The following is a 72,089-nucleotide window of genomic DNA, read 5'->3' as shown; positions in this document are numbered from 1 at the left end:
TGTTCGATTATTCCCTTTTGGGTTTTAATTCGTTAAGAAATACGTTTCTTTTATCCAAGAGATGGAATTAAATAAAACACGCCGTAGTGAACTGAACAGTTCCACGGCTTTATAGATTATACACAAGACCCTCTTTTAGTAAAAGTGTTTTGTGAAATCTATGAAGTAGAACGAAAATATCTTTTCTAGTCGCCATAATATAATTTACGAAACTAACTGTATAAAAAATACAAAGTTCAATCTAGTCAACATTGAGAGATGTGTTATAGGATCTGTCTCCTAATTTCTCGACAGTAATTCACATTTAAACTTTTACTACTCTTGCAGTGCACAGTGGTCCAGGAATGCAATCTAGCGGAACAAAATTAATAACTCCGGATCGTGGTTGGTTTTTTGAGATAGTGATTTCGGCAATGATCATGAGAGTCATCAAAATATATTTTTGTATGTAAATATTTGTACTAAACGTGTACTAAAAAAAAATTTTCCTTCTTAATTTTTTCAATTTAGAACAAAGGTTTCTTTTACAAAATTGTTTATTAGCCAATAATATAAGAGTCTTCCAAAGTCACAACTATTCAAGAATCCATAGTGTATAAGATATTGATTCTTTGAACAAAATGGACAAAAAACTTTTATTATTTTTTTTTTCATTTTTTAAGTATACTATGTAATTATATGAGTTTCTAATTATAAATCTTATGAACTTTGAACTTTTCCGCAGAATTAGGATGGCTATGGCCTGTAGTTTTTGAGATATTTAAAATAAACGAAAATTTCGATGATTTTTTTTAAATGTCATATCGCCATTAGCGCACAACAGCGCAACCTGAAACTCTCCGAAATAAAAGAATATTCAGCTAGGTGTATGTAGACAAAATTTCACACCGGAACTCCTTGGAACTTTTAGTCTGTGAGTAATTTTGTAAAATTTTACAAAATTAGGAATGAACGTGCTATAGGATACTATGGATTCTTGAATAGTTGTGACTCTGGAAGACTTTCATATTATTGGCTAACGAACAACTTTGTTGAAGAAACCATCCTTCTTAATTGCAAAAATTAAGAAGAAAAAGATTTAGTACTAGTTTAGTACATATTTAGTACAAATATTTTCATACAAAAATATTCCCTGATTATTCTAATAAACATTGCCGATATCACTATCTCAAAAAACCAACACGATCCGGAGTTGTTAATTTTGTTCCGCTAGATTGCATTCCTGGACCACTGTGCAGTGGTGGGAAGTTACTCGATGAAACCGAAACTTTGTGTACACTTGGGACAACAGATATAAATATGAATATTCAAATTTATTTCATTCGGGATATTTGTGAGATACATATATGCAATATTATTACGCCATAATACAGTCAATACACAAACTTAAAATTAACTGCTTAATCTTGGTAAGTGATTGCCGAGAACGGCACTACTGAGTGCTTGAAGTTTGCAAAAAAAAAATGACAGCTGTCATATTTTTCATCAATCTCAGTTTAACCTAACTGAAATAAAAATATTACCGAGCTATCTGCCCAGCTTTCAGATATTTTTTGCTGAAAATTTAGTAAGATGAACCGAATTTTCCGAAAAAATGTGACAGCTGTCATATTTTTAAACCCAGCTGTATTCGTTGTGCCGGTCTCAACAATAAATTACCGAAACTCGGCAGTAAATCTTAGGTGTGCGAATGTTTTCGATCATGGCTTGTTTCGAGGAAGACCGGTCCGTCTAGCGGCTATTCTGTTTTCGGTAATTTTCCACAAAGCATAGGGTCTCAGGGTACAAAAGTAGCACAGCTCTACCAAGCTCATTATGCTGACACCCATGAAGAGTCCCAGGAGCCCCCCACAACTGGCAATCATGTCACTCAAACCGTTGATCTCGTTGCGCTTAAGTGGAATAAAGTTCGCTTGCTTAAAATAGATTATGACTTTGGATTGATGAACACTATCAACAAAAAATAAAAATAGGATTATTTACAGTGACGCAAAAAAGCACAAACTCACTTTTCTAGCACGGGTGCTAATGTCACCAGGCGATCCTTCTGCCAATCCCAAGCGGCCTGCGAAACCTGCCAATGATAGTCGATGTTGTTACACGTGGGCAAACAGTTACAGTAGTGCTTTGGGAGATAGCTATCCTCGGTATCTTCGACCTTCGCTTGTAGTTTTAGCTTCCGAATTTGAGCTTTTCTACAACAAGGGGCATCCCGAAGACTGCAAATCGGAGCACCTGGAGGTCGAGGCATGGAGAACCGAACACAGCCGCACAGTTCAAAAGTGTAATTGGTTAGACACTCAATCTCACAATTTTTCTTTGTATATATCTTGAAGAATCGTAGACTACGCTCGTTACTGTTGTAACACTGGCGTTGCTCTGGTTGATATTGCTGTGCTCGTTCTCCAATAGACATCACTTGTGGAACCACCGTTATGATCAACTCCTGGTTCAATGGAATTCGGAAAAATTGATGCATTAACTGCGGGTACTCGTTTGGCATATGGAGTAGTCCTTTGAAACCTTGGAAAGAATTCTAAAATAACAGGATTTTCAGGAAACAACTTACAATTTATAAACTAAAACAGTACCCCACAGAAGTAATCCACATCGCTTTTATTAACTTTGAGTGTGACAGCCAAACTGCCATGGTATCCTCCCGTAATGACTCGGTGCGGAAAAGCATTGCTTCCTATACCCGATTGGTACCCAAAATCCAAACTCCATTGAGAGGTTCGTCTTTCCGAATTAAAAGCATAGTTCGAGTCCAATTCTTCCTTTCGCAGCAGATCATTATTCGCCAGCACGTTAAAACTGTAGCAAAAGCCCTTCTCGGTGAGTGTAGTCTTGAACAAGTCCATACAATCCATCGGATGTCCTTTCCAGTCACACGATTGGAACACTTCAAACGACGGAATGGCCATCTTTCTTAGCAGCCTCAGCATATCGTTATCTTGGGTGACTGTTTCACTGCGATCGTACAGATCATGTTCGCACAGTTGAAGCAGTGCTAGTAGCTTTCGAACCCTGCAGAAAATGGCCGTATTTCAATGGATTATCGTGGTCATGGCATGGTACTAACCTCTCTGCATCCATAGATTCGTTCAGTTCACCACTACGAACCAACTGAAATGTGTGACTCACATTCAGTTCCGAAGCTTTAACTTTAGTTTCAGGACAAATGGTAACCGCAGGGAATGGAATAGAATAAATCGAGGAAGGTTGATGATCGAAACTCACAATGATTGGATCTTTGAGCCATTTTTCTATGACGGCGTACATGTAGGTTAGGCAAAAGTACAGTGACAGGAAGAACAATAATATCCACCATATCCTGAAACGAAATTTATTAATACTATCGGAACTGTACGTTTCAAACAGATTTACTTCTCCACCAGCAGTTTGTCCCTACCGGCCAAATGTCTAATTCCGTGAATTGGCGATGCATCACAGAACTCCGCTGCAACTTTTTTCGTATTTTGATAGAAAAATTTTCTACGTTCAATAACCGTTTCTGTTTGTTCACTGGTATTCATTTTTGTCTCTGGTAGAGCAAAAGTTCTGGAACCAGGTATTGATATTAATACACTTAAAAACATCATATTTGGTACAACCCTGCTTGTAATGTGATACTTACTCGTCACTGACGTTTGCGATCGAATGCGCTGCTTTCTTCCTTTGATCAAGCAATCAATGGATCCTACTTAAATCAATTGTAAATGTGCTACTTAACTGCAGTTACTTCATAACCCCACAGAAGGCATCAAAAGATGATGAATAAAATTTTTATAGTTGAAACCGCTTTGTATCTGTTTCTACGGCGAACTAGTGGTTAGGCGTAGATATGAAACAAGAGTGGAATACAGATTACCGTGTTCGGTAGTACGTTATTTGTAAAATGTTGACCACCGTGGAATCGATTGTTGATAAACTTTTAAAGCGGACGATAAGCATTCACGGAGAAAAAAATCACAAGAAGGTTGTATGCAAAGCCACGACCGCAAGGTTGAAGTAGAATACTTTTACAAGAAAGATAACCTGGCTGTTTGCGTGTCAGTCATTTTTTCTAGTAAATAAACGTTGACCGTTCATTGGCAGTATTGTAATTTCTTTTTGTCTGATATTTTGAATGAAGTTCATTGGATATTTTTAAATTTTGTGCAAATGAGAAGTTGAAGTGCTGCCGAATTGTAATACAGGTCGGACTCGATTATATACAGACTCGATTATATATTGACTCGATTATATATGATTCGATTATATACAAAATTGTATATAATCGAATCATAAAAAAAAATTTTTTTTTCAATTTAAAGTATAACTTACCTAAAGCAGCAATGTCGTATAGGGATCGTCCAAAAATACGTAACGCTTGGGTGAGGTAGAGATCTGACGAAACGTCGCAATCAATACTTAGAATTTTGAAGATCTATGCAAAGAGCGTTACCTAGAGGAAAGAGGTGGTCGAAAATAGTTTTTATTTACGGTACGTAATTAATGGACGTTCCCTTCAGTCCAATATGACGTAACGCAAAATTTTTTGACCCAAAACGTTGGTTTTTGAGCCATAATGTTTCAAGTAAAGTAAATCTGATCTAAAACAGAAATATCGCGAGGGAACGTTTACAAATTATGTAACGCTCAGGAAACGGGAAAGAGTGTTGGGTTGGCAAAGTGTTGCAACCCATACGGAAAATTTAAACAAAAAGCATGGCAAAGGGGGAAAGGAGATCAACAATAATTATTCTTGCGTTACGTTATAAATAAGCGCTTCCTTATTGATTCATAAAAGTCCGTTCTTCGTCTTTTTTCAAATGATACACAGTCTTTTTTTAAATGATACACAGTTGCTTCAGCGATGTTGTATTTTTGTTGTACGTCACGAACCGACAGACCTTGTTCGAGATCGTAAAGAACTTTTGCTTTTTGAGCAAAAGTTAAAACGTTTCTTCGTTTCCTGGCTTTTACGTAAGCACTTGCCATTTTTTGTTCTGAATTGCTTGAAAACGCAGCACAACAATATCAAAACTAAAAGAGTAAACAAACACAATACACACTGATCAAAATTTTTCTTGAGGTTTGCTGCAATCAGCCATGTTTAAAACACGCACTATGGAGAAAATATTTGAAACACTACACGGCGTGTATTGCAACTTGCACTGCGTAATGTGTAAGAACGACCGTACACGCCGTGTAGTGTTTCTATGCAAAAGTGGCACCCGTGCAGCACCGTGTAGTGTTCTTGCCATGGCTGACTGCAATAACATAAAGAGTAACTACGAAATCTATACATACATCAATTTTCGTAAGAAAGGTTTTTTGCGACTTTAAGGGGGTAAATCAAAAAAACTCTACTTATTTATTTAAAAACAACAAAAGATGTATGCAAAATAAACAAAAAAAATTTTCTGATTCGATTATACATATATACATATATTTATGTAAGAAAGGTTTTTTGCGACTTTAAGGGGGTTAGTCAAAAAAATTTTACTTATTTATTCAAAAACAACAAAATATGTATGCAAAATAAACAAAAAAAATTTTTTTTCTGATTCGATTATATATACATATATTTTTGTAAGAAAGGTTTCTTGCGACTTTAAGAGGGTTAGTCACAAAAAACCTACTTATTTGTTCAAAAACAACAAAATATTTATAAAAAATAAACAAAAAAAAAATTTTTTCTTCTGATTCGATTATATACAGGATTCGATTATATACAGTGAAAATTTTTCGGAGACTGTATATAATCGAGTCCGACCTGTATGCACATTTAATACGACATCATTAAACGGGAACGGAACAAAGGCTACGGTTATGCAGAACGCGAATGCTGGCGCGATGCGATTTGCCTTACCGTGGTGAAATGTACAGCTCTTTTTAAGGCGGAGTAGAGCTATACATTTCAACAGATTTCGTCTTGCCGAATCGCATCGCGCCGTTATTTGCGTTCTGCATGACCGTAGCCAAACACTAAGCGACGCAAACACGTAATAATAGTCAGAGTATGCATGTAGATGAAGATTATTAACTTTGGATTATAGCGCAAAACGAGAAAATATTAACTCTTCAAATAATCATTTGTGTTCTTCAAATTTCAGTTGTTCAATTTAATATCCGATGAAATGTTTGTTTATTATCTGATGAAGCTCTTATATAGGCCAAATGATGCATTCCCAATTTACTAGGTACATAACTCTGCCGACCGTGCTTGGGAAAGCGCGGTATACCGACCAATCAGAGGTCGAATTTTGTGTTTTGACAAGGCTTAAGAGTTTTCAATAGTACAATAGTTCGAATGATAAAATTGCAATTTCATGCATTTGGTAGGAATCTTAGAAGATTTTCTAATCGATTGCTGCAAAAACGAAGGAAATCCATCGAAAACTAACCGATTTATTAGCATTTGAAATTTTTCTCACTTTTTTCAGTGTTAGATTTTCATTTTACATCCCTATGTAGCCGAACTTCCTGAGAGAAGTATTCCAATTCAAAATTAAATCTTCATTAATTCATTTGTTGTCCTTATAAGGACAATTGTTCAATTTATCTTAGGATGTAGTGTTTATCTTACATCTCTGTGTTACCTTGATAGTGAGGACTAAGGCGCACGGTCAACACAATGAGAAAGGTGTTTTCACATTGAAAACTAGACACGGCTTTACTGGAGGAAGTGTTGGCAAATGCATCTACCGCTAATACCACCGCTATCATACGAAAGCGCGTCGTTTCATGTGGGGAATATCAACAACGAAAAATGACGCGCGTCTAAGCATAACCCGAACTGTTTCGCCGTGCTGCTCCCATTTACCTTTACATCGGCCTCAGGGAAGTTCCGGCTGCATCTGCATCTACCGCTGAGGCTGTCACTATACTGCTATTGGTACCAAAAGCTATTAACTCTTTAAATAAGTGTGTTATTTGTTCTCAAAAGAACAATTGTTCAATTCAAAATCGGATTTACGCAATCGCATCTCTGTAATATTACCGACAATAATATTCTTCTGAACAAACTGATACAACTTTCCCATTAGGCCTCTGCCATAATAGACGCGAAAAGCGACGCGAACCGATTCGCTCAGCTGTAGGTTAATGTACAGCCATCAGTAGAGCTGTACATCAACCTACGGCCGAGCGAATCGGTTCGCGCCGCTTTTCGCGTCTACTATGGCAGAGGCCCTAGAGAAAGTTGCTGGCTGATGTATTCACTTCATGCAAGCCTGCTGCTGATGCTTCCCGCTACCACACTGAAACAGCATTTTAGTGGAGGGAGTGTCGTTGCATCAGCTGACCCTGCTACTATCGATGCTGATATACCCGCTGCAACAGCTACGCTATGCATAGCCATGCCACAGTTGTGGCCGCTATATGCTGGCCCAATTGCTGAGCAACTGCAACGCTATCCGTAGCCATGCCACAGTTGTGGCCGCCATCTGCTGGCCCTGCTGCTATCGATGGTGAGATCCGCTGAAACTGCTACGCTTATTCGCAGCCATGCCACAGTTGTGGCCGCTATCTGCTATCGATGGTACCCACTGCTCGCTCCCGCTGCTGCTAAGGGAGGACTGCTGTCGTCGCTGTTCAGAACTACTATGAGCGGCTTCGACTAAAACAGGCTCTTATATAGGGATGAAAATAGGAATGAATTATTTTACGTACGTGGTGGAATGATATAACTTGAAAAATATGTGTGACTTCATTCTGGTTCAGAGCGATCATTTGATAAGCTCCACCTCTTTTTTCAGTTTCTAAAGTTTTTCCTCAGTTTCGTAGCACGGATGCACAAAAATGATTTCTTGTCGAGCCGGACCGATAGCACTCTCATTGAAGCAACAAAATAACATGTTTTGTGTCGTGTTGTGCAGCTTGGTTGAAGAAAATGTTCCCGTCCCCATGTCGCATGTAAGCAGATTATTGCGTTCAGTAGACAGTAGATAGTGTATCCAGCGAATAAACACCGATGGTGCTCTCACACACGCAACGGTTTTAACCCGTATCTTATTGCGGTTTGTAACATCAAGCGATTTCGTTTGCTCGCTGTTGCGTGTTGCATCATGTTGCAACTTGGCAGCTGGGAGACGACGAAATTCTGTTTACGCTGATTGATTGAATCGACTTCATATTAGCTCTGCATAGTCGAACTAACTGCTTTTGTGAATGCGTACTAACAGGGCAGTTTATTATTCAATGTCGGTTATGCTGATCGCAGCCTTTGCGCTGCCCCTACAGTGGGGGATTTACTAAATAAAGTGAAAATTAGACAACTACAACAGAATTTGATTGCATCCCGCACAGAATGTCTGCTTGTGTTGATGCCAGAAAATTATTAACCTTCAATTATTTTTTTATTTGCCTTGAAAAAAGCATTTTGCTGTTCAAAATCGGTTGCTAATTACAACCTTTGAGCTGCCCTAACATTGGGGGAATTAAGATACACGGACAACATGCACTGTGGAAGCTATTTCACATTCAGTAAATTAGACGGGTGCGACAAATTTAAATTGCTAGGATGCAACACAGAATACTTGCTTGCGTTGACGAAAATTATTAACTTTCAATGACTTGTTTATTTGCCTTCAAAAAGGCATTTTGATTTCCAAAATTGGATTTCCTGATGGCAATCTTCATGCTGCCCCAACACGGGGGGAATAATGGCTGTCTGGCGACACACGCTGAGAAAAACCGCGCTGCTCCTGAGACGTGGTGACCAACCACAGGGCTAGTGCTGCTGCTAAGGAAGGACCACTGCTGTTGTCGCTGTCTAGAACTATTATGAGCGGCTCCGGCTGAAACAGGCTCTAATATAGGCCAAATAGCATGTTTTCAATTGCAAGGTATATGATCTATTCAAATCAAAAATTAGAATTATCCTACAAGTTCAATTTGCTACCGCTGCGCAATTTTTATTTGTTATTCAATAATTATAACGTATTAATAATAATTAATAATTATAACGATGTAGTAGATTTGATATTATTATATTGAAATCATCGGAATATATATAGTTTGCTTGGGAAAATGACAATTTGAGTGACTTTCGTTTGTCGTGCGCGTGACTGAAAGACAAGCAAACTATATATATTCCGATGATTTCAATATAAAAATACCAAATCTACTACAAACGTATTTTCGATTACTCGGATAAAATGGAACTCCTTACTCGGATAAAATGGATAGTTCTTTCTTCTTACAATAGACCGCTAATCCGTTGGCTGCACACGCATAGATGTCATGTTCTGCTGCAATGATAGACGACGAGTGATCGACCAGTTGGCTTGCAGCGGTACTGAAACCTGTTTCAGGATGTTTTTCTTCAAGGTATCAGTTTTAATTACATTAAGTAGTTCCACAAAAATGTCCCAGTTTTAATATTTTTTTTATTGTAATTTTTTATTTGGCTGAAACTTTGCATAGACGTTTCTATAGGCAAAAGATGCCATTTTGTGCTATTGGTTTCATTTTTTGGAACACGACTCATTTTTGAGACGCTACTGAAAAATGCTATTTTGGTAAGGTATTCATGATTACAAATATTTTTAGAGTCGAAATGATTTGTTTGATCGGTGTTACGTCTTTGGCAGATGGTAAGATAATATTTTTTTTCTTTTTAGAAAAATATACACTTGAAAAAATTTATTTATTTTTTGAAAAAAAAATTTAAAGAAAACTTGCACGAGATATTTCAAAATGCAATTCATTTCAACTATTCTTCGACCTAGAAGGCATTCCAAGAGGGGTTCATGTCAGTTTGTTTGATCTACCTCGCTGTAACTTTGATATCTTTTTATGCTCAGAATTCAAGTACGGTTTCTTCAGAATGCTTAGGTGACCCGTTAGATCACCTTCGAGCATCGCTGTACTGGAAATAAATCGCACGCTAATCCCTAATGCTCTCTACATATGAATGTAAATACACGAGCCTAATCATTCTATTATGTCGGCTCATATCGATTTTTATTGAAATCCACGGTATTTTAACGTGTTTTGGCATTTGACGCGTGTGAGCATTGGAATCTGAGTGTATAATTATTGATTTTGGTATGCATGACATGGCAAGCCGAAGTGTAAGTCACTTGATTTTGTGATGTGAACTGAAACGCACGTGTATTCCACGTAGATATGAAATGTTTCATCCATTAGCACAGAAGTAAGTGGAATCCACTTGGCAGTAACGTGTCGATTTTTTACAGTGTGTATTTCTTCGCAGCCTAAGCGTGCCCATCTCTGCTTTCTACTAAAGATAGTCGGGTACGGGTAATTTTACCCGAAACCCTTACCCGACCCGTACCCGACGAGTTCAAAGTAAAAGTTCGCATTACGGAACATGAAACCGCTGTCGACTATAACAGGAGCAACGAATCGGCTGTAGCAGCCTACACAGTAAATTTCACACATCAAATCGATTGGACTAAAGCTAAGCTGATTAGATCAGTGTGGATGTCATCGCACCTCAACGCATGGGAGTCGATGTATATCACCAACTCCCAGGTGCCACTAATGAACGACGACGACCCACCCATCATTTTAATCACTAAACAAAATCACTCACTTCACTAAAAATACATTGATCTTCGCAATGTTCACCTCAAATTTCCAAAAACAAGCTTGAATTAGCAGAAATATATGAGATGAATTTTTACAATTCCCAAATTTCAACTTTATGTATTTTCAACTGTTTTCACTGCTTTGAAGAAAATCAAAAGTTGCCAAATCAGTTTATGTCAATACGAAATAATTATACTGAAAATGTTGAATTATTCCGACATAATTGACATAAATCAAAAGTTGCCAAATCAGTTTCTGTCAATACGAAATAATTATACTGTAAATGTTGAATTATTCCGACATAATTGACATAAATGGACAGCACTGCAGTGGTTACCAAGGTTACCATATTTGCACGTAAACAACTACGGCGGATATCAAGGTAACCTACTACGATGGGCTGCGGCTACGTTCATTCATGATAATGTGATTCATTCATGATTAACAGTGTGATGGATATGGGGGCGTCGTGAGATGAATAATTGAGCAGTGATTGAGGTTTTGAGATGGATATGGAAGCGTTGTGAAAAATAGTTTATTTCACAAAATTCAGGACAAATCTGGCTAAGTTTACTAAATATACAATGCTGAACGATTCTATAAAAGCACGTAAGCGTATTCTGTTTATTCGTTCAATGATTTTATGAAAATTTGGTGTTTAATCCGTGCATTCTTTGTGAATATCGGCTTAATGAAATGAATAATGGAGCAGTTTCCCTATTTACCTAAATTATTTGTTGAAAAATATTTGCCATCGTATTTGCTGAACAGAAAATTAGGCAAATATTTGATTCGTCTAATGTCGTTCTTTGCTAGTGAGGTCACAACCGAGCGAATATTTGCTTGTATTTTTTCTGTATTATAGTTTGATATGAGCAAACTGCAGCAAATGGATTTGAATGCGTCACTTCACCTCAAATATTTTGAATCTACTTGATGAGAGTATTTCATGTAGTTAACATGTATTGAAACTGATATAATTTCACTTAAGTAAAGATTTCTCGAATCGTTGAAAAATATTATAACCAAATTTACAAGTACAATTGCAGGGTCAAGCAGTACGATAAATTTTACCTATCGATGTTAATAAATTGAAAATTAATTTGATTTTTAGAAAATGCGACTTGAAATAAATATTTTATTTATTCCTAAAGTCAAAGGTTTTTTACTTTTCCTGCAACAATACGGAATATGGCACGCGCAATTATATAGTTCTTCGATGAAAATCGTCGAATGATGGAGAAACCTTCAGGTTTAATAACAAAAATTCCAAAACAAAATGCTGCTTTTTAATCAATGGAGATACAAACTCCAAAACGGTGTGAAAATTAACTGTTCATGTGCAAGAAGTTTTGATTTAATAGTGGTACTTCATCAGCCAACCGTAGTATTTTCGTTTCAACCTGAAATTTTGACACAATCTCGCACCAGCACGCATTTAAACAGCCTTCTGATTCTCGTCATTTCCCACACGCTCGTTCAATTTTACTCTAAATTGGTTAGAAAGTTTTGTATTCACTTTTGTATTTTGTTCAAAATGTCAAAAAATTAGTACCATTAATTAACTTTCACTCAGTTTTCGTATTTTTTTGTTTTATTCACTTTTGGGTAACCGTTCATTTTACATCAGATTGCTGTAAACAAAAGCTAGGCAATTAACAGTTCCCTGTTTGTTTCGCTCATTCTCCCATGGTTTTAGTCAGCGACTGCGAGGCCGAAAAAAAATCCCACGGATACAATTTCTCAGTCGATAATAACTTTTGGTTTTGTTACATTGGTTTTGTAACATATTGATCAAGCTATTTGAGTGGTCAGATCCGTGTTCTTAAATCATGGATTAGACGGTAATACTTATTCTTCTTGTAATACTAGTTGGTTCTTATATAGCTGGAAGTATACTGTTAATCGTGATGCTGTCGGAGGAAAAACTAAAAAAGGTTGTTGGTGGGAACGGCCCTTACCGTCATAATACCAGAAGGACTTCGTTCATTGTACGATGGAAGTAATCTTGAAGTTAAATACGTGGGCACCTCCCTAACACCGGTCAATAAACGCAGCACTGATTTATCCACAATTGGGCTATCCCTAGTGCTGGGCTTTGTCTCCATGATGCTTGTACAGAACTGTAGCTTTTCTACGCGAAGCAATGCGGAAGATACGGAAATAATATAAAGTATTTATAATTACGTAACTTGATGGGAAATATATCTACAACATTCTAACGATTTTTCTTCTGTTGTTTTCTGATTTTATTTTCCGAAATTTTTATTGTTTTCTTTTGCGTAGGAACGTCAAATTGACGAAACTGAGTAACAGTTACTCTGCTTGGCTAATTCATGTAGTATTTGAAATGAGTAAGTTTAGATTTTGACATTTATTTTTTTATAATAACTACATGGTTACTCTTTTTAGGGTAGATCCACTTTTAACGAAATTGAGTAAAAATTTACCCAATTTAGAGTAAAAACGGCCGAGCGTGCATGGTAAATTGGCAAGTAAGACCAGACGGGTAAACTAAAAACACAAAATATCGCAACGGTAACATTTATGAACCAAAACAAAGAAATTATATTTCCTAGTGGCAGATGAAATATTGTTGGGCAATGAAAACTAGATTTGTTATATTTTCTATGAAGTTTATTTTCTGAAAATAATTTGCATCATGTAATAGCACAGTAAATATATTTGCAAAAGATGAGCAAAGCGACTTTGATATCATTCGGGCAAACAAAGTTTTGAACAAATATTTGTTATAGTGTGATAGCGTAACAAATATATTTAACCGAAGAAAAATTTTGCGCAAATAAATAACATACCACATAATGCAAATATTTGCCTCGTTTAATGTCTGCAGGAACTTGTGAGGGCCGTAGCTAAAGTGGCTATTACACGAAGCAAATATTTGTAATTTTTGATACCGGATTTATTTGTGCAAATTTTTTCTACGAGCAAATATATTTGTTAAGCTATTACACTACAGCAAATATTTTCTTAAAAAACTGTTTGATTGAATGCTAGCAAAGTCTCTTTGCTCATTTTATGGTAAATATGTTTGCTATGCTATTACACGATGCGAAAAATATGAAGCAAATCTAGTTTTCATTCGCAGCACAATAATTCAACTGTCAATCGAAAACATTGTTTCTGTGGTTTAGTGGTTTTGGTTCAATAACGGTAGTGTCCGACATTATATATTTTGTTTTAAGTGATGATAGCTGATTTTGAAGAAGAAGATTCCCTGTTGGTTTGCGTTTTTGGTCATGCTTACCAATTCAATTATATTCAGAACTTTCTGCGCATGAACATAGACGGTTTTCACACCCTTTTGGAATTGGTATCTCCATTAATCAAAAAGCAGGATTCCAATATGCGAGAAGCTCTTTCTGTCGGTGAAAGGCTAGCTCTCACATTGCGCATTCTTGCAACAGGTGATAGTTTCATGTCGTTACAATATCTCCTTCGTATCTCACAATCAACAATATCAACTATCATCCCCGAAGTTTGTGACGCAATATACAAAGCTTTGAAGCCTGAATATTGAGAATAGGTTATGTTTCCATTTAATTCTTTTTTTTTTTTGTAGTATAATTAAATGGAAACATAACCTATTCTCAATATTCAATTCCATTCTACTAAGAAGCTCAAAAAAAATTTATTTACTTTGAAGCCTGATTTTTTTAAGGTAAAACTCTCTCAAACATCTTCTAGCTTAACAATTAACGATGTTATTTAATATCATAGTTCCCATCAACTGAAGAAAACGGGCTGGAATCAGCTGATAATTTCAACAATAGTTGGAATTTTCCAGGGGGGATCTATTTGTCAAACATCGTGTAACCAACATATTCGGCAACATGGTGTTTGTTTTGGTTTTTGTTCTTTTTGGTTATGAAATTGATCGATGTGAAATATTATAGAATTGAAACGTTTTTTTTTATCAAAACTCGAGAAACCGCGGAAAACTTTTATGAATATGTTGTGTAGTGATTTTTTCCTCATTATCGTTCATAGTTACAAACGTCATTGACCAACAAACGTCATGGACCAGAGCTGATCTGCGATAACGCACACATATATGAAATTTGACAGCAGTGAATCCCCTCTGGAATTTTCCTTATTGTATCGGCGCTATAGATGGAAAGCACATCGTGATGAAAGCACATTCAGGAAGTGTTTATTTTAATTATAAAGGTTAGAAATCATTCCAATACTTTATGAAAAAAGTCTTAAATGAAACGTTTTTTTAAGGAACACATAGCGTCGTGCTGATGGCAATCGCTGATGCAAAATATCGGTTTACTTATATTTTTGTTCAGTTATTGTTTACTTATATTGATATTGGTGTGAACGGACGAATTCCTGACGGCGGGGTATTCAACCGTACATTGTTCTTCACAGCTCTTACTGCGTATATTAATTGTATTAATTGTTTTGTTTATTAGATAAATTTGTTAGAAGGAAAAACATGACTTGTATTATTTTTATTTAATATTTGTATTATTGATAATTAGTATTTAAAATACAAAAACGACAATAAAACTATCACTAATCCTCAAGTTGTTTTCGGATTCAATGCAGTCCATTAGATAGCAGCAGCGAATTCGAAATCACAAAAGAAACACACGAAGGTTGATATCACGAACACGAACCATGGACAATTCCGTAAATTACACTGTTTAACTGTTTAAAGCGGCTATTACACGAAGCAAATATTTGTTATTTTTGATACCGGATTTATTTGCGCAAATTTTTTCTACGAACAAATATATTTGTTATGCTATTACACTACAGCAAATATTTACCTCAAAACCTGTTTGCTTGAATGCTAGCAAAGTCTCTTTGGTCATTTTATGGTAAATTTGTTTGCTATACTATTATACGAAGCGAAAAATATGAAGCAAATCTAGTTTTCATTCGCAGCACAATAATTCAACTGTCAATCGAAAACATTGTTTCTGTGTTTTGATGGTTTTGGTTCAATAACGGTAGTGTTCGACATTATATATTTTGTTTTAAGTGAGAATGGCTGATTTCAAAGAAGAGGATTCGCTGTTGGTTTGCGTTTTGGTCATGCTTGCCAATTCACCATTGAAAATGGTGAGAATCGGAAACGTCGTTGGATGCGCAGTCTGTGGGTGCGTGATTGGGTGAAACGACGAAAAGACCGAGGGTTCTACAATCAACTTCTTCAAATGCTCAAAGATGAGGGGCCGCTGTTATATCAGAACTTTCTGCGCATGAACATAGACGATTTTCACACCCTTTTGGAATTGGTATATCCATTAATCAAAAAGCTGGATTCCAATATGTGAGAAGGTATTTCTGCCGGTGAAAGGCTAGCTCTCACATTCCGCTTTGTTGCAACAGGTGATAGTCTCGTGTCGTTACAATATCTCTTTCGTATCCCACAATCAACAATAATTCACAAAGTTTGTGACGCAATATACAAAGCTTTGAAGCCTGACTTTTTAAGGTAAAATTCTCTCAAACATCTTTTAGCTCATTAATTAACGATGTTATTTATGTCATAGTTTCCATAAACTGAAGAATATTGGCTGGAATTAGCTAAAAATAACAACAATAAATGGAATTTTTCTCATTGCATCGGCCTATAGATGGAAAGCACATCGTGATGAAAGCCCCAGCACATTCAGGAGGTGTTTATTATAATTATAAAGGTTAGAAATCATTCCAATAGTTTATGAGAATCACAATGTTGCTTGCTGCGCTCTCCACAACTAGGTACCTTATGATGCGAAGCAGAATTTATTTTATTCCTACGATGGTCGATCGCTACGACGATCAAGGAAGTATCATTGATGATGATTGGCGTAGAGTTAACAATATGAAGAACAGCTTTTACCCACTCGAATGTCGCACTTTTGTAGGTAACAAAGGCAAACAAACACGTGATCCCAATATTTTGTACATGAAGGGGAAGTTAATTTTCAATATGGTCGTATATAAATAAATTATTAAAATTTCGTGTCATAATTGTTTTGTTTATTAGATAAAATTATTAGAAGGAAAAACATGACTTATATTATTTTTTTAATATTTGTATTATTAATAATTAGTATTTATTTTACAAAAACGACAATAAATCTACCACTAATCTTCAAATTTAACTAATGTCAAACAAAATTATGTCATTGGTGGAATGGTTTTCGGATTCAATGCAGTCCAAACAATAGCAGCAGTGAATTCAAAATTACAAAATAAACACACGAAGTTTTTCACGTTGCTATCACGGACACAAACCATAGACAATCCCGAAAATTACAGTCTCAAAAATTATTAATTAGTTTTTATTGCACATCAACAGTGAACAAAATTTATCGTATTAAGTGAATAATTTTTCAATCATATCATAAAATATCGCACTGGCCAGTCTGCTACGTGAAAAACTGATTTGAAACATTGATACTCATTTGCTGTAGTTTGCTCATACTCTATTTCATTATGACCAAAGAAAAAATTCAACCAAATATTCGCTAAGTCGTGATTTTACTAGCAAAGAAAGACATTAGACGAAGCAAACCTTTGCTAATATTTTAGTTAGCAAAAACAACAGGTTATATTTTTTTTACAAATAATATTTTGATATTACACGGACAAACCAATAATAACTGTCATTTTATGCAAATATTTGCTTCGTGTAATAGCCGCTTGAGTTTAACAATCCTTCCTGATTGCCAACTTACTATTTGAAACCATAGGCAGAGCAGCTGTCATTATTTCTTCCGCAATTTCGTGAATATTTGCTGACTTATGTTTCATGCAAAACTTCTGTTTGAAATGCAATTTTGATGCGGGATTGGTTAGAAAACTCACCAATTAGTCAATCTTTATTTTAAAACCAAAAAAACTTCTTTTCTATCGGCTTCTACTATTGTAGTGAAAAAAACTTAAACATATTCTATTATATGTGCAAACAGAGTGTCTTTGATTAATAGGAAACTTTTTTGGTATAACTATTAATAATCGGTAGAGTAAACTAACATACAAATTTTCATTCAAGATTTCACTAGAATAGAATATGAAAATACCTGCAATATTTCAAGACAACTCTAGTAGCAAATAAATTATCAATGTGAAAACCTTTAACGTTTCTTTATCCACAACGTGCTTTTAGTAATTCAATAATTCACAATACATTGATCATTTATCATTTCAAAGTAATGAGATGACGTAATAAAAACAAGTAATGATATGACAAATAAAAGCAACATGGTTTGCACTTCGCTCCGTGTTGTTTGTCAATCTTATTTCTATCGCCTATGGCCTCCAGGGTAGAACCTGATGGACGTCACGAGAGCCAGCGGAGACCTCGTTCCGGCAGGGACGGATTAAACAGTAATATACTAATTCCAAAAAGCTTATAAGACTGGCACCCATCATGAGACCGAAAAGTCCTCCGAATTTTGCCAGAAGGTCAGTGAATCCGATTCGCTCTTGGCGCATCAACGAAAGCATCCATTTGCTCTTGTAGCTAACGTAAAGTATAGCAACATCTACACTAAAAAGCCCAATCCATGCGATATTAATAGATAAAAACAGAAAATTGGCAGTAAAAATACTAACCGATTATAATCATAATGAGAGTTTCCAGTAGCTGTAATATATTGATCGAATTCAATAGGTTCTCTCGTGATCTCCGCTTCGTACTTCAAAGCTGTACAAGCTGGTAAACATCCACATGGTTCGTGCCAAGCTTGGGTATTCGTTGGAGCTCCCACAACATCAGGATTAAAAATATCATCTATAGCGCTGTCGTAGCACGACTGCTTACTGGCATCGCATACCGTTACATTTGGACCTCTAGGAGCTGAAAATGCAATACAATCACACAGCATCAGGGTTCGATTGGCAATACACTCCAAGATACAATTATTTTGATTGTAGATCTGAAAGTACCGCAACATTCGCTCCCCATTGAAGTAACATTGGCGCCTGTGAAGAGAAGGGTAATGAAACTAACTTTTCAGATTTGAAGATGTTACCTTTGATAGTGGTGCTTCTTTAATGCCTTGGAAATAAGCGTTAACTCCGGCTTTATCGACAAACTGAGCACACTCCCATGAGGCAGTCGGTAGTAGGGAGTTGTTAATGTAGGAACTTCATCTGGTGGATGAATGTATATCATGAATCCTCCTAGTGGGCCCTAGGACAGATGACATTCGAATCATTGAAATTATTAGAACTTAAATACGAGTATGTAGCTACATTGCAAAAAAAATCTTGATCATCTCTGTGGGTTTGCAAAGCAATACCCATGCGTGACTCTGCTCCAATACCTATCGGTCTAAAAGGATAACTATGAACGTCTAGCTTATTTGTGTAGCCATTCTCCAATGTCCAATTTCCCGCGATATGTGCATTGGAATAATTATACTCCTGCTGTAGGTTATCTTTCCTGAACAATTCATCACTTGCAATCGCGTTGAAGGTGTAGCAAATACCCATGAAAGTAATGGTTTGAGTAAAAAGTACTGAGCAATTAGTAAGAACGTTTCTCCATAAGCAGACTTGAAATGTGTATTCCATCGGTATAGCTATATTCTGCAAAACATGGACTGGATTCTCAATCCAGGTTTCATTAGTTACTAGCATTTGGGCCGCAAGCGGACAAACTTGTTTCAGTACGCGAATTATCTCGTAACTGAAACGAACAAATTGCAATCAAATCTGAGACAAATTATTATCTCACAACTTGTACTCAGATATGTTCAACATTTCACCACGTTTCAGTTGTAGGAACGCTTCTGTCAGATTGAAATACGCCGATTTTACCTTATCCATTGGACAAATTGTTACCGCCGGGAAAGGAGCAGCCCATGTCGGTTGTAGTTTGGAATCATAGCCAATGATTACCGGACTGTAAATCCACTGTTGATAGGTGACTACTATCGATATCACACATGTAGCAACTGAGACGCTGATCCAAAAAACCCACCACAGACGTTCACCACAAGTTATATGCTTCTTAGCGAGATACCGTGTGGCAAACACACTACCACCGGAACAGTATTCGGTCCACATTCTACGCAGGAGTCCCTGAGTGGACATTTCGTTCAATTGGAGTACAGGGATGTTTTTCCCGTTCCGCGAAATTGTTATAACTAATAATAATTTCCTAACCGCAGTGTGAGTTTAAAACATTACTGTAGCAAGATTCATATCACTGAAATCATCGGATTGCGTGAAAACGATGCATGGAATTTTTAAGTGGTTCGTGAGCGGAACTAGTGCCAGCAATAAGCGTGTGTGTTAACAATTTATAAATGTTGTGGAACGATGAATGTAATCTTCATTTACTGATTAGAATTGAGATTGGGATAAGGATCTGGATTGTAGACGGGATTGGGATTGGGATTGGGATTGGGACTGGGTTTGGGATTGGGATTGGGATTGGGATTGGGATTGGGATTGGGATTGGGATTGGGATTGGGATTGGGATTGGGATTGGGATTGGGATGGGGATTGGGATTGGGATTGGGATTGGGATTGGGATTAAAGCAAGGATGAATAACTTTAAATCTAACTCCCGCAAAATCGAAGTTGAATAACAAATCAATACTCCCCAAATATTGAATCATTTATTTTTAACTCGAAATATTAAGATATATTTTAAAAGAAAAACTGCATATCCTTTTACAATCAATTTTTTTAGTACCTCAAGTATATTCAAGAGAGATAATATCTTCGACAACCCATAAAATCTAAGCTCAAAATCGGTCTTTGTTCAGGAAATTTCATCCAGTTATAATATCTCGAATTACTAATCCAAACTACCGTCGATCTTCCGAATATTCACCTTCTTAGCATCAAACTCAATCGATCGACTAACTGTCTTGATAGGCTTTAACGGTTTTTGTTCAGGCTTCGCTTTACCCCATAATATGGCTGGTTTTATGACGCAATAGTAGACAATTTCGACGAAGCTAAGAATACTAACGCCCATAAACAGTCCCAGAAGTCCTCCACAGTTCGCGAGGAAATCAGTCAGTCCAAACAATTCATTTCGTTGGATTGGTATAAACTGCGAATCCTTGAGAAACACTTGCAAGTGCGATACCTGAGTTCTGCAAACAATAAAAAAATCACTCAACGTCAAAAACTTTTCACTATAACCCTAAAACCAACCCCTGAATTGATTCCTGGATCTTCGGAACCATCGGTAGCAGCTTTTGCCATTCAAATGAAGCCTGAGAAATCTCCGTATTATACTGAACTGCAGTACACGAGGGTAAACAGCTGCATTCATCAACATGACGCATTCGTCGGTCCTCCCGGATTTTAACTTCCAACTCAAGCAACTCAACTGTTGCTTTCTCGTAACATGTTTCCATCAGAACGCCACAAATTCTCACATGTGCCGCTCGGGGCATAGAAAACTTAACGCATCCACAGCGTCTTAGTGTGAAGTTCGCCAGGCACTCCAACTCGCAGTTGGATTGAGTGTAAATACGGAAAAACTTCAGATAGCGCTCATTGTTAAAGTAACACTGCCGACGAATCGGTTTGTACGATGCAATGTTTCGAGATGTTTCGATCATCCGCGGAGTAACGGCCACGGTCACCTCCTGGTTTAACGGAACCCGGAAGTGTTGGTTCAAAACTTGCGGGTATTCGTTTGGCATGTGCAACAATAACTTGAATCCTTGAAAAGAGTTCTGTGGGAAAAAACCAATTAGATCTCAGAATATATCATGAATTTTGAACTGCTTTACTCCGCATAAATAATCCATATCACTTTCATTAGACTTCAATAAAAGCATCAGGCCAGCCTTCAAACCGGCGCCTAAGGCACGACGCGGATACGTATTTATGTCCGTCCCAACCTGATAGCCTTCATCTAGGGACCAATTGCTAGACGATCGATTTTCCAACAAGTATTCGAATTCAGTGTGAAGCTGGTCCTTCCGAAGAATGTCATCACTACTCAACAGGTTGAACGAATAACAGTAACCCACATCCGTCAGGATTAGCTTAAATTCGTCACTACAGTAGAAATACGTTGTATGCCATCCACATATGACGAACATTTCCATCTGAGGAATGGACATGTTCTTCAGAAGCGTCACGCAATCGTCGTCATACGTTTGGTTGAACATTTGATCATTGAAGGAAAATTCGCATATCTGAAGCATAGCCTGCAACTGACGCAATCTACAAAAATGAAAACTTAAATTCTACACCAAAAACCTCCACGGTTAGACTTCCATACTGGTAGTTGCTTAACGTCCGGCGAGCCTGCGGGTTAAAATTCAGATGAAAAACCTCAGTAAAATTAAACTCCGACACCTTCGCTTTGGTTTCCGGGCAAACCGTAACGGCGGGAAACGGAACCTGAAACACTGGCGTTGATTTCTGAGCAAATGTCACGATTACCGGTTCGTTATCCCACTTTCTGTATACGGTATAAATCAAACGTCCGCATCCGTAAAGCGACAGTAGGAAAACTGCGATCCACCAGACTTTTTCGATAAGAGCTCGCTGAGAACCGACAAAATACTTGACACCGTGGATGGACGTATTCTCGCAGAACTCTTCCGCCAGCTGTCTGGATTCTTGCAGGTAGTTTCGCGCCGGTCGAACGGAGGGTGGTTCCTTGAGCTGGAACTTTTTCGCTCGAGCAGCGTACATGTTGGTGGTGCTGATAAGCGCAGGTTTTTGAGCGAATGCAACAGAGTGATGACACTAACTTAACAGAGCAGTTTTAATTAGATATGACATTTAATAAAGCCATCAGCCGTAACCATCCGCCTTTTATCGCATGTCAGTTACAAATTTCATTAAAAATGCAACGAGTTGTACAAGTAACACTTTATTGCAGGTCAAGTGATTGACCATCAAATCGAAATAATACTCAATTCCAAGAACCCTAGGTTCTATAATTGTGGGGCAACGTTTAATTAGCTTTATTTCGTGATATTTCCACAAGCTTTATATTGAGGCAAGCACTCGCGCACACACGAACCATAGGTACTCAATTTACGAAATATATTCGATGCTTGATGTAGGAAATAGAGATGGTAGGTAAATGATTTTGAGCAGAATCGCACCAAATGATCTGGAAATACGCGAAAATTTAATCTACCATTTTAGCTTTGAATGAAACTTTGCACACGTTTCAGCATTTTTCACAGATAGATGAAGAGATTTTTTGCACCCATGATTTATATTCTAAAAGGGCGTATGCTTTTAAGCATAGGTTTTATTCGAAGCGTTGTAGCCCAGAAACCGTTGCCGTTGGTTGTATAGAAAAACTGTCTGAGAATGAGTTGTTGGAATTAAAATTTGTATATATTAAGGTCCGCAGGTCGTCTTTCACCTGATCGATCAACCTTGCCCGCGGTGCATCTCTCCTTCTCGTCCCTGATGGATTGGTTTCAAGAACCATCTTTACCGGGCTGTCGTCCAACATCCTTATAACATGCCCAGCCCACCGCAACCTGCCTATCTTAGCGGTGTGGACGATAGATGGCTCCCCAAGCAGCTCCTGCAGTTCGTGGTTCATTCGCCTTCTCCACACTCCGTTTTCCATCTGCAGTCCACCGAAGATGGTACGCAACACCTTTCACTCAAAAACCGCAAGGGCGCGTTGGTCCTCCACAAGCATAGTCCATGTCTCATGCCCGTAGAGGACTACCTCTGATCAGCGTCTCGTAGATGGTTAACTTGGTGCGGCGACGAATTCTACTCGATCGGAGCGTCCTCCGGACACCAAAGTATGCACGATTTCCTGCCATAATGCGCCGGTGGATTTCTCTGCTGGTATCGTTGTCGGCAGTTACCAGTGAGCCCAGATACACGAACTGGTCGACCACCTCGATTTCATCAACACCAACTTGAACTCAAGATGGGAGGTTAGCACTGTCTTCTCGTGAACCCCTTTCTTCCATGTACTTCGTCTTCGATGCATTGATGACCAGTCCAATCCGTTTGGCTTCAGCTTTTAGTCCGATGTACGTATTCGCCATCTTCACAAACCAAACAGTTGAACCGACTTTTGGAATATCGTTCCACTCGTGTTAATTCCCGCTCTTCAAATGACACCTTCCAGGGCAATGTAAAACAGTAGGCACGAGAGGCCATCCCCTTGTCTTAGGCCTCTTCGGGTTTCGAAGGGGCTCGAGAGTGCCCCCGATACTCGAACTACACACATCACTCGATCCATCGTCGCCTTGACCAACCGCGTCAGTTTGTTCGGAAATCCATAGTCGTGCATAATTTTCCATAGCTGGTCCCGATCGATTGTGTCGTACGCCGATGTAAAATCAATTAACAAATGATGTGTGGGCACGTTATATTCGCGGCTTTTCTGCATAACCTGCCGAACCGCGAATATTTGATCCGTGGTGGCACGGGCACCCGTGAATTCCGCCTGGCATGCTTGTCATTCTCCTCAGTATGTGAAAGGAGAGGAGAAAAAATTCACCGCGCACTTCCCTTCCAGTATGTGCCAGAGTAAATTCGACCGGCACGAGCAACCCTCTTCTGTGGGCAAGATGCCAACTGTGAAACGCACCGCAGATAGTTTTTTTTTTACTCTCGCTTATTTACCGTCGGTCTAGTTCCGCCACTGTTGTGGCCAATCACCGACGCCCAGGGAGACGACTCCACACCCAGGACCCTAACTCACGACCCGTTTATCAACGGACCGGCGCCAACGGCTTTACTTCCTCATGCGATGGAAGGCGTGATCCCAGAGATTTTTCGCCTCAGAAAATCTCCCGGTGTCGGCTAGGATTGAATCTAGACCAGTTGGGTTGGTTGTGAGTAGATCACGCCACCTCACAACCATCGACACCTATGTCGGCGGTGGGATTCGAACCCAGGCGTCGAGCGTGGTTGGCGGAGACGTTACCAACCACACTAGGCCCCCGCACCGCAGATAGTTCTGCAGTGTCATTATTGTGCGTGATGTCCACACGTGTGAGAAAGTACACCATAGTTCATTGTCTCGCATGAGAGAGATTTCAGATTTCACCACAGTGCGTTTAGGTAGCTCAACAGATGAAAATCGTTTGTCGCTCTCTTATAGCATGAGCGTTGATTTGCTCTTTAGTGTGACGGCAGTTGTTTCCGCAGTGCAAGATGTTCTCCTGCACTCTAGAGGTTTTCTGAGAAGAAAAGACAAGCATGCCGCCTGGTAGTTCTCCACGAACTGCTTCGCAAATGGTGATAGTCGACAGCAGAGTATTTGGGAGAGTACCTTGTTGCGGCGTTTAGCAGAGTGATTGCTCGATACTTGCAGCCCCTCCCAAACCTTGACAATGACCCAGTGCACGGCTCTAGCTAGTACTTCTCCATCGTATTTCAATAGCTCGAAGTTGGTTCACGCTTTATTGTTTTTCAGCCGGCCAATCTCCTCCTCCATCTCCAGGAGATCGGGTGCTGGAATCCTGATGTCTTCTGCTCGTGCACCAAGGTCAGTTGCCATACCGTCCTCGCGCTCTACTGCATCGCCGTTTAGATGCTCGTCGAAGTGCTGCTTCCACCTTTCGATCACCTCACACTCGTCTGTAAGGAGGTTGCCGTCTAAGCTCCTGCACATATCGGCTTGCGGCACGAAGCCTTTACGGGAGCTGTTCAGCTTCTCGTAGAACTTCCGAGTGTCGTTAGCTTGGTACAGCTCTTCCATCGCTACGCGATCTCGGTCCTCTAGCTGGCGCTTCTTCCTTCGGAGGACCGAGTTTTGGCTGTTCCGTGCCTGTCGGTATCGTTCCACGTTCGCTCTCGTACGGTGTTGCAGCTTTCTCGCCCGTGCTGTATTCTTCTCCTCGACTAACCGTTTGCATTCGCCGTCAAACCAGTCATTTCTAGGATTCGGGGCCCTTGTACCTAGTAGCGCTACAGCAATGCTACCTATGGCGGATTGGATGCTCCTCCAGCCATCTTCAAGGGTAGCTGCGCCAAGCTGCTCCTCCGTGGGTAGCTCTGCCTCCAGCAGCTGCGCGTATTCCTGTGCAGCCTCGGCGTCCCGCAGTTGCTTAATATTTGGTCGCGGCGTTCGACTTCGGCGGGTGTTATACACCGTCGATAGTTTTGAGCGCATGCACACAGCTACTAGGTAGTGGTCCGAATCTATATTCGCACTGCGGTAGGTGCGAACGTGGATGATGTCGGAGAACAACCTGCCGTCGATTAGAACGTGGTCGATTTGGTTCTCTGTCTGTTGGTCGGGTGATCTCCAGGAGGATTTGTGGATATATTTAAGGGGGAAGGAGGTACTAACATACCACAGGAGGACACAAAGTTTACGCACCGATGGCCGTTATGCAGGCTATCTGGTCCGATTACCGGTCTGTACATTGCCTCCCGTCCTACCTTAGCATTCATGTCCCCAATGACAATTTTCACGTCCCGTCGCGGGCAGCTATCGTAGACCTGATCCAGCTGCGCGTAGAACGCTTCCTTCTCGTCGTCGGGTCTTCTTTTATGTGGGCAGTGCACGTTGATGATGCTGTAGTTGAAGAACCGGCCCTTTATCCTCAACTTGCACATCCTTGCGTTGATAGGCTGCCACCCCATCACGCGTTGGCGCATCTTGCCCAGTACTATGAAGCCGGTTCCCAGCTCGCTGGTGGTGGCACAACTCTGGTAGAAAGTAGCCACCCGGTGCCCGCTTTTCCATACCTTCTGTCCTGTCTAACAAAGTTCCTACAGCGCTACGACTTCGAAGTTGCGTGGATGTAGCCCATCGTAGATTATCCTGTCGCATCCTGGAAAGCAGAGCGATTTGCAGTTCCATGTCCCAAGTTTTCAATCGTAGTCCTTATCTCGTTGCCTAGGTCCATGCCGATTGTTCCGATCCGTATTGTCTCTTACGTTGTTTGTAACATGTTGTTTTCCGGGGCGGCTCGTTGGGTCTTCCCCAACCCCCTGTCTCGCCGGGGGACCACCGTGTCAGCTCTGTTTAGAGTCCCACGCTGGACGTTGATCTGCTGCTCCTAACACCGAGATCAGACGCTGTTTTGAGCCACACCATCCATCATCATTGCTGTTTTTGTTTACAAAATGGCGGCTGTGCAGCGATTGCCGTGAACCGCTTTTTTAAGTTCTTCCGCGAGCAGTAGTAGCAGCCCAACGCCACCTATAACAAAAACAATGTCGCTAGTGAAGTACACACGATTATATTTTAAGAAGTTTTCTTCGCAAAATGGCAACGGTTTTGAAAAAAAATCTTTTTCGACAAAAAAAAAACGACTTTTTTTTTAAAGGGGGGGATTTGTTAGTAGTTCAAGTATTTATGATAAATATTATAAATAATGAGTATGTGTGTCCAATCACAACTGGTGACTTCTTAACACTGTTAGAAATTTGTAATTTTAATTGTTAGGATTTGTTTGCTTTAGCAATTAGGACTTATCATTCGTAGGGATTTAATCCTACTTGTCAGAAAAGGGGAAGTGAACTTACAACTAACTTAATTGTTAACTTATTGGCTATAAAAGGAGCTTATCGTAGCAATTGAGGATTGCAAAATTGTCGAAAATTGTTAATAATTTTATTTGACATAGCTTCTAATAGTTCAACACCAGTAAGTCTATGTAATTCGAGTGTACCAAACCAAGGAGGACGCTTCAAAATCATTTTCAGAAATTTATTTTGAATCCTTTGGAGCGCTTTCTTCCTTGTTGAACAGCAACTTGACCAGATCGGTTTTTAAAACAAATTTTTGAATTCCTGTTAATAAGAGGATATAAACATCTCGTATATTTGATGCACTTGGCTTGTATACTCTCAATGTGCTCTTTGAAAATAAGTTTTTTATCGTAAATTAATCCCAAGTACTTAACCTTGTCAGACCAACTTCAAATAACCCCATTCATCTTGACAACGTGATTATTGTTTGGCTTGAGGAAAGAAGCCCTAGTCTTAGGGGAAAATTATCATTTGAGTTTAAGAAGCATTGGGAGAAATTTTCCACTTTTGCAAGTAGGAAGAAAAAATATCTAAACTTTTCTGCAATCGACTGCATATGACACGAAGACTTTTTCCTTTTACGGAAATGCTTGTGTCATCGCAGAACAATGACTTTGTGCATCCTGGAGGCAAATCAGGAAGATCTGAAGTGAATATGTTGTACAGGACTGGGCCCAAGACAGAACCTTGAGGCACACCTGCTCTGACAGGAAATCTATCAGATTTTGAATTCTGATAGACAACCGGCAGAGTTCGATCAGTAAGATAATTTTTCAAAATTTTGATTAGGAAAATTGGAAAATTAAAAGTTTGCAATTTTGCAATCAAACCATTATGCCAAACACTGTCGAATGCTTTTTCTATGTCTAAAAGAGCAGCTCCAGTGGAATAACCTTCAGATTTGTTAGCTCGTATCATATTTGTAACTCTGAGCAATTGATGAGTTGTGGAATGCCCATGGCGAAATCCAAACTGTTCATTTGCAAAAATTGAATTTTCGTTGATGTGTGACATCATTCCGTTAAGAAAAAATTTCTCAAACAGTTTACTTATTGAAGAAAGCAAACTGATTGGTCGATAACTTGAAACTTCAGTTGGCTTCTTATCCGGTTTTAAAATTGGAGTATTTTGTGCATTTTTCCATAAATTGGGAAAATATGCAATTTTGAAGCAGCAATTGAAAGTTTTCACTAAAAACTCCATTGTGCTCTCAGGGAGATGTTTGATTAATATATTAAAGATTCCATCGTCACCAGGTGCTTTCATATTTTTGAAATTTTCATTAATTGATTTAATCTCATTCGAGTTAATTTCAATTATTTCTGCAGGTAAAAAATTCAAGGAAGAAATTAAATCAAATTGTGTGACTTCATTTTCAATTGGACTCACAAAATTCAAATTTGAGTTATGAACACTCTCAAACTGCTGAGCAAGTCTTTGAGCATTTTGTTCATTGGATACAAGAAAACGTTCACCATCTTTTAAAACTGGAATTGGCTTTGAAGGTTTCTCAAGAATCTTCGACAGCTTCCAAGTGGGTTTTGAATATGGTTTCAATTTTTCAACTTTAGTCTCAAAATTTTGATTTCTCAGAAGAGTTAATCTATGTTTAATCTCTTTCTGTAAATCTCTTTAAATAGTTTTAAAAATAGGGTCACGAGAACATTGATATTGACGTCTGCGGACATTTTTCAAACGAAAAAAATCGACTTTAATTGTTTATAACTTTTGTTGTTGTTGATCAATCGCTAAAATCGTGTTTACTTCATTAGATAATCTAATGAAGAAGCTACAGTTCAAATTTCAAGTCAATCGGATGTAAACTTTTCTCTGTTCTACTGCTCGCCGATTTTGGAAACAGGGTTTCGAGAAAAACACGTTTGAAGTTTCAAAATACTATAAATCCTAAGAATCGCAATAATAAAGCCTTTAAAATTTGTTTACCTTCATTCAGCTATCCCTGCACCGTAAAGTTGTCCTTCCAGGGTTTTATTTTCCTCTTCTTCCCTTTTGTTATCTGATGTAAGGCTGCTCAGTGACTTTGACGCGGTTGGCGCCCGATCCCTCACAAAACTCAAACTTGTCACTCATATTTGAGTACTTTTGAATATAACTCACAGTTAAAAAGCATAGAAAAACTTAAACAAAGAACGTACACAACGAGAACGATCATAGGTCTGTTAGTTTACAAAGCCTCGAAACAAAATACAAAACGAGCATCGCCAAAATAAACGAAAAATATTATTTTGTACCATACAAGGTGTTCGGTAAAAATTGATTTGAACGAATTTTGAATTTAGATCAGTACTTGGGTGATGTAGATTTAAATTCTAGTTTTAGCATGATTTAAGCCAATAAAAAAAAGCAAAAAACCTGAATTAATCCACCTAGCGGTCAGACCCAGCCTTTGTCATTCAAACTTTTAATTGAAAAAATAGGTTTACATTAACGCTTCAATCCAATAAATGTATATTCACTCTTTAGGTTCTAAAATATTGATGTTGTAATCTATGCATATAAAAATGCAGTCCGGTCTGTCTGTCTGATCAATATAGGCTCGAAAACAACCGAACCGATCGACGTCAAAATTTGTATGTAGGGGTTTTTGGTGCCGATAAAGGTTTCTATGATAGTTTGAGACCCCATCCTCTTCTGGAAGAAAGGGGGGTCTCATTCAAATGAAACATAAATTCCTGCGCAACTTAAGAACTTACCGAGTAAATGGAACAAAATTTAGCATGTGAATGTTTTTAGAGGAAACAAATATGTGCATAATGGTTTGACACCCCTCCCTCTTCTATAAGGGAGGGGTCCCATACAAATGAAACACAAATTTCTGCACATCTCGAGAGCTAACCAACTAAATGGAACTATATTTGGCAGGTGAATGTTTTTAGTGGTAACAAATTTGTTCCATAATCGACCTCAGGCAACATTTTGGATTGTAAGATGGCAACTTCCAGTTTCTGGAAAACAGCCAAAATGGCCGATTTCCACCCAACATAATAATATCCGGATCTAGAATGATACACAGGAGCTAAAATCGATCGAAATTGTCTTCAAATGCCATGATGAACTCCAAAATGGCGACTTTCGGTTTCGAACAACAGCGACAAACGACCAAATACCACCCAATATGGGTATTTCCGGAACCGTAATGATGCACTGGAGCCACAAATCGACTTCGAATAACCTTTTGAATTGTAAGATGGCAACTTCCGGTTTCTGGAAAAAAGCCTGAAATGGACGATTCCCATTAAATATTAGTATTCCTGGAGCCAGAAAGATGCACAGAAGCTAAAAATTGATCACAGACACAATCTTGAATTTTAAGATGGTGACTTTCGGTGTCTGGCAAACAGCTGGAAATGACCAAATACCATTCAATATGAATGTTTTCGGAACCAGAACTACGCCCAGAATGACAGAAATTGATTTCACAGGCAATTTTAAAGTCCAAAATGACGACTTTCGGTTCCTGAAAAACAGCCCAAAGTGACCAAATACCACCCAATATGAGTATCTCTAGAGCCAGAATATTGCAAGAAGCTAGAAATTTACCTCAGACACGATTACGAATTGTAGGTTGGCGACTTCCGGTTCCTGGGAAACAGCCGAAAATGATCGAATAACACCCAATATTGGTGTTTCATCAACCAGAATGACGCATAGAGGCCAGAAATTATCTTTAATACCATTTTGAAATCCAAAATGGCGACCGGTGGAAACCGGTAGGTTTATGAAAAACAGCCTAGAATAAACAAATGTTATCCAAAATCAGTACCTCTGGAACTAGAATGATGCAAGGAGCTAACAATTGACCTCAGGCACCATTTTGAATTGCTAAATGGCAACTTATAAGCAACAGTCGGAAATGACCGAATAATACTCAATATGGATATTTCCGTAATCGAGATGATGCATAGAAACCAAACATTGACCCTGGATACCATTTCAAATTTAAAGACGACCACTTTTAGTTTGTGGAAAACAACCAAAATAACTAACTCCGGTGTCAGATTGATGCCAGAAAGTCTGCTGAAAATGACCGAATACCACCGAATATGAATATATATTCAGAATTAAGGCGATGTACAGAAGCCAAAAGTCGAGGATGTTGTCATTTCGATAAAACCAATCATTTCAAATGATTTGTTATTTGACTTTGATCATATCCTATGGCCGATTCGTCGTGCATTTGCAGACTTTGAACACATTGCAAGGAATTAATGAATTTGGAACGTTCAAATAGTACGACACATTTAAATTATGTTGAGGCCACATATATCGATCAAACCAGGTATTGCTTTCAATAGTCTTTAAAATACTTCTCTTTCCATAACTTTTGAGCCACATATCAAATTGTTATGAAGTTTTTTTATTTGTAAGTTTGAAACATGACTCGTTCGTATGGCACTAGTTATGTTCAAATAAGTCATGTAATCTTCGAGATAATAGACTTTCGTTGTTTTATTAACAATTTAATACATAACGGTTGCTTGAGATCGATTATAATCAAATGAAATGGGAACGTTTAGGACAGCCAAACTTTGAAACCATGTGTTCAAACATAATTCATCAGTTAACCCTTAACTAGCCAGCTCATCTGATAATAATATTGATCAAATCGGTTATGTAGTTTCTGAGATAATGAAGTTTCGTGATTTTCACATTTCGGTACATTACAGACGAAGTTAAAGTCCGATTACAGTAAAATTCAATAGGGTGTTATGATGCAGCTAGTCTTTTAATTTTACACTAATTTTGTGGAAATCGGGTCAGCCATCTTTGAGAAAAGTGAGTGAGCTTTAGTAGTCTTGTGAATATTTTACATTTCATAGCTGGATTTCACATTTTTAAACATAACAGGCAAAGTAATAGTCCGATTACGAAACAAATCAATAGGGTCTTATAGGGCAACCATACCTTCCATTTGACACTGATTTTATGAGAATCGGTCCAGCCATCTCTGAGAAACATTAGTGAGATTAAACAGTCGTCAAAACACGTTTCTTTTCATAACTTTCGAACCACAAGTTCAATCATCATAAAATTCAAAAGTTAGGGGTTTTTCAGGCAGCCCGTTCATTTGTACCAATTTTGTTAAAATCGGTTGTGCAGTTTTTGAGATGATGATGTTTCATGATTTTCACATTTTAATACATATCCTCTAAACTAAAAATCCGATCACAATGAAATTTAATAGGGTCTTATGGGGCACCAAGACCTTTTATTTGCAATTAATTTTATGAAAATCGGTTAAGCCATCTCTGAGAAAAGTGAGTGAGAATAAAAATCTGCACTTACACACACACACACACACACACACACACACACACACACACACACACACACACACACACACACACACATACAGAAAATGCTTAGCTCGTCGAGCTGAGTCGAGTGATATATGCCATTCGGCCCTTTGGAGCACTTTTATACTTTCGATTTTGCAAGTGATTGCTAAACCTTTCTAGGAGAAAGGCAAAAAATAATTGTTTTGGTGGATAATACCCCTTAAGGCTTTTGGAAGTTTTCTGTCGCGCTTCCCAGGCCTTTAGTTTAAAAATCACTCTCGTGTTACTCCAATTGGTGGATATATAATCGAGTGTTAGACTGGACCTAAATATCTCTGTTATAAAAGGAATTACATATCACCTTTTTGCACCGTTGAAGCATTATTGGTAATAATTCATCCAGTCCCAGGGAAGCTCAAAGGAGTTGATGATGATGATGATGATAAATAATGGACTGGTTATTAATACAGACATAGTAACCCTTCAATAGAATACCAATAATTTGAAAATAAATTTAAAAAAAAAAACGATTTTCCAATAACATTGATCCAAGGCTCATCCAGAACGTTTCCAACCCGAAAATTATCTGGACTTGGTTAGGAATTGAACCTAACATTTAGGAGCGTTAACTAATCAGAATTGGTTCTGGATAACGATCCAGAACTACGAGAGAGATCCTATACGACGAGAACGAACTGCCAAGCCGAAGAAACGGGAACAATCGGTTCGGCAGGTCCTACCATGGGTTCCCCCGAACAAACACGTATTTGTTGCTCGGCGATGGATATAGAGGTGCTGGAGTTCAGTATTAGTTATAAAGCATTTTGATCAATTGCTGTGTCCTTTCTGTTGAAGAATTTTTCAGTAGAATTTACGTGTGACAAAAAAAAACAACCCGGCTTTGTTTGAAGATTAGCTATGATTCTAAGATAGTGTTGATGTGCGCAGTTTCAAAACCAAAAAAAAATTAACAAAAAAATAATTAAAGATATTTTTGCCTTTCTCCTGGAAAGGTATAGCAATCACTTGCAAAACCGAAAGTATGAAAGTGCTCCAAAGGGTCGAATGGCATATATCACTCGACTCAGCTCGACGAGCTGAGCGTTTTCTGTATGTATGTGTGTGTATGTGTGTGTGTGTGTGTGTGTGTAAGTGCAGATTTTTATTCTCACTCACTTTTCTCAGAGATGGCTGGACCGATTTTCATGAAATTAATTGCAAATGAAAGGTCCCCATGGTCCTGTTGTTGCCCCATAAGGTCCCATTGTTGCCCCATAAGACCCTATTGAATTTCATTGTAATCGGATTTTTAGTTTAGAGGTTATGTTTAAAAATGTGAAAATCATGAAACATCAATATCTCAGAAATTGAACAACCGATTTGAACAAAATTGGTTTCAAAAGAACGGGCTACGTAGAAAACCCTTAAGTTTTGAATTTCATAGAGATTGGATTTGTGGTTCTAAAGTTATGAAAAGAAACGTGTTCTGAAGACTGTTTAATCTCACTCATGTTTCTCAGAGATGGCTGTACCGATTTTCATAAAATCAGTGTCAAATGGAAGGTCTAATTGCCCCATAAGACCCTATTGATTTGTTTTGCAATCGGACTATTACTTTGCCTGTTATGTTTAAAAATGGGAAATCCAGCTATGCAAAGGAACATATTCCGAAGACTACTTGGACTCACTCACTTTTCTCAGAGATGGCCGACCCGATTTCCACAAAATTAGTGTCAAATGAATGGTCCAGCTGCCTCAGAAGACCCTATTGAATTTTACTGTAATCGAACTGTAACTTCATTTGTAATGTGCCGACTTGTGAAAATCACGAAACTTCATTATCTCAGAAACTACACAACCGATTTGATTAATATTATTATCAGATGAGCGGGCTAGTTAAGGGTTACCTGATGAATTATGATTGAAAACGTGGTTTCAAAGTTTTGCTGCCCTATACGTTCCCATTTCATTGGATTATAATCGAACTTAAGCAACCATTATGTATTAAATTGTTAATAAAACAACGAAAGTCTATTATCTCGAAGATTACATGACTTATTTGAACATAACTAGTGTCATACGAACGAGTCATCTCTCAAACTTACAAATAACAAACTTCATAACAATTTGATATGTGGCTCAAAAGTTATGGAAAGAAAAGAAATTCCAAGACTATTTAAAACTATACCTGCTTTGATCGATATATGTGACCTCAACATAATTTAAATGTGGTGTCGTACTATTTGAACGTTCTAAGTTCATTAGTTCCTTGCGGTTTGTTTGAAGTCTGCAAATGCACGACGAAACGGCCATAAGATATGATCAAAGTCAAATAACAAATCATTTGAAATGATTGGTTTTATCGAAATGACAACATCCTCGACTTTTGGCTTCTGTACATCGCCTTAATTCTGAATATATTCATATTGGGTGGTATTCTGTCATTATCAGCAGACTTTCTGGCATCAATCTGACACCGGAAATACCCATATTGAGAGGTATTTTTGGTTGTTTTCCAGAAACTAAAAGTGGTCGTCTTCAAATTCAAAATAGTGTCCAGGGTCAATGTTTCGTTTCTATGCATCATCACGTTTACGGAAAGATCCATATTGAGTATTATTCGGTCATTTCCGACTGTTGCCTATAAGTTGCCATTTAGCAATTCAAAATGGTGCCTGAGGTCAATTGTTATCTCCATGCATCATTCTGGTTCCAGAGATACTCATATTGGATAGTATTTGTTTATTTTAGGCTGTTTTTCACAAACCGGTAGTCGCCATCTTGGTTTGAAGAATGGTATTTAGGATACTGGTTAAGGAAAAACTCATATTGGGTGATATTTGGTCACTTTGGACTGTTTTTCAGAAGCCGAAAGTCGTCATTTTGGACATTAAAATTGCCTGTGAAATCAATTTCTGTCATCTGGGCGTAATTCTGGTTCTGGAAACATTCATATTGAATGGTATTTGGTCATTTCCGGCTGTTTGCCAGACACCGAAAGTCACCATCTTAAAATTCAAGATTGTGTCTGTGATCAATTTTTAGCTTCTGTGTATCTTTCTGGTTCCAGGAATACTAATATTTAATGGGAATCGTCCATTTCAGGCTTTTTTCCAGAAACCGGAAGTTGCCATCTTACAAGTCAAAATGTTGTCTGAAGTCGATTTGTGGCTCCAGTGCATAATTACGGTTCCGGAAATACCCATATTGGGTGGTATTTGGTCATTTGCCGCTGTTTTTCCGACACCGGAAGTCGCCATTTTGAATTTCATAATGGCATTTGGAGACAATTTCTGGATTTTGAACGGCATACTGGTTAAAGAAAAACTCATATTGGGTAGTATTTGGCCATTTTCTGCTGTTTTCAGAAACCGGAAGTCGCCATCTTAGAATTTAAAATGCTATATGTGGTCGGTTTTAGCTCCTGTCTATTATTCTAGATCCGGATATTATTATATTGAGTGTAAATCGGCCATTTTCGGCTGTTTTCCAGAAACCGGAAGTTGCCATCTTACAATCCAAAATGTTGTCCGAGGTCGATTATGGAACATATTTGTTACCACTAAAAACATTCACCTGCCAATATGGTTCCATTTAGTTGATTAGTTCGCGAGATGTGCAAAAATTTGTGAAGAAACATGTACTTCCAGAAGAGGGAGGGGCGTCAAACCATTATGGACATATTTGTTACCTCTTAAAACATTCACATACCAAATTTGGTTGTATTTTCTTGATTGGTTCTTGAGCTGTGCGAAATTTGTGTTTCATTTTCATGGGATCCCTCCCTTATAGAAGAGGGAGTCGGGTTTCAAACCATTATGTACATATTTGTTACCACTAAAAACATTTACCTGCCGAATTTTGTTCCATTCGGTTGATTAGTTCTCGAGATGTGCACAAATTTGTGTTTCATCCAACTATTATAGACATATTAGTTACCCCTTAAAACATCCACATGCCAAATTCGGTTTCATTCGCTTGGTTTGTTCTTGAGTTGTGCAGAAATTTATGTTTCATTTGTATGGGACCCCTCCCTTCCAGAAGAGGGAGGGGTCTCAAACTATCAAAGGAACCTTTATCGGCACCAAAAACCCCTACATACAAATTTTCACGTCGATCGGTTCGGTAGTTTTCGGGCCTATATGGATCAGACAGACAGACAGACTTGACTGCATTTTTATATGTAAAGATTACAACATCAATATTTTAGAACCTAAAGAGTGAATATACATTTATTGGATTGAAGCGTTCATGTAAATTTAATTTTACAAATAAAAAATTGAATGAGAAAGGCTGGGTCTGACCGCTAGGTGGATTAATTTAGGTTTTGTTTCATAATTATTAAATAATCCGGACCTAGGAGGTAGTTTCCGGGTCTCCAGGTAGAAGCAAAATTTCTCTGAGCCAGCGAAATCATTTTCAACTCGCTCTGGAAACGGCATGAGTCATATGCAACCTAATTGTCAAAAAACTCAAAAATGAAGCTAAGTATCTTAAGAGTTTTCGGAATCTTTTGTGAATTTTATTCAAAGGAGATTTTATGGCTGTTCTGTTTACGGTTAATATTTATCATTTTAATAAATTCAATTTTGTGTAAATAAATTTCAACTTTTGCTAACATCATCCCCCCCCCCCCAGCTCACGACTTCAAAATCTGTGGGTAAGATATCCACGTCAGGTTGCAACCCTACCCGTTATGGGGACGGGTGTTTAGGTTATTAAGGGGCTTATTACGAATCTCACTTTACGGTTACAACAAGTAAGATCTCAAGCCCTGTTGAGAGTTCCAAGCGAAGGGAAAATCTCATACAAAATGTTAATTTTTTCACCCGCGTGAAAAATGCAACCTGCAAAAATTTCACTTCGTTTGAAACTGTAAACAAACTCGAACCAGCGAAATCGAACGATGTGGATCGTATCTTTTTCTTTTGGGCTAACTTTTTTACGCTTGCAGACATTCGTAAAAAAAGTAGCAGCTAGCGAAAACTTGACGTTTCAGTGCGTTTATAATCTGGCAGTTTCGGCCAATTTTCACTTTGCTTGAAGTGTAAATTCGTGAAGTTCGCTTCGCTTGAACTGGAAACTGCAGGTTGGTGAAATACCTACGTGTTCCACAACCGGATTTTCACGACAGATTTCGCTAGCGAAAAAGTACGCCTTTTCACCTGTCAAATTTTTCACTACTCATGGAACTGTAGATGGTCGGGTTCGAAAACCCGAAACCCGAACCCGACCCGTACCCGACGGGTTGGGGTCGGGCTCGGGTTTGAACATTTTTGAAAGTGTCGGGTACGGATTTGGAAATGCCGGACTTAGGTCGGGTTTGTGTATGAAAACCCGAAACCCGACTATGAAATCTATGAAATCTCGGGTTCGGGTCGGTATCGGGTTTCACAATTTTCGGGTTCGGGTCGGGTTCGGGCTTGAACGAAAAAAAAGTTTCGGGTTCGGGTCGGGCTCGGGTTTCGACCGCAAAAAAAAACGGGTCCGGGTCGGGTACGGGTTTTGAAAACACCAAACCCGACCATCTCTACTGTAAACTATGCTTTACACTGAAGAAACACGCGTGCTTATTAAATGAGAATCACTGTGTTTACTACACTGTAAATAAATGGCACGATTACTTCAAGTGTTTTTGCATTGACTCAATTCGTCACGTCGCACTGCGAATTAAAGTGATTCAGTGCTGACTTCACAATGATTACCACTTTCTAACGAAATGATCTTGCGTTGAAAACTGTTCAATGGAAATCACGATCATATTATAATGAATATCTCTTGTATTGGCATCACTGCTTAAATCAATTGAATTACAGCTGCAATTCCAATTGACAAACGTCAAAAACATAACACGAAACAAAAAAGTGACGTTGGCGAAAGGCGCAAGCAGCACATTTTCCGCAGAGGTTAACACTTTGTTTGAAAGTAAGTTTTATTGAATTTCTGTTATTAAAATAACAATAAAACCAAGTGTTTTGCTGTTGATTTCTATGTTCTTTGCATTATTATGTTCCATAGGATTTTTTTTTCACTTTGAAACGTTAGGCAAGTAGTGCGAATTCAACAGAAAATCACTTCACTTTGACGTGAATCTTTTTTACGGTGTATGATTGTCACTTCTTAAGGTGAAACGGGATGGAATCCAAGCATTATTTTATCATTGTTAACAGTACATGGTTACCAAATTTCTACAAAACCAAATACCAAATATTTTTGATGCCATAAAATTCAACAGAATTATAACAATTCCAACATTTCTATGTGCTAGCGCAGCCTTCTGCTGGCAGTGCTACCAACACGGGTGCAAAATTTGACACACGCAGATGACTTGAAACTAAGAAAAAGCAAAAACAACAATATCGCACGCTTAGCATTGGGACTAATAGCGGTCTCGATCAACACAATCATAGTTGAGAGAATTCGTTATCGATATTATTTTTGGCACATGCATGTGTAGGATAAGTACAACGTTGTTGTTTTTGGCACATGCATGTGTAGGATAAGTACAACGATACACCGTGCCCCAGTGCAGAGTTGAGAAAACTTCCAGCTCGAAAAGTTCTTTGACTCGATCGGGAATCGAACCCGATATCACAACCGTGTGGGAGAGCTAGCCGACCGACATCGCTGACCACAAAGCCACGGGGACCACGAAAAAAGCAAGCCTTGTCGAATACCTCCTTTTTCCCAAACTTCCCGGTCGGTCTCTATAATTGCAAAGGGTGTGTCAAAGTTTAGTTGAGTTTCACTCCAATCTTCGTTATCAAGTTTAACTCTGCTCAGCTGGGATCTTTGCGGCGTGTTAGTTTTTTGAAGTAGAATACTTCTCTCAGGAAGTTCGGCTACATAGGGATGTGAAATGAAAATCTAAAACCGAAAAAAGTGAATAATATGTCCAATTTCAAATGCTAATAAATCGGTTAGTATTCGATGGATTTCCTTCGTTCTTGCAGCAATATATTGATTTCTACTAAATGCATGAAATTGCAATTTTATTATTCGAACTATTGTACTATTGAAAATTCTTAAGCCTTGTCAAAACACAAAATTCCACCTCCGATTGGTCGTTATACGATTTTTTTCTTAAGCGTGGTCGGCAGAGTTATGGACCTAGTAAATTGGGAATGCATCATTTGGCCTATATAAGAGCTTCTTCAGATAATAAACGGACATTTCATCGGATATTAAATTGTACAACTAAAATTTGAAGAACACAAATGAATATTTGAAGAGTTAATATTTTCTCGTTTTGCGCTATAATCCAAAGTTAATTATCTTCATCTACATGCATACTCTGACTATTATTACGTGTTTGCGTCGCTTAGTATTTGGCTACGGTTATGCAGAACGCAAATAACGGTGCGATGCGATTTGGCAAGAAATGTGTTGAAATGTATAGCTCTACTTCGCCTTAAAAAGAGCTGTTCATTTCACCACGGTAAGGCGAATCGCATCGCGCCGTCATTCGCGTTCTGCATAACGGTAGCCTTTGTTCCGTTCCCGTTTAATGATGTCGTATTAAATGTGCATATTACAATTCGGCAGCACCTCAACTTCTCATTTGCACAAAATTTAAAAATATTCAATGAACGTCATTCAAAATATCAAACAAAAAGAAATTACAATACTGCCACTGAACGGTCAACGTTTATATACTAGAAAAAATGACTGACACGCAAGAAGCCGGGTTATCTTTCTTGTAAAAGTATTCTACTTCAACCTTGCGGTCGTGGTTTTGCATACAACCTTACTGTGATTTGTTTTTTATTCTCGCTTATTTTTCGTCGAACTTGGTTGGCGGAGACGGTACCAACCACGCAAGGCCCCCGTTTCAATACACTTTTTTCCGACTCTAGTTGTACTACCTGATGGAGTGGTAACAGATGTAGAATCGCACCTAAGGCTTTCGATGAAGCACAATCTCATCCCGGCAAAAAGTACGTTGATTTGACGTTTTTCCATTATTTTTAACTTAAAGGTTAGACTAATTCTGCCGTAATCTCGCAGACTGACGTAAGCGCCAAAGTGGTCGATTTGTGTTTTTTGTGATTAAACTATAGAACACACCAAATCGGACCCAAAAGCCACCAAAATTTTATCAAAAGTGCAAATAACAATGTCATTAATTCACGAAAACGAAATGACGTAACCGCCATTTCTACTCAACGTGACGTAAATCCAACCCAACCATTCAACGACTCGAGAACTAATCAAGCAAATTCAACCAAATTTAGCATGTAGAGGTTTTTTGGAGCAGGAAATATTTCTATGGTGGTACGATTTCTCTCTCTTCCGTACAAGTAAAACACATATTCGAAACAGTTTTTTTTTTTTCGGAAAACACCTTAAAATGATCGAAATGATGCCCAGGAGGCAGGAATTGCCCCAGAGACTATTTTGAATTCTAGGATGGCAACTTCTGTTTCTTAATAACGGACCAAAATGGCCCAATACCACCCAATATGAGAATTTCTGATCAGAATGATACCCAAAGGCCAGAAATTTGGCCGTTTTTGAAATCCAAGTTGACGACGTCTGCTCTCTAGAAAACATTCCAAAATTATCGAATACCACTTAATATGGATATTTCCGTAATCGGGATGATGCACAAAAGCGTTCAATCGACCTTAGAGATGACCGTGTTAATTTCCGTTCACGGATTCAGCTTAGCGGTGATGAAATCGAGGTAATTGACAAGTGCGTGCACCTAGGCTAACTAGTGATTACCAGGAACGACATTAGCAGAGAAATTCATCGTGGTCCTATGGTAGGAAATTGTGCCTTCTTTGGGCTCCGGAGGACGCATTCCTCGAATAAAATTCGCCGCGGCACGAAGTTGACTATCATCTTTCATCATACTGTAGCTCTCTAAGGCCACGAAGCTTGGTCCATATTCGTGGACAACTAAAGCGCACTTGCTTTTTGTACGGAAGAAGTGCAGATGGAAGATGGCAGAGGCCACGAATGCTATTATATTCCAAGCCAAATTCTTTTCCGAAAAGCATTCTCGAATCGCGACTATTTGCCTGATTATGAAAAAAAATTGTTGAGCGACTTGTCGCATACTACGATGGATGTACGTCAATCGGTTGTAGAAACAGTGAAATTTTTTTCGCTGTTTCTACAACAAAATGACGTTGGTAACATAACTTCAGTTAAAAAGCCTTTTTGTACAAATCATACGTTCGGCATTGTTTTGTGATTATACTAATGCATTATGTACAGATCAGATTGTTGAAATTCGTCCTAACAGTTATTATACAAACGTTTTTGGAAAAAGCTTCGTACTGAAAATGTTACTCGCTGTCGCATACGTCAGTCTGCGAGATTACGGCAGAATTGGTCTTAAGGCTTCTGGAAGTTTTTTGTCGCGCTTCTCAGGCCTTTGGATAAAAATCACTCTCGTGTTTACTCCAATTACTTACTTTACTTTACATTTACTTTTAAGGCGACAGACCGGTTATCGATCCAGTGCCGAATCCAGAATACGTCGCCATGTCCCTCGGTCTTGGGCTGCTATCCTCCAATCGCCCCTAACACCTATTTCGTGTGCATCCTCGTCGACAGCACACATCCAACGAGTGCGGGGTCTACCCCAAAGTCGACGACCTCTTTCAGGATTCCTGCTAAATATAGCCTTCGCTTGACGCTCATCCGGCATTCTCGCTACATGCCCAGCCCACTGAAGCCTGCCGTGTTTTATCCACTTGACTATATCCGCCGATTTGTATGCCTGGTACACTTCATGGTTCATGCGTCTGCGCCAAACACCATTTTCTAGTTTGCCGCCAAGGATTGAACGCAAAATCCTACGCTCAAAAACACCAAGAGCTCGCCGATCAGCCTCTTTCAGCGTCCATGATTCATGGCCGTAGAAAGAGGCTACAGGAAGGATTAGTGTTTTATAGAGTGCAAGTTTAGTACGGATTTGCAGACTGCGGGACCGTAATCCGTAAAAGGCCCTGTTTGCGATTGCTATCTGCCTCTTAATCTCACGGCTAACCTCGTTGTCACATGTCACTAATGTTCCCAGGTAAATAAATTCGTCGACTACTTCAAATGTTTCCCCATCTAGCACCACCACAGCACCAACCTCCGACGGACTACCACGCACCACGCCACCATGTATTTCGTTTTGGCAGAGTTTATGACAAGCCCTAAACTCGCAGTTTCCCTCCTGAGAGGTCCGAAGGCTCTTCCACAGCTCTACGATTGATACCAATGATATCGATATCGTCCGAAAAACCGAGAAGCATTAGGGACTTCGTAATGATGGTGCCGCTTCTCTGCACACCACCCCTTCGTATAGCACCTTCCAATGCGATGTTGAACAATAAGTTCGACAGCCCGTCACCCTGCTTTAAACCATCTTTCGTGACGTACGAAAGAATCCGATATCTCACCGGCTATCCTGACGCTTGATGTAGAACCTTCAAGGGTGGTACGTATCAGCTTAATCAGCTTTGTTGGGAAGCCATGTTCAATCATAATCTGCCATAACTCATTTCTCTTGACTGAATCGTACGCTGCCCTGAAGTCTATGAACAGATGATGCGTCTGCAAGTTGTATTCTCGAAATTTATCGAGGATTTGTCGCAAGGTAAACATTTGGTCCGTCGTGGAGCGTCCTCCTCGAAAACCGCATTGGTACTCGCCAACAAAGTTCTCCTGCAACGGCCTCAGTCTGTGGAACAGGATGCGGGAGAGAATTTTGTACACGGTATTGGGAAGAGTTATGCCCCGATAATTGCTACAGTCCAGGCGATGACCTTTTTTGTAATTCGGGCATATGAGACCCTCCAACCAGTCCGAGGGCAATTTTTCATCAGACCACACTCTCAGCATGATCCGATGGATGGCACGATACAGCTGTTCGCTCCCGACTTTGAAGAGTTGAATGCCGTCCTTCCCGGCTGCCTTGCAGTTTCTCAGCACTTTCACTGCTTTCTTCACCTCGTCCATGGATGGTGGGTCCACAGCTTGACCATCATTCTCAATAGTCATCCTGCTCCTTTCGACTCCACTGTTTCCCTCACCGTTCAACAGCACACTGAAGTGTTCCTTCCAACGCCTGGCTACCTCGGTTTTATCGGTTATCAGGTTCCCCTCCCTATCGTTGCACATGACAGGGGCTGACACGTTTCGATTCCTGATTCCGTTGACCTTCTTGTAGAAGCTCCTCGCATCGTGCCTGGAGAAGCAACCTTCCGCCTCCGCAAGAATACGCTCCTAGTGCTGTCGTTTCTTCCGGTGATGGAGTCTCTTTTCAGCGGCTCTAGCATCTCGAAATCTACCCACGCTCTAACGAGTCACAGCCGTGGCCAACATGTGACCCCTGACACGGTTCTTCTCCTCCGTCACTCGCTGACACTCAGCGTCAAACCACTCGTTGGACGTGGCTGTCGCAGATGTACCCAACACTTCTCCCGCTGCGGTGCTGATTGCACTGTTAATATGCCTCCACTGTTCATTCCACCTTCAACTTGATCATCGATCCGCTCATCAACTTTCTGCGAGTACTCTGCAGCCACTCCTTCAGTTGATAGCCGCTGGATGTTCAACTGCATCCTCCTCGTTGCCTTGGATTTCAACACGTTGGACAGACGGGCGCGGATTTTGGCTACTACGAGATAGTGATCCGAGTCAACGTTCGGTCCTCTGAACGACCTCACGTCTGTAACGTCTGACAAATGCCGTCCATCAATCAGAACGTGGTCAATTTGAGAGCAAAGCTCTCCATTCGGGTGCATCCAGGTGTGCTTACGTATGTTTCGGCGTACAAAATAAGTGCTACAGATAGTCATCCCCCTAGCTGCAGCGAAATTAACAAGCCTCAGGCCATTGTCGTTCGTAGTAGAGTGGAAGCTTTCCCTACCAGTTACGGGGCGGAAGAAGTCTTCCTACCCGACCTGTGCATTTGCATCTCCGATGACAATCTTTATGTCGTTTCGTGGGCATTCATTGTATGTCTTTTCCAGGAGCTCATGGAACTTCTCCTTTTCGTCATCGGGTTTCTCGTTGGTCAGCGCGTACACACTTATTAGGCTGTAGTTGAAGAATTTGCCCTTAATTCTCAACACGCATATACGGTCACTGATCGGCCTACATCTAATGACACGCTTCCTCTGTTTTCCAATTAGCACGAAACCGACTCCTCTTTCTGCTTTCACGCCCCCGCTATAGTAGAAGTGTCCGCAATAGGATCTACCTCCCGAAATTCGCGTTCTCCCGATTTCGGCCACCGCACCTCTAGGATAGCTGCAACCTCCACATTCACCTTTCGCAGCTCTCTAGCCAGGATACTTGCGCGTGCCGGCTCGAGTAGAGTCCTTACATTCCAAGTACCGAGTTTCCAATAATCGTTGTCCTTTTTCGTTCGCCTAGGTCCATGCCGATTATTCCGTTCCGTATTTATGTCTGGATTGTTCGTAGTATTTAATATTCGGCATGCTGCCTTACTAGGGCTGCGATACCTAGTCTCGCGACGGGGCTGCCGTCTTTGATATAGCTGGCGAGACACCGCGTTTCATGACTCAGTCGCCCGCTCCAGATCAGACGCTGTTGTACGCCGCCCCTAACATGGGGAAACAGCCGCGAACGTTCCCCCTTCCCAGTCAGCATACGACCAAAGTTCCCACCGGAGGTTGGTTACCCGATCTCCGCTAAGGTTACTCGTATTCCGGTTGGCACAACGCGGAGGTTGGGATAGGAGTTGCTGGACAGAGGTGAATGACCACAACAGGATCTCAAGTGACACGTGTCCAACCATTCGCCAACCTGTTTCTCCAATTAGTGAATATATATAATCGAGTGTTAGACTGGACTTGAATATATCTGTTATAAATGGAATTACATATTACCTTTTTGCACCGTTGAAGCATTATTTATCCAGTCCCGGAGAAGCTCAAAGGAGTTAATTACCCATTCCACATGCGATTCAGTCAAGATATCGCAGGCTATATGATGCGCATTTGTGCCAGCGATAGTCGTACCAGCATGTAACATATACGAATCCCAAACTTCTTCTTCTTAAAAAAATCGTGATCTAGGGGAATTAAGCGTTTCAAAGGAATCCATAGTGAGAGTACCGTTCTCCTTCTTTATCCTGCCTGGAGGTTGGGTTTTGTGTACTCTTGCATTTGTTGGGGTGCTTTTAATTTGTTCACAAATCGATCTCCACCCCCTCCAGCGTGATTATGCTTGAATTTTTTATTGTATTTTGTAAAGGACTCTCTAAACATCCCAATTTGTGGTCAACTTGGCTCTGTTGAACAGCCTTCTACTTAACTTCCCTAATTTTTCTAGATTTTTGCTCCACCGCGTATTATAACCTCCTTGTACTTACTTTTAATAAACGCAATCTATTTTTATTAAAAAAATGTTTTTCTATTTAACTCCATAACAGTCGCCACCTCTCCGGGTCTCACCCAAAGTCTCCGGTTTAGGAGGTGATCTCCGGGTCTCCAAGTGAACGTAAATATTTTCTGGGTCTGGGAGGTACCGTGAAATGGGGTCAAATTGATCAGTGGAGTGAAATTGATCACCTGAAAATCATCGGTGTTTGTAGTAGAGCTGTGGAGGAGCTCACGGCTCTCAGAAGAAAAGCTGTGAGAATTGGACACACCATGAAAACTATCAAAACAAAGTACATGGTGGCTGGCAGAGCGTGGTAGTCCTACGGGTGTTGATGCTGCGGTAGTGATGGATGGAGATACTTTCGAAGTGGTTGATGAGATTGCCTATTTTGGTACACTCATAACGTGTAATATCTAAGTGAGCCGCGAGAGGAAAAAAACGGATTGCGGCAGCGAATTGCCACTGCACCGTAATACATTACAATACAAAATAAAAGCGAAATGGAAGAGCAATTTTCCGTAAAAAATAAACTAAATAAAATTACCCCTGGGCCCTATCAGAAATCCCGTGATTATAAATTTTAAATTATGCTGACATGAGCGTAGATGTTCTACGTTGAACCCATCAATAATTAATCATACCCATTTGACACGAATGGTACTGATATGTAAAACAAGGCACTCATAAAGCGCTGTGCAATCATCGTGAAGTTATACCGAATCATGACCTCACCCAGTAAGTTGCGCGTCTTGGCGCGAGAATTCTGCTCCGAAAATTTTGTGTTTGCCGTTCGTTACTTAGCTGATCGACGGTTGACTCGAATTGAGAAGTAAGTTTTTTACTATATTTAAGCAAGCAATAAACACAAACGTTCGATTGCAGACTATGGTGGACAGTATGGGTATTAGCAACTCTCGTAACAAGTTGCTACTATGCCGCGTCTTCGATTAAAGCAGCAAACGACAACCCAATGGTTACAGTGTACGCCTCCCGATTCCTGCCCGTTTCAACAGTTCCTTTTCCGGCTATCACCATTTGCCCGTTGTCCAAAACTCACACGAAACTTTTTAATTTGACGCGAGTCTTGGAGCAAGTTAAGGATAACAAAACTCTGGATCACGACAGGTAACATAATCAATGTATTATTTGTAAGTTGGTCAACTTAAAATACTTTTTTGTGAAGCGAACTCAAACTTCGAACTTTGGCACACGTCTGTCCCATGTCAGCGCTTTGGAAACAGTTCGAAAAATCCAAGCACGAAAAACCTTTCGAAACTTTAAAACAACTAACAAACTTGTTCCATAATATGGCCTCTTTATGTAGGTGGAAATCAAGATTTGTTCCATGCTACAGATTGCTGGGAGAATCCTTAGTAGCCGACGGACTTTGTTACGTATTCAATTCATTGGCAGCAAACGAAACCTATCGAACTGACCAAATTGCTCCAGATTTCCTGAACCTTCGCAATTCGGCAACTACATCCGCCTGGACGCGGGAAAAGGGCTACAGACGAACAGCAGGACTCAAAGCATATCCTTATCGTCCGCTTAGCTCCGGGATGGACTCCGGAGTTATGATATTGCTTTCGCTTAACAAAATAGACCAAGATTTCGCGTGCAGAGTAGTACAGGTAATCGAAGAGAGTTGATCGAATCATTGGATATGTTTATTTTCAGGGACCTTACACGGGGTACAAAATTTCCATCCACGCTCCAGATGAGTTTCCAATGTCGGAGGACAAATTTTTGCTTATGAATCCAAGGCACGCGCTTACCTTGAATTTAAAACCGAAAGTTTTATGGACATCACGTAGCTTGCGATATCTCCCACCAGAAAAACGCAAATGTTTCTTCAACGAGGAACGTTCGCTGAGATACTTTCGAAATTACAACCGATACAATTGCGCGGCCGAATGCATTTCTAACTACACTTTTGAAAAATGTGGTTGCGTACGATTCACGATGCCTCGTTCGGCCGATATGAAGATTTGCGACGCCAGCCAGATTGAATGCTATCGGAATGCTAGCACGACGTTAAACGATGAGATCAAACGGCACGAGATAAAACACGGCGAACAAAATGGCTGTCGTTGCTATCAAGCGTGCAATGAATTTAAATATGCCGTGGAAATCTCTCAATTTCCATTCTTTTTCGAGAATTATTCACGAGCTGCCGGGTTTTCCACGGAGGACTACTCAACGTAGGTTTTAGTTATGATGAATTGTGTAATGGAAGTAAGAACCTTCTCCTACCTTTTTTTAGAATTGATCCAACCGTTATGTTCGTCTCTTTCAAATTGCGTCACTATCTGCCGTTGTGGAGACGCAAGTTTTTTGGCACAACCGACGCGATCGCCAAATTTGGAGGACTATTCGCACTTCTAATGGGATCCAGTGTGATGAGTTTGGGAGAAATTTTGTACTATTGCTGGGTGCGACCACTGCGACGAGAGCGAACTGCCAAGCAGAAGAAACGGGAACAATCAGTTCGCCTGGTCCTACCATGGATTCCCCCGAACAAACACGTATTTGTTGCTCGACGTTGGGTATAGGGGTGCTGAAGTTCAGTCTTAATTTTAAAGCATTTTGATCAATTGCTGTGTCCTTTCTGTTGAAGAATTTTGCAGTAGAATTTACGTGTGACAAAAAAAAACAAATCGGCTCTGTTTGAAGATGAGCAAGGATTCTAAGATAGTGTTGATGTGCACAGTTTCAAAACCAAAATAAAACAACAAAAAAATAATTTTAATATTTTATAATAACTATATAATTGCAACAAATAAAAATTATTTTAATGTTTTTTTATTTATTTGAAACCTGTTTAGATCATCAAATTCTTCTCATGGTTTCATTCAACGACAGAGACCCATACTGACCAAGCGTCCCTGTCGGTAAAATCATAATCTATTTACTCATTTGCGGTGACAGTAATCCTGTTCTTTTAGCACCTTCACGCATGATTGATTGCATCCCTTTGTTTGTTACCTGTTTTTTATTTCTCTTCATTATCAATACGACTGTTTTCGGTTGCACAGCAAATCACACTGATCAGTTAAATCTGGGCGGCTGTCAACCGAAGTCAACCGCCAGAATCTTCACGCATCGAACGGTAGCAGCTGGAACCGGCCACCATTGAGACATTATCAGCTGACAGTTGTCAATCTGTGTGCCCAGCCGCAACCCCACACGGACGTCCACTGTGACGGGATTAGCGATTGGCGGTCACTGGTCGCCGCTTTTGCCATTAGGTTGGGTTAAAAAGATAAATAAGGATTTTAAATGTAATGTTTATTTTGAACAAACGGTACAGTTCAGCAAAGCAGACGGTGGCATTCAGGGGGCGAGTTGTTTATGAATATCTGTAAATAAACAAGAATCAGATCCAATGGCAAGGTCGCCCTGCATTTCGCCTTGTTGTAGCGAGATGCATTCCTTGGCCGGGAAAAGCGGTTTAGAATAGAAAGGAAGTTAAGTCTCTTTTGGTTAGACATGTCAATCTAGTAACGTGAATGTTGCAAAGGGCAACAATGTGTTGTCTAAATTAATGTTTCGGTTACGCAGTAACTGTATTAGGATATTTAGACAATTCAACATTCTCTCGTTTGCTGTCGACAGTATGATCTATAATTGCCGAAAGCATGCTATTTTGTGTACTAGATACTGAATCAATTTCGCCAGCTCTTGAACGTGATCGGATATCACTTTCAGCGTTTGTCGATCGCCCTGGGAGTATACGTAGGTACGTGGCATGCTGGGGCTGCAGCATTCCACAGTAAATTAGTTGATTTATTTTTAACCTACTGCCCTCAGAAATCCGCATTATTTGCACCTCTTCATTTTCGCACATTTATTCACAACTGGAGCGGAATTCGTTAAATGGTTTGCTCTGATTTGGCATGTGGCGGATACAGGTCAATCGGATTTCTCAGTTCAGGGGTGTTGGGACTGAGGGGGTAATAAAATTTTTCTTGTTATGTTCGTTTTTCACGCAACAAACATAATCTAAAACTTGCAATTGAACATACAAATAAATGTAATTCGAAAGACGCAGACATATTTTTGTGAACTGGATTAATTAGCTAGCAAACATCATCCATTAAATTCAGTTGCAGCAGCCTGACAGAACAGTAAATAAGCACTATCGTAGTGTGAATAGCATCAGTTCGCGTCTTTCTGCTCACTCGTACAGATGTGTGCGGTTTTCATAACGAATTTTTTTTGTAGCGAATAGTTGATTAGGAGGAAAGCGAGGAAACCGATTTTATATCCCGAATGTAGGGTATGTGATAGCTTCGTCATGTGGTATTTTTGAGGGTCGGGTTCAGTTCGCCTACTTCTTAGTTTAAACGCATGAATGGATTACTTCAGCTAGCTATCCGGCAAACTTTGTCCCGCTCATTTATACTTTCTTCATCTAATTAACTCTGGCCATTAACGACAGTTTCACCTGTTTTTTACCAAATTTTTGTGACTTCAGGTGTGTTTTTGCGGTATCATAGCGTTTTCTCTTTTAGGACAGACGAAGCCTATACGAAAGACGTCACTACTCGAACTAAATGTCCGGTTGACCAAACCCCTAAAGACTTCGCGTCGATACATTCCATGAGGTCGTATTATTTACAGATAAATCAACAACGCCAATAGTTTTCGGTATAAACAGGATTACGCGGAGATGTCCGATTAAGTCCAGTATCTTTGCGTATGCTTATTATTACGGTGTTACTTCAGCAAACTGAAAAAGTTCAGAACACGTTATGAATTACGTGGTGGATGTAAAGAACTTGTAGGCGCGACATTTGGTCTAAAGAACCCGACACTCGAAATCAGTGAATCGTTTACCAAAACGAACCCTGCTGTATACCCTGCCCTTTCTCCAACATCCCAGTGATTTCACGTGGAAGTGCAGAGGTGTTCTCGGCTTCCAATAACGCAAGTATCACGTCAACATATGCCCAGACTCCTTCTTTGACCTGCATTTGGGTGCGGCCGGCGCTGGTATTGCCTAACATGAAGATTAAGATCTCCAGTTTACACATTGAGGATGCATGTTGGTCCTTAGCATCATCTGTTGGTTCTCTGTGTAATCACAGCTGATCTGGCAATAACGGAGTAGCAACCGCGGTCGGTCAATTATGCTCATGCTCATGCTCATGCTAAACGCATGAATGGATTACTTCATTTAACATTCTTTGTTTATATATTTTTTTAACAAAAATGCATCTAAACTTATTAGTGACTGAACCATATGCGCAAAACAGTTTCCACCAGTGAACCTCAGCCTTCCCGCTACCAAACCTCTTCCTTCTCGCGGTACCAGTAACTACTAGAAAAATCGGGTAACCAACCCCTGTGGAACTACTGATCGCATGCTGACAGGGGGAGGGGGCCACTCAGTAACCGTCATGGTGATTTGTGCTGGTATTAGTTAAGTACTTTAGAAGGCTGCTATCGTTAAAGCAGTGCAACCAACAACAAACAATAATGATTTTAGTCATGAATGAATTGATGAAAATATTAACTGATTGTTGAATCCGATAATTTGAAAACATCATCGAATCACCACCACCAGCGCAACGTCAGTAAAGCATGTTGCAACAAGGCTCGCTATTGGCTGTTTCGTTCGCTGACAGTGATTAGGAATGCACTAGCCTTTAACGCTCCGGCTAGCGGGAGTAAACAGCAGTTTTTGGAGCGCCCCAAAACAGATCGTTAGCCCGAAGCAGAGGGTTACCGAAACATCACAATTTTGTGTGTATGATACATATTCTGATTCCGATTTCTGTCCATTTATTTATTGTACAACTGATGCGTTTTGCATTTCACACATTTTTTGTGTAAAATCAGAGCAATCATTGTGCGTTTTGAAAGGACACATTGAATGATTAAAGTTTGAACTTTTGCGTGTAGAATCGCTCGCTATTCCTTGTAGATGTCGGAGTACGACTTCCAAATCGAGCACCGAAATGGAACGAAAATGCAGCACGTGGAAACGCTAAGTCGATCACCGGCCGAAGAACCAAACGGGGTAAAAATAATAGCAGAAAACATGATGGTGTTAGAGATTTTTAATTTCGATATTCTTGTGAAAACTGTCATGAGATCTGCTGTGTGATGGGGACAAACAGATTCCCGACAACTATGTATTCGATAACCTTCGGTTGTATTGTAAAGTGAACGGTCAAAAGTGTTGGGTGGTGCCGAATGCGGTTCGATGGGAAATGGTCAGAAGCTACCACGACGAAAATTCGGGGTAGAAAAAGTTTTGGCGACGTTGGGGGAAATGTGTTGGATCCCCAAAATGCAGGAATATGTAAGTGCCTACATTGCTGCGTGCATACTTCAAAGTGAAGCAGGGGAGACCGGAGGGTTTTCTTAATCCAATCCCGAAGGTATCGATACCGTTTCACACTAACCATCCCCGGTCTTCTAACGTGAACGAACATATCCTGGCTATTATCTGCGGATTTTCAAAGTTCTATGACGTTAGACGAGGCGGATAAACGGTGGGACGAGAAGGTGAAATTTGTACAGAATACCATTGATACAGCCCCAAATTCTACGACCCATTACACTGGTGTTTTCATACAAACCAGAAGACGTCGTGCAGAACGATATCATCTCTGGCATTGCGACCGCGAACCAGGTACGGATTTCTCTGTAGATCTACGGATTCTCGGCGAGAACGTATCAGACGATTCATTACAGGAGCTTCGTGATCGGGTGGTGAGAGCTGTAGGGAACAAGGATAATACAAAGAGAAAGAGAGAAAGAGAAAAAATACAAATGAGAGAGCGTAGGAAAAGCAACACAATAAGAGTCAGTCGTATGATTAGCTTTGAAAGAGAAAGACGCTTTAGTGAAGTTGCAGAGAATGTTAATCTAAATGTAAAAGAGGATGGCCACTCGAGAAAACCAGTCGAAGCAGCAAAAATATTACCACGAGCGTCGTCGACCAGCCGCTAGCCACAAAATGGGTTGGTGTTGGTAGTGAAAGACCAATACGTCCCACATTTGAGCTGCGTGAAAAAGAGCCGTTTGTACGGGTCGAGGCTGTGGTACCGGGTTTTAGTGGTCGTCCTTTTGCGACTGTATGCTCGTTGGACTACATGAAGAAATGGTGTGAGGCAGTTGATTTGGAGGAAATAGCGTTTTAAGGCGATGATCGCATGAGCAACAAATACCGAATAGGAGCATTTGTGTTGAAGTGAATTTGAGCAATAGCCACGGAAGGTACTTTCATTGCCCTTCAGTGCTTATACAAAACGAAAACCCACAGTGTTCTAATTAAAACAGCCCTTCAGAAGCGTCGGCAAACACAGGCCCGAGTGTTCCAGACTTCGTGAGCCCTCGGGAGCCCGCTTGCTAACACGTGTTTTCTCAAACACTTCATTAATACAAAACTACATATGAAAAAAATATTGCAGGTGGTTGTATGCGATCAATACCGTCAAGCAATCCATTATTATATCATAGTCGATCCCATAGTGGCGACCAATGCTTGTGTGTTCCCCAAAACTGCAAGCCCTCGGTTGCCTCATGTGCCGAAATTAAAAACCCTCGGCTCGTGTGTTAACGAATGGCTCTCCAGTGTTTTGTCTTTAGATAGCAACGGAGGGTAACATGAATAGCCCTGCGTGGTGTGTTTGTTAGCAGATGGGCCACACGCGCTTTAATGTGCTGTGTTTTCCCCATGCCTGCATCGAACCGAGTGGACTGAGGGCAACAGCTAGGAGACTTTTCTGATTGAAGTGATTACTCCAGTGGCTTTTTATAGACTTTTCACTAGTAATTATTGCTCCATCGAAAGAACGTATTCGAGTCTTGCGCCATTTTTATTTTACGCAAGTTTAACGCATAATACCAGATAAATTCTGAAATCTGAATTTATGGTGACATCCGTAGTCTAACGTCAATGATGCTTTTCTCTTTTGTTTTTATTTTACTTTTTTTTGTTTTTATTACTATTATTATTATTATTTTTTATTTGAGATATACTCTTTGGTTGACAACTCTCGTATTGAGTTTGTCTATTAACAATAAAACGATAAAAAAAAGGTTAAAACGATATCTATAATAACTTTAGAATTTGATCGCGCATGTAAATTTTTATTTACCGTAAAAAGTTTCTAATATATTTTCCGGATTTTTGCCTTGACTCGTAGGCTAAACATATTTTGTTTTACTACTGTACAATTTACATCACTGCGCCTCACTTCTATAACACAAGGGTATCAAGTTGATTCAGTCTACACCGACTTGAAAGCGGCCGTCGACAGAGTTAGGCACCGCATTCTGCTTACTAAGTTGGATCGTCTTGGTCCTTTGTCCGCTGGTTTGAATCGTAGCAATTATCTGTTAAACTAGGTTTCGTATAATCAGAAGAATTTGATAACTGATCAGGTGCTCCACAAGGTAGCAATTAGGGGCCACTACTATACACTATAACTTGAAAATTTACTTGCTAATGAAACTGTCTATCAAATTCAACAGAATAAAATTAACGGAATTCACGACTGGGGTCAACACAACATGATCATATTGTCATGCAATCTCATACATATTTTGGAGTTCCCCATTTGACACATGCAGTAACGCTGGCGCTGATGTCGAAATACATGACGCAGCGCGAACACGACAGCAGATGGTACTAGTGTTACTAACGTAAAGTACTGGAATAATCCAAACGATGATTTTATTGATCATTTGCTCGACGTGTAATGTCTGTTAGTCTGTGCTCATACGATCCATTCTAGAAACAGCTGCTGTCGTGTGGGGCTCTTTTCGTAGCACCTGTATTATGAGAATTGGGCCTGCTTTCAGACTGCTCCCTTGAAGAAAACCTCAGATGCGCTGCCGCCATACGAGGTCCACTGCAGACTCCTAGGAATAGACACTCTTGAAAAGCTGATTTGTGCTTGAAAAACCCTGCTAGGCGAAATTGACGCACCGTGGATTCCAAATAGACTCCACGTTTAAGACTTAAACAACACAAGGCGAACTACTTTCAACAAACCCATTCGAACTATGTGTATTTTATTTAATGAATGTAAATCAAATTAAAATAATTAGCTCCAAATAAATTCAGCTTTTTAACTGGTACTAACGGATAAAAATATATGGTTAATATCAATAAACCTTTCACGGTAAGTCAGGTTCCGGCTCGCATGGCCTACAATCCATTACTGAACTTTATGATATAGCTATTTGTGTGTTGCTGAAATGTTCCGTCGCAACAGAAGAAAGACTTAAATCGCCTTTATTGAGCCATATAATTCCCTAGCTTCAGTAAATGTAAGAAAACAGGAACACGGTGGATAGAGATATCATAAAGATTTACTTTTACGTCTCACACCTACTTAACCTTGTATCACAGACTAACAGACATAACACTCCGAACAAATGTTCAATAAAATCATCGTCCGGATGATTCTAGTACTTTACGTTAGTAACACTAACACCATCTGCTGCCGTGTTCGCGCTGCGTCATGTATTTCGACATCAGCGCTAGCGTTACTGACAGCGCCCCAGACGGCGTTTTCGCGCGATGACTGTTATTCGATTGGAAATTCGAAATGATCGTTTTTCTGTGGCGATGGAGCTAGGTTCCAGTGTTACGTCTGTTAGTCTGTGCTTGTATCATGCGTGTCGACTCAGATTTCAATCAACAGTATGCGCTTACTGCCGTACACTATTGCGAGCAGAATTAAGATAGGAATCAAAGAAAGAAGAAGTGACAGTGACAGAGACAGTGGTGATTCGCCGAACTGCGCAGAGGAGCAGCACTTCATGGCAACATACCGCCGACAGCAACATCAAATTAACATACCGCGATGCTGTACGATTGTAACCATGTTCATTCGTAATCACTCAGCGAGTGATTTATCACTGTCCCGGCGCAGGTATCGGAAATGAAGCTTTGTTTTTCGCAGTATGGAGAGTAATAAAAACAGCCGAATTCCATTGAGTTTAATTAATTTAACTTTTTAGGTTTTGAAGGCTAGTTTTTAGTCCATTCACGCTTCCGTCGCCATCGGCACATTTTTCTGTTCTCAGTGCTTATTCAATTTTGATGCAAATTATTTTTAAAGCGCCCCTCAAATGCTACTGTAGGAATGTAATATCATGTTTTTCATCTTAACGATAAAATTTAAACTATCTTCAAATAAATCTTCGAATAACTTAAAAACGAACAGATAAAATTCCATAGCCACTTCAGGTAATGCTTGTTTTTACGTAATATTTAATCAGAAAAATTAAGAAAACTTTTCTTAAAATTTTGTAGAAAATTGCAGAATCCTTATTTCATTTTTATTAAACTGCTCCAAACTGAAAGAAAATTAAGTCATTTTTATTCAATATAGGTAGCAATACATTTATGCTTTGTAACAAGACCTTTTTAAATAAAAAAAAAACATTCTTTTTGAAGCTGCTCGAAAATATTAATAAAATCGAACACCTTCTAAGATTATATTATTAATGTTACCCATTGATAGATTGTTAAAATTCTCCTGTTATATCTTTTCTTTCAAGCCGGGGCTCAAGTGTTTTTATTTTCGTTCTAAATAACAACAATTACATGCAAAAAGCATCTGTTTTTAAAGGTATATTTTATTCGCAGTTGAGAGCACGTAAGTAATCCGGTACGGGAATGAATTTTCTCAACGGCAATCCCGCCACCAGAGCTTTGTTGTCCGTAGGTGGGATAACCATCGTATTAAAGGCCTTTTGCACTGGCCCGCTTCGCATTGGCTATCACTTCATCACTCTTTGCTTAACCAGCATTATTACAAGGGTTAGGCATACTTTGGTATCTTGTTTGTAACCGTAAACGTTGTTGTTCTTAAAGAGTAACTAGTGTCTAGTGTTATATAAATACGCAATCATTTTTCACTGGCTGATTTTGCAATGACTATCACTTCAACTAATTATCTTTCACTTTGATGCATTCAATTTTAAACTATATTTAATTATCACTTATATCGACTATATTCCAGAACACATAAAGGCAAGTATTTCACATTCGGTACCTAGCCCGCCAGCCCCGTTGCTTGCATTCCTTTGTTTCCAATGTTTCTGATTGGCAGAACTTTAGCCACGAAACAAAATCACTTAAAACACCGATCTGATGGCAACTTCCCACCTGCGCTATATACTTTCGCGATCTGCTTCACACTATTAACCGATTTTACGAATCACTGCTATCTTTGCACCGCTTCTTTTATTTTGACGGCAGCGCTAGCGTACATGCATGTGTCAAAATGGGAACCACATGAAACATATATGAGATTGCGTAGCAACGCCTCACACGGTGTTGTCACGCGATGACTTCAATTTGAATGGAAATTCAAAATGATATTTATTTTATATTTTTAAGAACTTTATTTTATGAAAGGTTCTCGTTGCTAATGTTCTGATAAATTTCGTGAACATTTGATTTGAGCGCTGGTTGATGTTTTAGATTTTACCTGCTTAAAAAATCCCTGTTGCTCTCCATTTCATACAAAGACTCCGATAAAAATGTTTCTGAAGTGCAAATGATGAAAAATACAAAACTGATTGAATGGTTAATTAACAAAGAATTCTTCAGCAGACAAATGATTTAGTAATGTTTTTAATTTGAATTAAAAAAATAATACCGGTATGAACCAGCAAAAAAATCGTAACCAAAGAGTTATTACAATGACATTTTTGTCGTCTTTTCAGATTGTTCCATTAACCTTTGCAGTTCACTATTAACCCTGACTAAATGAAAGGTAGTTTGATTTGTGGACTCTTTTCCCGGTGGTGTGTACCATAAATAATAAATGTGGTGTGACATGAATCTGTCACGGGGGAAGAGCAATGAAGCAGATGGCCCCCTAACAGCTAGCAATCTATCATGTGTCACGAGCAACAGGATTGGTACGCGATTGTCGTACAAGCACCTGCATGCTATTGAGCTTTGTTTCTACGAAATTATATGCTTCGTGCCATATAGCTCCAGCCAGATTGGAGATTTTAAATTGTATGGAATTTTTAATTAGGTCCCTTGACAGTTTATTCAGGGCAAGTGAATTACTCGCTGCGATTCTGTAGTTGGTTTGATGGTTTGTAATTTTTGAAATTGCTCCAGTCGTAAACTGCAGTTTCATCAAACCATTTCTTTCTTAGAATTAGAAACGTTAGAAAGATTTCTAACCAGATCACCCTACCGTTGGCAGATTAGTGAAACTTTTTAAATAAAATTTAAAAGGGCCGAACAATTTCTCTTGCATTGTTATTTATTTTAAATTTTATCCAAAGAATAATATGATAAAATGTGGAAAATTGCGAGATTTTTAATATGACTCATATTGTCAAAAAAATACTCACTGAACTATATTTTTATGAAAATCGCAACAGTTTAGCACATTCAATTCAAATTTAGCAAGTCAGCTCAAACGCATATTTGCGTTCCACCTACATTTGCATAAAAGATCTTTATATCCTGTCTGACGAGTAACAACTGATCAACTTGCTACCACAACCGGTCAACCCCATTCCATAGGATTAGCCACATTAATAATGATCAGGTTCAATTAAATATAAGATTTCAATTCAACCTGTGTTCTTGGACGGTGTTTGTATCAACACAGGTGACAGGAACTGTCATACCTGTTACCCTTTATGGGCCGTTTGTCGACAGACTGGCGCTTCCCCAAGTTGTAATATAGTATAGCTCCATCATCCAACCATCCAATTTTGTAAATCATCCAATTTTATTTCCGTAACCAAAATAACTATGGTTGCCACACATATTAAAACAGCTCGCTAGAACTTAATTTGTTTTCTTTGATAGAATCTTAAGCCCGAAATCGCTGAAGTCGTCGCATTCCACCGGGTAAAGTTTTATCGCGCATATGTTGCTGCTGCTATGATGTCAAAGATATGATTAGCAATTTTATAGCCCTAGGAGTCCAGTTAAAATATTTTCTTTTCCCGCTGCCGCTTCAGATGAAACGCGGTCATAGTCAGCGAAAACAAATAGTACCAATAAAACACCCAAACAAAATCAGCAGAGTCCGCCGTTTCGTCGTCAATCGGGACCTAAACAAACCGTTTCAAATCAATTCCCATATACACGTTATCGCACCGTATTTCCTAGGGTCCACGTTGGCGTAGATTAGTTTTGTAAGACCACCATTTACAGCGCGCAGTCGGTCTGCATTAGCAGTATCCAGCTGTTTAAGAATTTGCGACTGGAATCATGTTTTGACCGCGGCAGAAGGGTGGATCCATAAATTTTACATTTTTATTGTCCGCCTAATCAAGTGTGACATGAAGCCGCGCCGGCCGGTGGCAAGTTTTTTTTTTTTTTTTTTTTTTTGAAAGCGAATCATAACTCGACAAAGTGATCTTTGATGAATGGTTCCTTTAATTGGATACTTCTTTAATGGAGAGCGATAAACATTTTATCACTTCCAGCGAGAGCGGACCTCCGCTATAGATTCACAGGGTGAATTGGAATCGTTCTGTTTTGAATTATTGCTTTTATTTTGTGCCATGGGTAACCGGGTCATGGTGTTGTTGCGTCAATATCTCTGATTTTTACTGGTAGATAATATTGCCTATGTTGAAAATCGGTATCATCATCTATATGAATCAATGGCATGAAAAAACAAACTCAGTATCGAGGCTGTCACCTTTATCTATTATGGCAAAGTTCAGAAATTGACTGTTATGCGTGCTACTGACTGAGTTGTCCAATTACTCATCTTAGTGCATTTAAAATAAAACACATCCTTTGAGCGAAGAGAGGCATATTCCGCTTGTCTTCTTTGCGAAGATAATATTGCTTATTGCTTTGACTACTGGATTTTCAGCTCACTTCTTCAAGCACAGTTTGAATCTGTGCATTGTTGTTGCCAGAAAAGATTGAGTAACACTAATATACATCCTTCGGAATATGATTGGTTCAAACTCTGATTTTTTTTTGCATGTTCAATCGAGAGTGGTATTTATTAAATGTATTACCTAGCACTTGTTAGATGTCCGTACATGAGTGAATTACTACAACCACAAACAAGATTTTTTTAAATTTCAAATATTTTTATTATTTTTTTTTTCTAATAATGTATTTTGGCAGCACTGCCGCACACGAATGAAAGCAAGCTGGCAGAAAGTATGGTAGGTGATGGTAAATTCGTTTTTGCGGTGTAGCTGCTCTCGTGTTACACTTTTTATCTTGTAATTTCGGTAACGTGTAGCACCGTCGCGAAAACGAATTCATAAGTGTCAATGAGCACTTTGATGCACACTTTATTGTTGTTGCACTCTCAAACTGTGCAGTCCATTTTGGTGGGAAGTGCGCAATAATAAAATGCTGGAGTGCGACACCGTATTGAATCTTAAAAAGCACATCAACTTGAAGAAACACGATAAAGCAAAAAAAGTAAAAAGCGGATTTATATCAAATCACTCAGTGATAAGAGATTATCGAAACCTGGGTAACAGAATTACAGTAAAGTATTTTTTTTTTTGCTATGCACCGTGCAAAACAAACGTGTAAAAAGCCGCGTTATTTAGGAAAACGACGTAATGAAAATTGTGTAAAAAAGTGCAAAAATGCAACTGTGTGAAAAATACACTACTATAGTACAGACAAACAGACGTGCCTCTTCTAACAATAGAAAAAATATATCGCGGTATATTAAAGCTCGAATACATTATCGAAAAGTTTGCTAATAAAATGGTATGCATTCAAGCAGATCCTGCCAGCAGAAAATAGAGGCTATTCTTGAAACCAATGCCCATTTTCTGCAGAGTGGTAAAGTGGTAATACGTACTTTAACAATGATGGAAAAATTTGGAAAACATCGAAACGAACAACGAAAAGTATTTTGGAAATTATATTCAGCACATTAAATAAGTTTTTTATATGTGTATTCAATTACCACTGATGGAGGTAAAAAAAATGTAAAAGCAGCAAGATTTCTGAAAAAAGTTCAGGGAGGTAATTTAGATCAAATGGAATTTGCCGTAGGACGCCGCGTCGTAGAAAATCTTTCCGAAAACGATTTACCTGTTGTTAAACAACCATATTTGAGCTATCTGTTCATAATGTTTTTAAAAGGAGTCGTTGATGGCTTTCTTAGAAAAAAATTAGGAAACATGTAAGACTTCTTATACCACAACCGTACATTATCGCTTTTCCGTGCGATAAAACCAGAAACGTTCCATTTCCTGATGAAGAAACTTGATGGGGATCTGTTTTTGAGTTACTGTCATCGGAACTAAAAAATTATTTAAATAACACATTATGGAACATGGTCGACCGTTTTTTAATAGCTTCAAAACAAGAGTAGAGGGAAACTGTATAAAACGCACTAAATAAGCATTAACGCAATTTACAGCGCTTCTAATCATTTTAAGCGATATTGAACGTGTAGCATGTAAGTAGCGCTTGATGTCTCGGAGGTACATTCAATAGCAATGAAGCAATGAAACATACCCTAAGTTGGCATGCAATCTTCTGCAGCGCATTCTACCCAAATTTCAATCATTTTCAGGTTAAAATTGATAAGTTAGTAAAATAAATTAGAATTTTCATATTATTATAAACTTCAAAAGTGTAAGAGTTAGAGGAACAACTTTTTTGTGAATCTGCAGGTCATCTACCCATAAATGCTCATAGAAAATCATATAAAACTATGAATAAATATATATAAAAAATTACATGTTGGACAGAGCCACAAACAATTCTACAGTTTTTTAAGTATTTTAGTCATTATGGTGCACTTTTTTTATATGAGAACCGTTGGAAAGCTGGGTTGATATAAAAAAATCGAAGAAATTCATTATTCAGAGCAACATGTGTGAGTATTATAAGTAAATAATAGCATGGGCCATCTTACCCCAATAGTGCATTTTGTATGGTTTTCCCCTATATGTGAACAAATCGTATTCAAGAAGAACCCCACTTGCGGTCAATGGAATATAGAAAGGTACGGAGATGGTTTGAGTCTCGGGTTTAAAGGGCTTCTTTTTTGTTAACAGTGATGACGTAGAAGTCAAAAAAACAATGCCCAAAAATCAATGTTCGGTACAAATTTTCACAAGTTATGACAGTTTACGGCTAAAAATGCCTACCTGCGTCGTTAAACAATGCAGAACACAATTCCGAATGGCTTTTTCTTGTTTTGGAGATCTACGTCACGACCCCAACACGTGCTTCTGTTTACCTCTTTTTCGTTACTAATACAGACATATATCTTTTTCTTCCTCACCTTTGTATACCTCATTGACTTGCGGTAACATGCTTTTGTATTGGAAGGAATCATCATCGATATGAATGACATTGAAAACATAGTTTTCCATGCCTGCACGGGCCCAATATCGCGGCTGTCACCTTCATCTATTACGATAACGTTCAGGAATTGACTGTATTGCGTACAACACTTCATAACCACTATAAGTGTAATGGTAATCTATTCTTTTATCGTGTAAGGATTACATCCACTCTGCGATTTGTTTACATTTGGTTCATGACAACATGAAAAACAACATACACTGGAAAAAAACTTTATTTCAATTTGATCATCTTTAAAAATCGGCAGAAAGGCCTTGAAACTTGAACTTTGATTTAAAAATATCTTATATTTCATCTCACTTTACATTACATTATTTGTGAAGAAAATTAGTCAAGGCAGGCAAAAATTGTACGCAAAATCACGACCGCAAAGTTAACGTAGAACACCCGATCAGTCAAAAATATCTGGATTATAACAAACCTCGATATTTTGTTACGAACTTTTTGTATTAACTTGTGTTCTAAACTTGGGCTCGATAATAGTTAAAATATCAGAATTCCTATCAAAATTACTTACTGATTATTGCAAATTATAGCATGTTTTGTGAGGCTTGTGGCAGAAAAATCAGAACCAGTTAGAATGTACAATATTTTGTAAATTGAATAACAAATTTTGTTATAAATATGCTTTGAAAAAAAAACGCACTTTTAAACATTCAAGTGTATGATAACGAATCTTTTGATGAAAAAGTAACACCACCGCGAAATTTTCAGGGTAGTTTCGAAATTTTGTCAAAAATCCTTGTGATTTTTTCAGATTTTTCAGTGCCCCAGAACATAGATTTTCAACAAATTGTTTTAAATACTTACTATTGAAAAAATATTATTTTCTCCAAAAAATATATTTTCGTAAACTGCAACTTATGATGCATCTGCTGGTGGCTGGTGAATGATAGGGTTTGCAATATTCCCGGGAATCGGTTTCCCGGGAAACGGGAATGAAAAATCGCATTTCCCGAGAATTCCCGGGAACCGGGAACTGACAAATTCTTTAGCAAAATGATATTCTAAATGAAGTTGATCAGTAAAAGGTAACACAAAATTATTTAAAATTTCATTCTCAATCCGCATGAAAAAAAAACAAATGAAACACAAAACATATTCAAGTTAAGATCTAAAATTCGTGATCGATTTTTGTAGCTTATATTTGCAGAAGAGGAAACTAGGGGTCTTCATGTCGTCAAACAATCGCTTCAGATCCGCTGACAGTTTTCCGTTAAGCTCAAAAATTTTATTTCCTTCTGCAAAACTTTGTTCAAGTCTGCTGGATCACCGCTGAGGTTTGAATTTTAGGATACTTCCAAATCACCGATTACAGCTTTTGCTACACTTAATTGAAAACTGGTGTCCAATTCTTTTAGTTTGTTGAAGAGAAAACTGAGTGTTGAGGCCTAAACACAATAAATATGTTGCTGCTGCGTTTGCGGCAATTTGACAGTTATCCCATACATTGTCTGTCAAATTAACGTCAACGCAACGCAAACATATCCATTGTGTTTGGGCTTTTAGGCAGGCATTGGACGCGAAAAATATTTGCTATACTCGGTACGGTGTTTGGGCAAAATGTTTTTTACACTACAGTAAATATTTACTGTTTACTTGAGTGGTAGCAAACATATTCGCTATTTTTGATTTCATTTAAATATATTTGCTATGCCATTGTGATTTATTTTGGATGAACTGCGTCTCAAAGCTAGTTTTCATTGACAGAACAACATTTCGAACCCTTCTGGAGTTTATATCATTGTTGATTAGAACGTAAGATTCCAAGGAAGATTTTTGGTTAATTAATTACGTTATTTCGTTATTTCGCCGTTCGGTGGTTTTCTGTGACCGAGACAAACCGGAAGGAAACGATAGAATACTAAATAATCAGTTCAATACGACTCAAAATAAGTCAGTCTTAGAGCATTTGAAGGCTTACTAATTAACATGCAAAGATAATTTTTACGTTGAAATACTATAGAATAAAGATCGCGCCAAATCACCGATGGGCGAATATCGACCATTTTTGATTTGAATGAAACTTTGCACACGTATTTGGCTCAGCAAACTGAGCATTTTCCACAGATGGAGCGATTTTTTACACCCATGAGTTACATTCTAAAAGGGCGTATGCCTTTTGGCATAGGTTTTATTCGAAGCATTGTAGCCCAGAAACCGTTGGTTGTATAGAAAAACTGTCTGAGAATGAGTTGCAGGGAATTAAAAATGCATCATAAAAAAATACAAAAAAAAATTTTTTGACCAAAATAAATCAAAAATAAACATTAAATTTCAATTTACAAAAAAAACAAGTTGAATTTTTTTTAAATTTTTTTTTTAAAGAAACTTGACGTTAATACGCAACTTTTTAAAAAAAGTCCAGGATGTAGAAATGAAAAATAATTTTTTTATGGTAGATTAATTTTTTATGGAAATTCTAATTCAAACATTTTTCAAAATATTTGTATTCTGATGATTTTAAAAGATGCAAAGAGTCATTTTAAATCAAAAAGCTCTTGGTAGTTAACATTCTAAAGGCATTGGTTTTCGAGTAATTTAAGCTCGAACAATTATTAAAATTTAGGAAAATACACGTTTTTTTTTTTTAATTTGTCCATGGTTCTCCAGCAAAAACCATACGTTCATTGGAATGCTTGATCAAAAATATACAATTCATTCTTTGACAACAGAACGATTGGGCGAACGGTTCTCAAGAAAAGAGTTAAATGTTCTAAGTGATATAAATATATATAAGAATCAAATATTTATTTTCGAGTTTTATTATCATAGGAACATATTTTTTTATGACATAGATACTTTACAGAACTAGTTTCACCTTATATTTTATATACATCATAAGTAAATGATTCGTCATCTTTTGAGAACAGCTTCGTTTGTATCTTATTTTCTGAAATCGGAACAAACGAGTGATACTTTTGTGTGCCAGCTATTATTTTAGATTTTTTGAAAATATTGCTCCATTCGACTGAACAGTCGACTTACATGAGAGAAGCAAAAAATAATTTGAAAGATGGTGAAGTTGTTATAGTGTGTGATTTCTCAGAAAACTATTCATTTGTTCTTCAAGATGCCGCTCAAAGTAGTTATTGGAATAATAGTCAAGCCACCATTCATCCCTTCGTTGTTTACTATTCAGAATCTGGAACACTTAAGAATATCAGCTTCATCATAATATCGGAAGTACTCCATCATGATTCTGTTGCGATTCAGGTGTTCATTGCCAAATTAATGAGTTTTTTGAAAACAACAATAGAGTTGAAAAAAGCGATATTAATGTCTGATGGAGCTGCCTCACAATATAAAAATAGAAAAAACTCTGCAAGTCTTTGCAAGTTCAAAACAAAATATAACGTCGATGCAGAGTGGCATTTTTTTGCGACTTCTCATGGTAAAGGCCCATGCGATGCAATTGGTGGCACAATAAAACGAATGGCAAGAAATGCAAGTTTAGCTAAAGAACATGAACATCCCATTACAAGCGCAAAAGAATTGTATGATTGATCTAATCAGCAAAATAATAAAAATTCATCAAAAATGTCATTTAGTTGGGTATCATATGAAGAATATGAATATAATAGAATAAAATATAAGTTGAAACTAGTTCTGTAAAGTATCTATGTCATAAAAAAATATGTTCCTAAGATAATAAAACTCGAAAATAAATATTTGATTCTTATATATATATATATATATATATATATATATATATATATATATATATATATATATATATATATATATATATATATATATAAATATATATATATATATATATATATATATATATATATATATATATATATATATATATATATATATATATATATTTATATCACTTAAAACATTTAACTCTTTCCTTGAGAACCGTTCGCCCAATCGTTTTGTTGTCAAAGAATAATTGTATATTTTTGATCAAGCATTCCAATGAACGCATGGTTTCTGCTGGAGAACCATGGACAAATTAAGAAAAACGTGTATTTTCCTAAATTTCAATAATTGTTTGAGCTTGAATTAGAAATAACTCGAAAACTAATGCCTTTAAAATGTTAACTACCAAGAGCTTTTTGATTTAAAATGACTCTCTGCATCTTTTAAAATCATCAGAATACAAATATTTTGAAAAATGTTTGAATTAGAATTTTCATAAAAAAATTAATCTACCATAAAAAAATTATTTTTATTTCTCCAACCTGGACTTTTTTTTAAAGTTGCGTATTAACGTCAAGTTTCTTTAAAAAAAAATTAAAAAAAAATTAAACTCTTTTTTTTTAAATTGAAATTTAATGTTTATTTTTAATTTTTTTTGGTCAAAAAAAATTTTTTTTGTACAGTGTATATTTTTTTTATGATGCATTTTTAATTCCCTGCAACTCATTCTCAGACAGTTTTTCTATACAACCAACGGTTTCTGGGCTACAATGCTTCGAATAAAACCTATGCCAAAATGCATACGCCCTTTTAGAATGTAACTCATGGGTGTAAAAAATCACTCCATCAGTGGAAAATGCTCAGTTTGCTGAGCCAAATACGTGTGCAAAGTTTCATTCAAATCAAAAATGGTCGATTAAATTTTCGCGTATTTCCAGGCGATTTGAAATGATTTTGCTCTATATTGACTTTGAGTTTTATTAAATGATTTATTTCAGGTCGCACCAGTTTGACGTATTCAATTTTATTGCAATAACGTATAAGAAACTATAGTGAATCATACAAAATTTTTAGCGGAACTCAGGAATCCCGGGATCCCGGGAATCAATATTTCTGTTCCCGGGAATCCCGGGAAAAGCTGTTTCCCGGGAAATCGTTCCCGGGATTGCAAACCCTAGTGAAAGACCTCAACAAAAAAATGTGTCAATGAGATATATGTGAAAAGAGATCTCTTAATTTTGTTCAGAGATTTAGAGGTAGGGCTCAAAAGTTTCGTCTTCTCGAAAGAAGTCCCTATTCTAAATTTCAGCACAATCGAACTTCGGTAAGTCGTACGGGTAAAATTATACTTTTTCACCAATGAAGGGTTTTTGAAGTAGAATACTTCTCTCAGGAAGTTCGGCTACATAGGGATGTGAAATGTAAATCTAAAACCGAAAAAAGTGAAAAATATGTCCAATTTCAAATGCTAATAAATCAGTAAGTATTCGAAGGATTTCCTTCGTTCTTGAAGCAATAGATTGGAAAATCTTCTAAGATTCTTCCCAAAAGAAGATAATTGTAATTTTATTATTCACACTATTGTACTATTGAAAATAGCCAAGCCTTGTCAAAGCAAAAAATTTGACCTCTTATTGGTCGTTATATGATTGCTTCCCAAGCACGGTCGACAGAATCATATACCTTGCAATTTTAAACATGCTATTTGGCCTATAAAAGAGCCTGTTTCAGCCGAAGCCGCTTATAATAGTTCTAGACAGCGACAACAGCAGTCGTCCTCCCTTAGCAGCAGCACTAGCAGTGCAGTGGATACCAGTGATGGCGGAAAGCGGCCACAGCTGTGGCGTAGCAATGGATAGCGCACTAGTTGCAGCGGATTCCAGCAACGATAGCAGCTGGGCCAGCTGATGCAGGGACAGCGGATACCAATGGCAGCATATAGCGGCCACAACTGTGGCATGGCTATGGATAGCGCACTAGTTGCAGCGGATCTCAGCATCGATAGCGGCTGATGCAGTGAGGCACTTTAGTGAAATGCAGTCTCTGTGCGACAGTGAGCACTGGTAAATGCATTCAATGAAAAGCTGACTCATTTTGACAACACGTGAGCCGTCTAGCTTTGAGTGTTATATCAGCATTTCACTGTTTACTTTATCACAACGAAAACTTTGTTTGCACTGTCAGTGATAACGCAAAGATGTAATCGGCATCTTATCTGATACTTAATTGAACAACAAATTGTCCTTTCCAGGATGAAATAAAAACCTGATGGTTAAAGCGTTAATGTTTTCTCTCGTTTTAATTTACATTTTAAAATTTGTAAAAGTTATAAATTTTACTTTATTTCTGTGTCTCAGAACGTACTGAATTAACTGCACGACATCCGCAAAAATTTCATCTCAAAATTTAAAAACTGTCAAGCCTCAACCATGACAAGCAACTTACTGTATTATTGAAAATGGTCAATCTTCGTTGAAGCGCAAAATTCGATTGATCTGATTAGTCAACGTTTATTCACCAGAAAAAATGACTGATACGCAAGCAGCCGGGTTATCTTGTAAAAGTATTCTACTTCAACCTTGCGGTCGTGGCTTTGCACACAACCCTCCTGTTATTTTTTGTAAGATTTGGACCACTGCGACCATAATTTTGATATTTTGTGGTAAAAAAAAAATTTATATATTATTAAGCTGGGAAACTCTCTTAGCTTTAATTAATTTTTACCCTTTTTCGAAAAACCGAAGCTTCTGAGCCCTACCGCTAAACGGAATTCGAAGGCCTAATTTCCCCATAACTTCTATTGGCTGGGGCCGAATAGAAGTTATGGGGATTCCTAAGCTTCAGAAAGTCTTTTTTTTTAATTTATGGAAATATGCAATACCGTGAGCCCAGAGTGGCGAATATTGTTCCGGGTGGGCACGAGTTTTGTACAGTCGTCGTTGTACAACACTTGACACATGCCAAAATTTAGAGAAGGGTCCGTCACTGCCATTTTTGTTTTCAATGATGTCGATATGTATTTTTTAATGAAATGATTAATCAATTTGATATTCATATTTCCGCATCATAATGTATTGCTACTTCTCATAACCAATATGTAGGCGAAGATAAAGTTCATCACTACAATAAATTATTTTATGAGACGTTTCTGTACTCAATTCATGAAATAAGTTTTGACAGAAAGCTCGAAACCGCTGACATCACGCAAGTAAAAGCAACATCAATGTCAGCTGGATCCGTGACAACTGTCAGTTCGTAAGATGGTTTATTTATCGCTAGGTCACAAAATATTGTTTGTGATCTACTATGCACTGCCTCGCTGAGTAGTGAAACCTAGCCAAACAATGCACCAGGGATATTTTTTTTTCTCTTATAATAATTACGGAAAGTGAACCATGGAGATTTTGCTTCATTGATTATTAATGGAGATCTATGATCTCCCACCTAGAATGAAGAGACAACAAGTAAACGAAATCAAAAAAAATCGAGAGAAAAAAAAAGTCCTTTGACATCATATTTGACGGATTGCGGTCCGATAACTACAAAGTTGTTGCAGTTTTCGGTCTTGCAGTTAAAAAGCGTTGCAGTTAAAGGTCTTGCAATTATCGAACGGCGACTGTATCTTCAAACAGGTCCAAATGAGTTTCTATGAAGCACACTCATTGCGTGTTTTAGATAACTTGCATAAAGGCAAATGTTTGTGTTTTTCTCTGACGCAGTTTACAAATCGTGATGTGATTCCGAGACGCATTTGAAGTCTTTGAAATCATCAACGTTTGCATACTGTATGACGGGAAAAATGCTGCTTTGCAACTCATGTCATATTATATCTTGCGTACAACAAACTAATACACGCACACCGGATGAATTGGAGATAAAAGGTACGGCTTGAGCTGTGATGTCGATTTTTCTTGCCGTGAGGTAATGTACAGCTCTAAGTAGTGCTGTACATTATTCTGCGGCAGGGGGAGACGCCCTCCTAGCGCATGTACAACATATGCGATGGTGTTGTTTCTTGACTGGAGATGGGAGCATTTTTCGATAGAGAAAATTTTGCATGTGGTTGAATGTCCATTATTAGATAGTCGTACTCCCGTAACACGTGCTGAATGTGTGACAGTGTGTGGAGATGAACTTAATTGCTTTTAAGTAACAGATTTGTTACCTAAAAAGTCATTTCACGTTATTGCTAATTAAGTAATACGGAAAAACTTTGCGTGTAGTGTTAAGATAATCGGCTTCAAAACTTTTCAGCCAAGTTGTTATCTTTTCATCGATACAATAATCGATACAATAATACAATGCGTTCAGTTATACAAAAACATTTAACATTTTAAATCATCCTGTCTCATAACTATTGATTTCCGATTTCACATAATGTACCTCAGTAAAGTGAAGAAAGATGCAATCGTATTACAAAAAATGGGTATCACTAATCAGCCATTTTTTATTAGTCATCTTTATTCAGCAATTTAAGAACCAATCCGGTAACAGCTACTCCCAATTGATGTAAGGTCATTAACGCAAATGGTCTACATCCCACGACTAATTGCGCGGACATCGTGAACTTGCGCTGCACCTGGTTTGAAAACGTTGCTCGCCATGCTCTTACTGAGTTACAACTAATATCGTGATCATTAGACATGAATTAGACTATTTGCGCAAGTTTATGAACCGCGTTGAAATTAATAACTTGGCATACATAAATTAACCTTGGTAATAACCCAAATATCAGCTAATTTTCTGCGTTTAAAGGACGTTTAAAATACACAACTGTGCGACCGTTACCCCGCTGAAAGTTTACCATGTGCTGTAATCTGGTGTGAATTGCAGTATCCTCTGAATAATGACTTTGTTTAATAGTGGACCGCCATATGACAACTTTCAGATTTTGGCAAATTGGCGGCAGTTCAAGTTATTTTTGTGTCAACAAAATAACAACTTGGCATAAAAAGGCTGGCACTTCGGCAATATAAACAGTCCCAAGCAGCAGTACACCCGCGGAGGTAGACATGTATTCATTAACACCTGTCGACGACTTAATTGAAACGCCTAAGATGTCGTTTGCTACAGCGATTTAAAAAAAAAGAATGCAAAATTGTTTGGGCGTGGCAAAAATACGTGAGACCAAGCGTCGACAACTAACTAGAGCGTTGTATTTAACTACTGTTAGGGTGGCATTTGTAGCTGTGTTGTGGGTGGATTGAATGTAATACCTTTGTATACATATTACCTATCAAGTGTTGCGATTTCATTGAATTATTCGAAATACTTTTACAGTTCAAGTAATCAGCTATCACGTTCTTCTTATTCTTACAAGTTTTAATCTGATGTTGTGTAAAATTAATATTACTATTAAACTAGCTGAAAATAAATTGGACAGTTTTGTGAAATCGTTCACAAATACTAGTAAAAACACATCAAACGATTATATCTAAATATTGTATTCACAATAAAAAAAAATTACATTACTTTAAATGCACATAAATGGAGCATTGGAAACCACGTAGTATTTCGTGTGACATTATATTCACATGCAAAGTTAATGAATATATTGTGAATTTGCATGCATATTTATATTCGAAGCCTTAAGTTTATATCAATTAACGTACAAATTCACATGGCTTAAAACGATTCTGTATTGTACATTATTAACGGTGTGAAATTGTATATGTTTTTCACTTTATGTGCTAGAAATCGTTATGTGCTTTCATTTGTATTAGTTGTAAATTTCATTTTTTGGTACTGTGTTGATATGATGGAGAAACCTGATTTACCCAAAATTTTCGTTATGGTTATGGTGGTTGTTAAAATGCACTTAAACTAAGTCACTAATTTATTTCATGATTTTTTTTTTAAAAAAAGCGGTTATCTATGACGGTTGCAAAGAATCAGCAACAGCAAATATAAATAGCAGAATTGAAATCCGATCGATCTAGTGGATTATATTTCCAACAAAATAGACACTGCGTGTCAATTTAACAGCCTAACGCTGTTACTGAAAGCCTCCAAACCAATAATAGGATCATAATTCACTGATTCACAATTTAGTGATCGCATGATCAAAGTCAACTTCTGTCATGGCACGATCTAAAACCAGAGAGTGACGAAAATGTAAATTTAATCCTAGGCCAAATCGGGATAGAAACAAGGTTTTGATCACCAAAAATTAAAAGTAAAAAAATGCTTTCGAACCTCTTTCTTCTAAATTTTCAATTCTTGTGCTAATTTAAACGTAGCAAGAAGCTACTCAGCAACGATCGGAACGAAGTGCTTGTCATATAGTGCATGTACACTAATTACCTGCACACTCGAAATTGACAGAAGAATCGACACATTTCATGTCTTCGGATGGCAGACCGGTTTTCCAACGCCGCACAGCGACCACACTGAGCTGCACTACACTGCAGTCCAAGAGGCCCGCCGTCAGGGGAAGACTTGCATTGCGAGCTCGATCGCGTTGGTGTTGTTTT

At 38.5% G+C, this 72,089-nt stretch overlaps 4 protein-coding genes across 5 annotated transcripts in view; 2 read left to right on the top strand and 2 right to left on the bottom strand.

Moving 5' to 3' along the window:
- The window catches only part of LOC129724404 (pickpocket protein 28-like), a 5,872-nt gene extending 1,899 nt beyond the window's left edge, over positions 1 to 3,973 (bottom strand). The window contains exons 1-7 of one of the 2 annotated variants that reach the window (XM_055679285.1): positions 3,872 to 3,973; positions 3,638 to 3,815; positions 3,388 to 3,561; positions 3,083 to 3,334; positions 2,592 to 3,027; positions 2,010 to 2,536; positions 1,584 to 1,950 (exon numbers count right to left, since the gene is read on the bottom strand). In XM_055679285.1, the coding sequence (XP_055535260.1) occupies positions 1,701 to 1,950; positions 2,010 to 2,536; positions 2,592 to 3,027; positions 3,083 to 3,334; positions 3,388 to 3,536 (1,614 nt within the window). In that variant the 5' untranslated portion in view covers positions 3,537 to 3,561; positions 3,638 to 3,815; positions 3,872 to 3,973 and the 3' untranslated portion in view covers positions 1,584 to 1,700. Of the gene's footprint in view, positions 1 to 1,583; positions 1,951 to 2,009; positions 2,537 to 2,591; positions 3,028 to 3,082; positions 3,335 to 3,387; positions 3,562 to 3,637; positions 3,841 to 3,871 lie in introns of those variants that run through there. The other variant, XM_055679286.1, reaches the window with a different exon arrangement.
- A 9,780-nt stretch (positions 3,974 to 13,753) lies between these two features.
- On the top strand, positions 13,754 to 15,014 carry LOC129720301 (uncharacterized). The gene is made up of 5 exons (XM_055671764.1): positions 13,754 to 14,073; positions 14,287 to 14,378; positions 14,635 to 14,736; positions 14,794 to 14,915; positions 14,988 to 15,014. The coding sequence occupies exons 1-5, from the start codon at positions 13,754 to 13,756 to the stop codon at positions 15,012 to 15,014; spliced, it is 663 nt and encodes a 220-aa protein (XP_055527739.1).
- Positions 15,015 to 17,360: 2,346 nt separating this feature from the next.
- Positions 17,361 to 22,194, bottom strand: LOC129720300 (pickpocket protein 28-like). The gene is made up of 9 exons (XM_055671763.1): positions 21,776 to 22,194; positions 21,279 to 21,717; positions 20,692 to 21,221; positions 20,328 to 20,630; positions 19,256 to 19,483; positions 19,153 to 19,207; positions 18,549 to 18,709; positions 18,130 to 18,498; positions 17,361 to 18,064 (listed from the first exon to the last, which is right to left on the bottom strand). Exons 1-9 carry the CDS (start codon positions 22,192 to 22,194, stop codon positions 17,824 to 17,826), a joined length of 2,745 nt encoding a protein of 914 aa, XP_055527738.1. The 3' UTR covers positions 17,361 to 17,823.
- A 23,851-nt stretch (positions 22,195 to 46,045) lies between these two features.
- Positions 46,046 to 48,273, top strand: LOC129723085 (pickpocket protein 28-like). Its single transcript, XM_055677048.1, has 5 exons — positions 46,046 to 46,464; positions 46,518 to 46,760; positions 46,819 to 47,257; positions 47,313 to 47,836; positions 47,899 to 48,273. Exons 1-5 carry the CDS (start codon positions 46,358 to 46,360, stop codon positions 48,185 to 48,187), a joined length of 1,602 nt encoding a protein of 533 aa, XP_055533023.1. The 5' UTR covers positions 46,046 to 46,357; the 3' UTR covers positions 48,188 to 48,273.
- The last annotated feature ends 23,816 nt before the right edge of the window (positions 48,274 to 72,089 follow it).

The sequence above is a fragment of the Wyeomyia smithii genome, chromosome 2 (assembly GCF_029784165.1).
Source record: "Wyeomyia smithii strain HCP4-BCI-WySm-NY-G18 chromosome 2, ASM2978416v1, whole genome shotgun sequence".
Classification (NCBI taxonomy): Eukaryota; Metazoa; Arthropoda; class Insecta; order Diptera; family Culicidae; genus Wyeomyia; species Wyeomyia smithii.
This window is presented reverse-complemented; position numbering and strand designations above follow the sequence as displayed.

What these genes read in the sequence shown, in the direction of transcription:
- LOC129720301 (XM_055671764.1), top strand. Translation starts at nt 13,754, where the DNA reads ATGATAGCTGATTTTGAAGAAGAAGATTCCCTGTTGGTTTGCGTTTTT. An exon ending in ATCTATTTGTCAAACATCGT is followed by an intron (nt 14,379 to 14,634) that starts GTAACCAACATA and finishes GAAATTTGACAG; the next exon opens with CAGTGAATCCCCTCTGGAAT. An exon ending in TGTTTATTTTAATTATAAAG is followed by an intron (nt 14,737 to 14,793) that starts GTTAGAAATCAT and finishes CGTTTTTTTAAG; the next exon opens with GAACACATAGCGTCGTGCTG.
- LOC129720300 (XM_055671763.1), bottom strand. Translation starts at nt 22,194, where the DNA reads ATGTACGCTGCTCGAGCGAAAAAGTTCCAGCTCAAGGAACCACCCTCC. An exon ending in ATATGGATTATTTATGCGGA is followed by an intron (nt 21,222 to 21,278) that starts GTAAAGCAGTTC and finishes TTTTTCCCACAG; the next exon opens with AACTCTTTTCAAGGATTCAA. An exon ending in TCTCATTATGATTATAATCG is followed by an intron (nt 18,065 to 18,129) that starts GTTAGTATTTTT and finishes TGGGCTTTTTAG; the next exon opens with TGTAGATGTTGCTATACTTT.
- LOC129723085 (XM_055677048.1), top strand. Translation starts at nt 46,358, where the DNA reads ATGACCTCACCCAGTAAGTTGCGCGTCTTGGCGCGAGAATTCTGCTCC. An exon ending in ACCAAGATTTCGCGTGCAGA is followed by an intron (nt 47,258 to 47,312) that starts GTAGTACAGGTA and finishes GTTTATTTTCAG; the next exon opens with GGACCTTACACGGGGTACAA. An exon ending in TCCACGGAGGACTACTCAAC is followed by an intron (nt 47,837 to 47,898) that starts GTAGGTTTTAGT and finishes ACCTTTTTTTAG; the next exon opens with AATTGATCCAACCGTTATGT.